Genomic DNA, 71,968 nt, shown 5'->3' with positions numbered 1-71,968 from the left:
TAAACATGGGTTTTTAGATCTACATGTCCTACATCAAACATATTTTCATCATTTAAAAAAATATATTTTACGTTCGATTGACAATACTGTCAAATTTTCTCTTTCTCACTTGCTCATTTCTACTTCTAGGAAGGCCCACTACCTTAACTGAGGCAATACACAGAGCAAATGTGGCTCATTAGATCCTACTGGGATTTTCCAATCTCAGTGACAATCCAGGAATGTGGATTCATGTTCAGAACTCTACATGCAATTTTTCCAGGAATTTTTTTAAAGATTACATTAAGATTCTTACATTATATTAAGATTTTTAGAGTCCTAAAGTAAAATTGACTTATTATTTTTTTCATTTAAACACTGCCTGTCCCACTAGTTCTAGTCTCTTATTGCCTAACTCTCACATCTTGATTTAATCCATTTCCATTAATGTGTATCGCCACTTGACTGTGGCTTACCGTCATGAGTCTACCCAGCGTCCACCTTGGGCAAGAGAATCATGGAGTCTGCCTGACTCTGCTCTTCTTCCCAGCATCCAGTTTTGCCCTATCAAAACATCAAGGCAGTCTCTTTATTCAACCAATGAAAGCAACACATCATACACCACTAAAGAGTTGGTGGTAATGATAATTTTCAAGGACTAGAAATCTGCATTACATTGTTAAATGAGCAGTATAGGTACAATACTTTGAACAAGATTAGAAATGTATGTACAGTATGTTTTAACAAAATTAATCTCAAATTTGTATCAATACACAAAATTTGGATACAATACACAAAAGTCTAATCGAATTTAAAACATTTAAATCTAGTAGTTACTTTGTAAAAGTAGGTTCAGTAAACTACCTTTTTATCTTATCATGTCTATATCCTCCTTTTATCTTTTCAGAGTAGATTCAATAATCCAACATTTTAGTCTATCATATCTATATGCCCCCTTTTAAAAGCAAGATTATATATATATATTGATATATATATATATAGTCCCTTTTTGTTCAGAGTAGATTTAATAATCTACCCTTTTAGCCTATCCTGACTATATCCCCTCTTTATTCTTTTCAAAAGAAGATCTTTGAATCTAACTTCCATTGTTTAGCATTTTTCCTGGCCATTATCCATAACAACTTGTAACCAACAAACTAAATAAAGACAAACATTCATTATCCATTTTTTGGGAGAATGTGAACATAGTTTTCTAGGCTACTTCCTGCTGATTGGGAACACTGATAATCTTATGGCCAATAATTGTCCATAGTTCCATGGCTTTGGGTAGGATAATGTACCTACCTTCCCACTGCATGCTCAGGTTTGGTCTGTTTTTGGTTGTTCACTTATTTGTCTTGTCTTTGATTCACATGAGTTCAAATCTATGGAATCATTGTCTTTTAATGATAAGTCAATTTTACTTTAGGACTCTAAGAATCTTAATGTAATCTTTAAAAAATGGCTGGAAAAATTGTATGTAGAGTTCTGAACATGAATCCACATTCTTGGATTGTCACTGAGATTGGAAAATTCTTTCCTGTCTGTATCTCATTCTCTCTTTTCCTCCCTGGGTGTTCTGTATGTGATGGAGTATATTTGAGCCAATTCCTGTGCGCAGATATATGTTTAAATATTCCAAGGTGCTGTGGGCCAATGGTCTTTTATCCTGTTACTTGTATTATTTTTGTGCTGTCCCAGTCCAGCTGGCCTTGGTGAGCTCCCATTAGATCAGTCACACCGTCTCAGTGGGTGAACGCATCCCTCAGGTTCCTGACTTCCTTGCTCATCTTCTCCCTTCTTTAATTCTTCATCTGGACCCTGGGAGGTCAGTCCAGCGCTCCAATTTGAGTCTCTGTTTCTATTTACATCTTAGAAGACAATGATTACATATATTGGAACTCATGTGAATCAAATACAAGAAGCCTTGTGGAGCAAAAACATGTTTTCCCACAGAGTACCACAAAGGACAGTTTAAACATTATCTGGATAACAATATGAAAAAGAAGTGGTTGTTCTGAAGTAAATCCACTTCTATTTACTATGTCTGGGAGAAGGACAAAAACACTTTCCAAGAAATAATAGGATATTAAGATAAACGTAAAGCAGTGTTCTATTCTTCCATAGTATTGTATAAATGAAATTTGAAAATCCATACAGTTTTGTAACTCTCTTTAAAACTGATTGTTAGTCAGGGGTACAGAAAGGATCAAAATCATATGATTGTTGATTGGGCCCTCCCCTGATTTACTGATTGAACAAGAAAAGGAAAGTAAGCTGTTAGTATTTTATGGTCCTTATGGTGGAAATAAATCCATTCTAAAGATTTATCCTTTGTGCTGCATTACCTCTAGGAGACAATTAAGTAGTGAAAATGAGTTTAAAGGTAGCAAAGGATCCACACAGTGAGGGCCCAGAGAAGTGGTTCCACTCCACCTTGAGCAAAGTCTGAGAATTCAAGCCTATTTCTGCTCCTCCAAGGATAATACAGAAGGTTTCACACAGGGAGTGGCTGCTTACGGGATATTTGATCTAAAGTGTAGTCACAACATGTCCTGCCTAAAACATAAGAATGCTTAACTCAGGAAATAGTGACTTGACATCTGAAGTATTGAAGCAAGTAATTGTTCTATTTGTTCTTTGTGTCACGTTATATCAGTCTTTTGCCTTCTTCCCCCTTTTCTGAATTAAGGTATATAAGCATATGGAAAATAAACACAGACATACTCAGTATTCACTGGATAACCCACGTGCTTCTTTTCTCCATCTCCGTATTTCTTTCATATCTCTGTTCCTCCTACCTAATTTTTCTAATCCACATGCTGCTCACTACCCTGGAACATGCAAGTTCCATCAAGGCTGAACCCCAAAAAACGGCACCCCAACAGATGTCAGCCCAACTTGCGGCTATGACAGCATAAAATATATACAAATGCATCTTTAAGTTTAAAATTTAATAGCTGTAATTCTTTCTTAAACTTAAGATAAAATTAACAACTATATAGTGTTGTCTCTCCTTTCAGAGTTTTAGATAGATTGGTTAGGTCATAATTAGTCATTTATAAAGTAGTATATTGAAAATTAACATACCCTAATAATTTGTGAAAGGCATTTAATGTTTTTAAATTGTCTAATGGACATTTGTGGTGGAGGTGGGATGTTGCTTAGCAGTTGTTCTAGTAACTAGTTGCCCCAGATATTACACAGTGTCTCATTGCTGTACTTTTTCTGGTGTACTAATAAGCCCATATTTATGTAGTACATCCTGAGACATCTCACAAGGATTTTATATATTTTTTGAATATCTTATTTAAAAGCTAATTCATACTTATGTACTTTTCCAAATGGGAATATAGGTCTCATAATCCCTTGTAACACTTTTCCTATTCCTTTTCCTTTTTGATAACCGAAACTTTCTATTACAATTTTGTTTCTGAAGAATGGGTATCATTAGATGTGGGAATATAGATATCTGCATGAGTTCGTTGTAGGAAGACACTCTATCAAAATTAATCAGAACATGAGTAACATAAGGCTGGAGGACTTCCATTATGACTTCTGGGCATATACATTGTAATTTTGTAGCATTCTATTTAATCTTTTAAAACTCATAGTTCTCAACCCCATTGGGATTGAATTTACCTCTCATAACAAGCCATTCAGGTGACCACTATTCCATGGTTGTCATAGAAACATCAGTCACATTATAACTAATTAATACAGTAAACATCTTTTCTTTATTTTTAAATCAAATAATGATTTATATTTTCCTTTTGTAGGGTGTTTAACTGTATTTAGTATTACTTGTACAGAGTCCTTGCTCACAAAGTATGTCTCTTTGTGAAGGGCTATATAGACAATACTAATAATTGCAGTTTTTCTTCTGTCTTAAATGACCAATTGTAGGCACTGTAATGTCCCCTGTTTAATCCCCACCAATAACAGCTGCATGATGACTCCATTCATGGATAAACTATTGCAACCCCATAAACCTCAACTGTTTGAGGCAGTATAAGTCCCCAATATTCTGTGTGTAACCTTAAAGGACATTGAAGAGAGGAAACAGCAATATATAAGGGCAAGGACTGTCAATAGCAGTACTCCTTGAATAAAATCTTGTAACAAAAGACGAGATTGATTACAATCTGAAGTCTGGCATCAATTTTGTTATTTCTGCATCCAAAGCCTTTTATTTTGGGGGGCCTTTGGGGGATCCCTCAACATGTTTTCCTATTGTAACTGGTATTTTTATATTTGCAGAGCAATACATTCCATTCTGATAATGTTTAATGCAACATTTCTTAACCCAGTGTTTTACTTTCTTTCATTTAGGGCATAAATGTGGAGCTCATTGATTCTAAACTTTCAATTGTAGGAGTGATTTACATTGCTTCTTCAAGAGGCCACTTTGCTAACATATGTTTTTGTATTACATAGATTTCTACACCAGATAACTTTACTCTAAGTTTGTAGATTCATACATTTCTAATGAACTTCAGAAAATTCATAACATTTTATATCTCTTTTTGAAATTTGAAATTGATTAATTCTTGGCAATCGTCATCACCATTATCAAAAGCTAACTGTGTTAATAATAACTCTTGAATTTGTTCTCCCTTTGCTTGATTTTCAATAGCGTCTTTGAGTCTCTCTATGAAACCAACATAAGTCTCAGAGGAACTTTATATATTTTTATCTACCTAGACCTTAAGTCAGATTCTGTATCACTTTCATTCAGGCAGCTATACAGAGAGCTGCCAAGCATATTATGCAGTTGATAATCTGTTGATACCCACCTACCACTCTCTGTCAGCATTTCATATGTAACATTTAGGATTAACCTTCAGTCCTAGCTCTGAAAATATTCATGGGCTTTACCTGCAAGCCATACTTGCCACTGAAGAAATTTGAAAGGGCTTAGAACCTTTTTAGCAATTATAGGAAAATCATACAGCAACCACTGTGCACTATTGTTCCAACCAAAAGGATTCGTAACTACATGGAGCATGAGATCCACAGGAAGCACAAGCCTTCTTAAAATATTTCATTTCATCCATGTCTAATCCCTGATAAACATTTTGATTTTTTTAAAATCTCACTGGAAACACCAAGCTGAGTTCATGAGGTCAGGGAGGAATTTGCAAATAAATTCCTTCTTTTTGCCATGTCCAAGCTTTTCTAGATTGGAAAGTTAGAATTTTTGATAGGATTCCCGAAATCCTCATCAAAAAGTAGAAAGAATGCAAGACTGGGTTGATTATCAGATTCCTTACCCAATGCTTCAGGATCATCTTTAAGCAATACAGGAAACATTTTTAAAGGAGACTCCAAAAAGTGAGCTGCAGGAGCCATCACCTGCATCGTTAACAGTGGTGTCATATTTACTTTTGATTCTACCTACACTGGGAATTTTTTTCTCTTTTTCTTCCTTTACTAATTTTAAGATGCTATCATCCAGTTTATATTCATGCAAGGAATTAGCTATCTCTTCCTCATGATTAATAACCTCCTTATCTTCCTTTAGTATTTTAACAGTCTAAATCAATCCCTAACTGACACCAAATTGAATGGGGATCTCTCTCCCTTATTTGTATGCCTTTCCAATATTTACTGAGACTCTGTCAGATACTTCTTCATCTAAAGCACATTTTCTTGGAAACTTGTGGTTATAATCACAAGCAATAGTATTTAGAGAATCAGGCAATGTATACTCTGAGGGTTAAGAAAGATTACATGAGTAAAGATCACATGAGTTGAAGTTGTATACAATCACTACAACAAGGCATGTGTGGCGAAAAAGAAATGTTTTTCCATGTAGTCTTACTTAGGTTTCTATTGCTGTGAAAAGTCATTATGATCAAGGCAGTTCTTATAAAAAAAGTACATTTAATTGTCATACTCACTTAACCATTATCATTATGAAGGATTGTGTGGTACCGTGTAGATAAACATGGTGCCAGAGCTGAGAATACTACATTTTGCAGGGAACAGGAAGCCCCAAGATTGAATTTAAGAAATATAAGCCTGAGGAAAGGCATTCCTCACAGGCTCTAAAACGTTTCCTGCATAGTAATGACACATATAGGGGATTTTGTCATGCCTTGAAGGTAATACAGTCCATTGATATCAGAGTTGAGGTTCTTTCTGATTGAATGAAGGAACAGAAAAGCTAAAATATACCTTGTTATCAATATGAATATTTATAGTATAAAAGCAATCTTTTAAATGCAAAACTCTAAAAGGCCAATCTTTAGATTTAGCTTTCTGTAGGTAAACACAGACAGGACAGTCTAACACTATCTGGAAAACAATAGCAAGCTTATCTGTTACACCTGGGTGGAAGGTGCAAAACACATACCGAGAACAATCTTTCGTTTTGAAGAAATTGAGGTCACAAAACTCTTTTCCTGTTTTCTTAAGAGTGTTGTCTCAAGCACTCAGAATTCTTTTCATGTGACTACATTCCTGAATCATGTTCCAAAAACTGCACTATACAAAATTGTTCCCTGGATAGGCATATTCCTATTGATCAACACGATGGCATTCTTGTAAAGAACCTTCGACCAGAGAGAACTGAGGATCAGGACTGTTTGTCCTAAATAAACAATCAAAGACAAAATACTATAAATGCAGTGAAAATGGCATAGAACATATGAATAAAAGTAAACCCCAAAGCATTTAAAATATAATGGTGTTAAACATAGACTATGAGAACTGTCAAAATATGTTTATATAATATGAATTATTAGTAATGTGCTATTCTTCTCTGCTATTGAATTATATCACCATGTGAGTGTATTAAATATTTTCATGAATCATTAGCTATGTCATTTGTCTAAACATCTCTGAGTAGAAAAATGATGATTATATTCAACCAGTCTGAACGTAATAATAAGCACAGACATTGCAAACACAATCTTCTCAGGCTCTCAGGAGTTATCATTATTTACCCTTTCTGATGTCTTCATTCCTCCTATGGGAGGTATTTACCTAAGTTATATATAAACTTAAAAAGATCTATTTTTATAATTCTCTTTTTGAAATTATAATATAATTGAATCATTTTAATCTTTGCTTGACTCACTCCAAACCCTCTCATATTCATGGTCCTTGCTTTCTTTCAAATTTATAGCAACATATACGAGTATCTAATCTTTAACAGGTTATTTGGAGATTTGATGGCAAAATACCAGACTCCTTAGGATCCAAAACCAGAATCTACAAATGGCTCCCACAGAATGACCTTCTAGGTGAGACTCTGGGAACAAACCTATCGTAGTTGACTTTAAAATCCTTTATATTACAATTAGTGAATGTATTATTTATTTGAGAAAACAGGTTCCGGTACTCTGTTGGTTTTTTTTAATACTCATTTTCTCTTATCTACCATGTACACCGTGTGTTCAACTGGGAATCTGTATTTCATAGTTCAAGTCTCAAGTCAAAACAAAACTGCAAAATATCTCTCTGTCAATTTAATTTCTTATTGCTCTGAGTCAGGAAAACATTTCACCAAAGTTATAAGTATAAGAATCTTGATGTAGGTTTTTTGGGGAAGAGGAGGGAGGGGAAACAGCACTATGGTGTAAACTAAACTAATAAATTTAATTAAGTAAAAAAGAATCTCCATGTAGAAAATCTCCTTTCAGTTCCTTATAGTTCAAGTCTAAGACTACTAATTAATATCAACCTGCATTCATCGTATTCTAGGTCATCCAAAAACCAAAGCCTTTGTAACTCATGGTAAAGCCAATGGAATCTATGAGGCAATCCATTTTGGAATCCCTTTGATTGGCATTCCTTTGTTTGCAGAGCAACATGATAACATTGTCTACATAGTAGCCAAAGGAGCAGCTATTTCACCAAATTTCAGAACAATGACAAGGGCAGATTGGTCAATGCACTGGAGGCCGTCATAGATAATCCTTCGTGAGTATAACGTTTTAAAAATGTGTATATGTTGTTGTTTATTTATCGTTTATTGTGCTTTTTTACTGATGGCCAAAGGAGCAAAAATTATCCTGAAGGCAAAAGTAATGGAACTTACAGAGACAAATTAGGGCATGATTCAGAGTCATAGGTTTTTCCCTCTTTTTATTATTACATTTTATTTCCATGTTTTGCTTTATATTTTTTTCCTATGTAAATCAAACTGGTTGTAAATGCGCAACCCTTCTACTTCATCCTTCAAACTGCTTGGCCAATAGGCATATGCTGCTAGCTCTGGCCAATTTTTATTTTTAATTCTTTTAGTAAAGTAATTGGTCATTAAATTTAAATTTAATAAAGTTTAAGATTTATTTTAAATTTAATAAATTTAAATTTAGTAAAGTTTAAGGATAGTATAAAATTTATATAGCCAATAAGTGAAGTGAAATGAAATGTTAGGGGTGGTGCCAGATGTATTACACCTAGAAGCCAAAGGAAAATATTGCAACAGAGAAGCTTGAATGTTAAAAAAGAGATAGGTAGATTTATGGAAGTTGTAACTTTCTACATAGAAATAACACAGGTATTAACATAAAAGTAAATGTATGGTTAGATATTTAAATATGCAACCTGTTTTATGTAAATCAAATAACAGAAACTTATTATTGTGATGCAAATTAACATGTTGATCATTATTTTTCTTTGACTTACAAAACAAATTTGGAAGATCTTTCCTGGAAAAAGGCTGTATCTCCTTAACTTTCCACATTATTTCATTGCCTGTAAAGGTGTTGGGTGGAGTTAGGACCCGAGTGAAATCTACCTCTCTTCCTGTTAGCATGGCTACTGGTGTCTTCCTTATTCAGATCTTTTGTAAGAAGTTGCTTGATTGTTCCCAATCACTCAGACTTAAAATAACCAATCAGAAACTATATTAATTACAACACTGCTTGGCCTATTAGCTTATGCATATTTCTTGCTAGCTCTTATATCTTAAATTAACCCATTTCTATTGATCTGTGTATAGTCATGTGGTTTTGGCCTACCAGTAAGGATCTGCCATCTATCTCTTCTGGGGGCTGCATGACTTCTCTGACTCCAACTTCTTTCTCCCAGAATTCAGTTTAGTTTTCCCTGCCTAACTCTGTTCAGCCCTGTTATAGGCCCAATATGCTTCTTTATTAACTAATCTTATTCACAGAATACTGTGGGTAATCCCACATCAAAACCTTGTTTAGAACCCATGTTGTTGAGAATGACTACTTACGCCATACTTATTCAGATTTTGTTAGAGACCTATTGTGTAGGATGTCCTTCTGTCTTTGTTTACTTTTATTGGTTAATAAAGAAACTGCTTTGGGCCCTTGATAGGACAGAACTTAGGTAGGTGGAGAAGAAAGAACTTAATCTGGAAGAAAGAAAGCAGAGGCAGGAAAGACACCATGGAGCCACCACAATCAGACATATCGAATCTTTGCTGGTAAGCCACTGTCACATGGTGATACATAGATTAACAGAAATGGGCTAACTCAAGGTCCACAAGTTAGGCAATAAGATGTTAGAGCAGTGATTTAATTAATACAATTTCTGTGTAGTTATTTCAGGGCTAAGCTGACTGGGCAGCTGGGACAAGCAAGCGGCTCCTTCTCACTACAACAGGCCTATGTTGATAAAAACGACTATTGTTGGTGTCACCATTATTCAGATCTTGTTTAGGTAATCATGTTGTTGAGACTTCATGAGTGTAGTTTATCAAAGAAGCAACTTCACAGCAGTTATCTTGTCCCTTTGGGTTTTGCACTATTTTTATTATTATTATATTATAAATAATACCAATCAAAATTTCCAATTCCTCCTCCTCCCATTTCCCTTTTGCTCCCCCACACACTGTCCCTCCACCCCCTCCAGTACTAAAAGAGATCAAGGCACCGTGCTCTGTGGGAAATCCAGGGCCCTTCCCACTCCATCCAGTCTTAGGAAGGTATGCATCCAAAGACATAGGATCCCAAAAAGCTAGTACATGCAGTAACGACAAAATTCCAGTGTCATTATCATTGGCCCCTCAGTCTGACCCAATTGTCAACCACATTCAGAGGGTCCAGTTTGATCTCATTCTCGTTCATTTCCAGTCCAGCTGGAGTTGGTAAGCTCCCATTAGATCAGTCCCACTGTCTCAGTTAGTGGACCAACCCCTCATGGTCCTGACTTCCTTGCTCATATTTTCCGTTCTTTTGCTCTTCAACTGGATCTTGGGAGTTTAGTCCAGTGCTCTGATGTGGGTCTCTGTCTCTGTCTCAATCTGTCGCTGGACAAAAGTTCTTGCTGATATTCAAGATAGTTGTCAGTCTAACTACGGGACCAGGCCAACTCAGGCACCCTCTCCTCCACTGCCCAGGGTCCTAGCTGGGGTCATTCCCGTTGACTCCTGGGGGTAGAAGAAGGAGAAGAACTCCAGCTCAAAGTCCCTTTGGTTTTTAAAATCTTTCATCCTCTCTACTGTTTTGAACCACAAAAGATACTTTTCAGGAACGGGATTTCAAGTCAGTGCCAGATCAGTGCTCTCTTGGCTCTGCTTGTGAATTAAATGCTCATTCAGCAATAGAAAATTAACTTCCACCTTTGGAGAATAAGCAGCATCAATAGGCTTTATGTTTAGGGAGTTTCTTTGACAGACCTGGCCAACCTCTTAACAATAAGATTTCTCATATCTGATGTTGGCGTTAAAGTTAGGTGTTCTTTGACTCTTGGATTGAGCACCATAAGTCCAGAAGACAAAAGATTATTAAAACTATATATGTATACATGAAATTGTATGTATTATGGGAAATTTGGATAAATTGTTAACAATAAAATTCTTCGGCTGGTCCGAAGGTAGTGAGTTATCTCAATTGATTGTTCACAGTCAGTTACAGATTGAACTCCTGTTCTACACTTTCCCCCCTTCTCACTACTGCACTTGACTAGTCTTTAAAAAAAAATAAAAAAGAAAAAAAAAGAAACAATAAAATTCTTCATGGCTTTTTATGACATTCTTGTTGGTAGTTAATTACTGTCTATCCTTTGTATCAACCTCCCTCTCCCTACCCTAAGAAGCCTCTCCTCTTCCCATTTACCCATCAGATAAGTTACAATCTAAATTTTAAATAAATATAACATGCATAATAAGAAATAATGATTATTTAATGAGAATAGATACACAGTTATCTCATTTTGCTTTTCAAATAAAAGGACAGTAAGTTATTATTATTACAATTATTTTTTGCTACATAAAACTGACATTAGAGTTGATGACTCATGTCTCTATATTACCCTTTGCGTTAATATGTTCATCAATAATTATCTCAGCATATAGAATCAAATGCAGCCACAATACTTCAGGGTGAGATTTTTATTTCTAAAAGTACAGTGATAACAAAAAAATGAGTATCAACAATAATTGCGAAAACGAGGTTTGAAAGATGGTTCTGTGGATAAGGGAAGGTCTAACCTAACAGAGGACCAGAGTTCTGTTTCCAATACTCACCTCAGATGGTTACAAAAATCTGTAACTCTAACCTCAACAGATCATATAAAACCCCCCACACATGCACGCACGCACACACACACACACACACACACACACACATTTAAAAATGATAGCAATATTTTACTGTGATTATACTTTATAATAAGAATAATAAAAGTAATAAGAAATTCCAGTACAGTAACAGAGAAGAAAATTATTCATCCTATTAATTTTTTCAAATATTTGGTAACCTTTATGAGAAATAAATAAAAGCAGTGATAAGTAGCAATTAGAATCTATTATTGGAACCAGGAAACATTTACAATTAAACCACTAATCATTTATAGATGTACCATAAAAATCTCATTTCAGTCTTTGTCAAATTTACACAGATATGCCCCACCTTGGACACTTAAGAGTGATTTGCTTTCTAATTTATATATCCTGACACTACTATGCAACTTGCACACAAAATTTACTAATAATTGCATATATATATATATATATATATATATATATATGCTTTATATACTGAAGCTTTGTATACTCAATAATATCTTATTTTTATTTGTTTTGATTTAAGACTTAGCTATCTCCAAACTCTATTTTAGGAATATTTGATTTTTTATTTTCTTTTTACATGCTTAATCTTGCATGCACAAGGAGCTCAGTCTTGCCTTTGAAGATCTTCCTAGTCATGTACATAAAGCATACACAAAAAATACACAAGTGCATTTTTTCATATTTTATGTAAGTTGATGCCCATTTACCTACTTTCAGCTATAAAGAGAATGCTATGTGGTTGTCAACCATTCACCATGAACAGCCCTTGAAACCCCTGGACAGAGTCATCTTCTGGATTGAGTTTGTCATGCGCCACAAAGGGGCCAAGCACCTGAGACCACTTGCTCACAACCTCACCTGGAACCAGTACCACTCTCTGGACGTGATTAGATTCCTACTGGCATGTGTGGCAGTCATGGCTTTTCTTTCCATAAAATCCTTCTTATTCATTTATCAAAAGTTTATAAAGATGGGAAAAAAAACCAGAGTCAATAGAGCTCATTGAGAAGGCACATGAACTACATTTCAGCATCGTTCTAGTTAATGAATGGCCTTCTGAACATTCACTGATTACTCTATCAAGGCATATCTTCATTAGAGAGGAAGGAAGAAATAATGCAATTATATTATAATCTCGCAAAATAAAACACATGATGAGAAGAAAAAAAGCTGAGAAAACTATAAGGAACAACCTAGTAAGCAGATTTCCTCTGTGGTTTCTTCTTCAATTCTGCCTCCTGAGTCCTGCCTCGAACCCCTGGTCTACCTTTCCTCAGCAATGGACAGGGAACTATGAGATAAAACAACCCTCTTTTCAAGAAATAGAGATGAAAAATTTAAACATTCAAACAAAGGAGAGGCCTGAGACAGTGACGGGTCAGACACCATTATGATGAGCAAATATGTGGTGTTGAGATGAGACAGAAAGGGAAGTCCGAGCAGTTTGTTCTCTGTGAAGCCAGCAAGGAACGGCCTTATGTGAGAGACCTGAACTGCCATCAGAGGCCATGGTGTTATCTGGACCTGTGCTGCTGCAGAGGACCATGGCTGAGTTCATGGCCCTTCTGTAGCAGGGGTCTGTGTCAATGTCCATGCAATGTGGACCTCCTTGATCTGGGCTCCCATTAGAGGCCATGATGTTGTCTGAGTGTGGTGCTGAGCTTCTCCAGCCCCTCACCAGCCACCGCACAGTAGCAGCACAAGTAGCGATACAAGTGCAGGTAACAATCAGGCCCAGATTCAAGGTTTTGATCTGACCCATCCAACATCTACCCCACCTGCTGCTGGAGTCAAAGGAGGGTCAGGTCCTGCAGAACCAAAGTTGCAGGATCACCATGAAACATGGCAACAACAGGATCGCCCAGAGGAGTCTCAGAGAGGATCCAGCCTAAATAGTGTAGCAGAATCCAGAGGCCTTGAACCAGTCCAGTGACTCATTGCAGTGAACATTCAAGTAAAGCTGTTTGTTTAAAGAGTACAGCATGTGACACCCATGAGACACTGCAGCTTCTACCATGAGACATTTTTATAATTTTTATTTTCTATTGTCTTTTGGGGAGGGAAGTTACAAGCTTGGAAGGCAGATATGGAAGAATTGGAAAATAATTGGGATTGGGGTGTATAATGTGAAATTTACAAACAATTAATTAAAAATGTGGAAAAAATTCAAACAAGGAATACCCTTATTCTTTTTAAAATATTAGTGTGAAAATATTTTACACAAGTAATGATATCATCCTGATATCCCTCCTTATATTCACACAAGTTGTGTTTGCAGCTTGGTGTTGTGTAATTACATGTGTATTAGTTAGTTCAATAATTAATGAAAAACAATAACCGAAAAATATTCATACATCTTATCATAATATGCTACTCATCATTGCCTCAGAGCAAGAAAGACAGAAAATGTAAGAGAAGTTTAAGAAAAGAATGAGATTGTGTTGTAAATGATGGTAAAAGTTGTAAATGCAGTCTTTTGTTTTTGTTTTGTTTTAGTTTTTAATTTTACTTTAATTTTTAATTTGTTTTTATTAAGTTTTTCATTTATTTTCCATACCAAAAACCAGTTTCTACTCCGTCCTGTTCTCCCATACCCTACATTCACCTCCCGACTACCCCACATCTGTGCCTCCTCCATTAAAAGGGGCAGGTCCCCCATGGGAGTCAGCATAGCATGGCCTATCAAATTGAGAGAGGACCAAGATCCTCCCCCTCCATCTAAACAGGACAAGGCATCCCAAAATATGGAATAGGATCCAAGGAGCCAGGTCCTTGTCTCACTACTAGGGACCCCACACACAGACCAAGCTACACCCACATGCAGAGGACCCATATTGGTCCAATACAGGCTTCCTAGCTGTTGGTATAGAGTCATTAGCTGCCACTAGCTCAGGTCTGCTGTCTCTGTGGGTTCCCCTGCCACGATTATGATCCCCATGTCTCTATGAAAATGATAAATGAGACAAAGAAAGTTCTATGTTTTATTAATTCAGAAATATACTATCTGGCAATAATCCTTCCCCAGTTAGCATTTTTTTCCAAAGATCAAAGTTTACGGTTAAGGTTGTATGTTGCTCTCAAAATTGCACTTTGCTATTCAGCTGTACCATTTTGATTTAGGCAAACAAGAGTGAGGATGTAGAGAGAATGGCCAGTGGGCTGCCAGGAATTCGGCAATTAGGATGTCCACACGAGATTTGTTTTTTGAATATGTTCGGTTTATCCACAACAAACATTTCTTGTAATTTCATGTTAATAAGAGTTTAACAGATATCTCACCAAGCAGGGAAGAGTTGCCACTCAGAAAATGCTGCTTCAGGGTTCCATTTGGGAATCTCCTCCCATGAGGATGTTTAGAAAACTATCTATGGGCTGGACCCATGCCATGGTGAAGTCCTGCAGCTGTGTCAGGCCAGCACAGCAGGGGTTCCTGAAAGTCCCTGAGAGCACAAGGGGAACGTGTGAGCTTAGCAACAGTGCTGGAAGTTCGATGGTGACTAAAGCTGGGGTCACACAGAATCTAGTTTCAAAGTCTTCAACATAAAGGATAGAGGAGCTACTTCTTAGGAGGATCACGTCATGTGATCTACAATCTGATCATATTTGTAATGCTTGCATATTAAAACAGTCAGGTCCATACACTTCTTAAAGAATTATACAGAGAGAAATGTGGACAGAACATACTCTGAGCCCAGGTTGCTATACAGCCAAGTGTGTGTTTGTTTGTTTGTTTTCAGCCAAGTGTCTTTAAAGCGCCAAAAATCAGCTGCATAGGAAAGGATACCTGTATCTTTGTCTGAAGTTGGAAGATGTAAGAGAAAGAGTAAAAGCAAAAAGTAAAATCAAAGCAAGTCATAAAGCCTATTACAGTAGCAAAGTACAGACAGTACTTTGGAAAAATATAATAATGTGTATCACAAAATCTCAAACTCTGACAGTTATAATGAAGTTTGTATATTATAAATGATAAAAAGTGTTTTGACTCAATATTGGGCATTGCATGTTAGCAGATTTGGAAAGTAAACATGTTTTGAGATAGTGTGTCTAGAGTTGACTGAAAAAATTTTGTTGAGTCATGTTAACAGATACTAACCTTTAGATTACTACCCTAGTGATGTAATACCTAAGATTTAATACCTGCATCACAACTCCACATTTATTGCTTTATGTTTCTGATTAGAGCTCACAGTTCTGAGAAGTCAAGTGGAACTCATGTATTACTATAGGAGTATGAGAAGTTGACCTGAGGATATTTTAAATCCATTGCTTCTATTTTATGTTCTTATGTATATACAGATTCCCTCTCTGGTAATTCACTCACCTGGGCTGAAAATTTAACATAGTTAGGATTATTTTCAGACATTTATTCTTCTTTGTCCCTTCCTCTTCTCTCTATCTTTCTCTTTATTTCTCTCTCTGATTCTTTCTCATTCTCTCTCTCTCTTTCTCTCTCTCTCTCCTTCTCTCTCTCCTTCTCTCTCTCTCTCTCTCTCTCTCTCTCTCTCTCTCTCTCTCTCTCTCTCTCTCTCTCGGCCAACATTCGCAAATCACAGACTAGAACATCAGTGTTTCAGTGGCTTCCTTTCTATTATGTTCAGTATTATGTTCAATGTTCAGCACTGACTAATCAATATTGATGAAGACAGACCCTCTGTCCAGTTAGTGACTTCCAACAAGATCTTGACAGTCTGTGTCATCCAAAAGTTTAGGTTTAAACTAACTGCATGCCAAGGGCTGATTGTGGTCTTGTTCTGGTATTATTAGATGTACCCACCTGCTTACTTGTCTGATGTTTTAGGATTTAGTTTCCAACTTCCTGATCTATGCCAGAACTTGTAGATGTACACTGCTCATTCTTTTCCTGGCCATGCATATCTGAAATAATCACACAGAAACTATATTAATTGCAATACTGAGACCAATAGCTTAAATGTATTTACATATTAAATTAACCCATTTCTATTATTTTATATCCCAAATGATGCTCATGGTTTACGATTAAGGTTCAGGTGTCTGTCTTCTTTTGATGTCTTCATGGTATCTCCCTGACTCTTCCTTATTTTCTCTTCTATGTCTGCTTGGAATTTGTGCCTTGCTCTATTCTGCCCTATCATAGGCCCAAGAAGCTTCTTTATTCATTAATCATTAAAAGCAACACATATAAGAAATGACTTCCCACACCAAGAACTGGATTCTTTTTATTAATGTAAGATTATGTACATGTAGTTTTGTGGATTCTGTGAGTTTTTATTGTGTCATTTCTATGACTACTCTAAACAAATGGTCAAGGGTGCTTTCCACATTTGAATTCAGAGTCAATCATATACATATCAGCTTCCATTTTTTCATTATCAAAATAAGAAATTTTATTTTAAGAGTTCCTCTTTTTTCTTGAGTATATATAATGTCCTCTTTATATGTCTTGCTATATATCTTTCATTATTTACAACAAATAAAATTGAAACTAAAATTTCCATTCTAGCCCTTTACTTCTATTGGGGCATCTTTTGAGTCTAGCATTTGATCCATTTTGACAGGTGTACCATAAAAATCATAGACATTGGGATATGATTTATTTTATGCAATTTACTTACAAAATCAGTTCACCAAAATTTGAGGAATGTTCACAGGAGTTCAATAGATTAGAAGTGACTCTAAAATAAAGAAAATGTCTAAAATGTAGGACTTCTCAGAGCCTTCAATATCGGATGGTCATATTCTCATTACTTGAAATTTGAATTATGAGTACAATAGTCGACCCCTATACTGATGGTTACGAAAAACTTGCTAATTGAATTTAAGAGCCACTTAATGAGAGAGAAATTATGCCAGATACTGGAAATCTAGCTAACTGGGGCTGATGACATCATAGATATCTGAGGAAAACTTACAATGAACTTTACTAAACCAGCAAACACAGATGAGAGCAATGTTCATCCATCATAAAAAACAAAAAGCTAAATCACTATTTGCAACAAATGGAACAAATGGAGACCATACAGAAAAATATAACCAATCAAAATACAGAGCACACATGATTGTTTGGTGCCCAGCTCTAACCAACATATCTACAATACAATACAGCACCCACTCTTAAGGCTCAGGGAACATCGTGGAAAAATTGTAGAAAAAATTGTATGAGTTAGAGAAACAGGAAGTTCTCTGTGAGATTCACTCTCCCAGATGTCAAGGAAGCTAAATGCATTAAGTCTCATCAACATGGCTGCCTAAACATGATCTGAACAACAGGTAGGACACTATATATATAACACTAAAGGGATAAATTGCATATGGCCCCAACCCTAGACAAAGAACTGGAGAAAACTAAGAGTAGGAGGAATAGTCTTCCCTAAGGAACAGTTCCCATTTTGGTTATCAAATCCCAAGTAGTGTGGCCTGAAACAATCTACATAAAGTAACATTATATGGAATTAGCAGGTTGTATTTATATATTTAGGTAAATATATAAAATCTCTCTTTTTCTTTGTGTGTATGGTGTTGTGTGTACATGCATGTGCTTGTGTGTGTGTGTGTGTGTGTGTGTGTGAGAGAGAGAGAGAGAGAGAGAGAGAGAGAGAGAAAGAGAGACAGAGACAGAGACAGAGAGAGGCCAAGGCAAGGGTACAGAGAAGAAGTTGAAGGAAAGAAAAGAGGGAAAGACATTTTAATTTAAAAGTTAAAATAAGAATGTAGCAGTGCTATTGCAGTACATTTATATGTCGCAGATGGCCAAATAGGAGGACAGAGATTACCCAATCTCTTTGAAGCCAATATGACTACATCACAAGCCAAATTGCAAGACACGGTACTATAGAAGTTGTACTATAGAAGTTTTCCTTGCTAAGAGAAAACTTTGCTTGGGACAGATCATTCCATGCTGTATCCTTTGAATTGGAAGTGTTTATCATGTGGCATTGTTTGGAGGGACTTTGTAACCTGGCTTTGATTTTATACAAGCTTACGGTAAAATATTCACTTGGAGTATCAGAAGATGTTTTAGACTTTGGTCTTTTAAACATTGCTGGGACGGTTAACTGTGGCAGATTTACAAAGTCTCAATGAATGCACTTCAGACACTATGGCATCAAAGAGTAAACTATTTTCTAGGCAATAACTTGGTAGAGTTCTGAGTTACTGGGAAAAAGATTAACATACAATAGAAAAAAATGACTGTTTATTTGACAGAATCTAAGACACCTTAGTAGTCAAGCTTTCAACCACTTTGTGGATTAAGAAGATAATTGAGGTAGGAAAACTGTTGCTTTGGCTTTGTTGTTTATTAAAAGATTATTTATTTGTTTGTTTATTTTGGTGTACACAGGATAAATCTTGCACAGGACTATAGCAGGCAGTTGTAGCTGCTGGGAGGTAATGACTAAACAGGTTGAGTTAAGGCCAGACGCAATTTATAGCTTTCCTTCTTATGTATAGGGTTACAATTGAATTTCCTCTTCTATAATGATACTTCAGACACAGATATGGTTATATAAATCCCCCGACTTGTGATGACCATTCAACTGCCAATCATTCTCAGCATATTGAGTAGACATGCTTCATTTATAGTTGTTCATTGTAAATAGGAGCTTCTCTGATTAAGGATGAGAGAGTAACATTTTCTCATATATTGAGGGCAGTAAGCAGTCATTGTTTGCTATAATGAGCAGAGTATAAAGAAGGGTATATATGTTTATTTTCTTTGAATCATGATATATGCTAAGTTAAAAATTTGGGTTTCATTCATTTGTGGTAAGGTTTTTGGAGGCTGCTAGCCTCAAATAATGACAGAGAGAAGTCTTATTAATTATGAAAGCTTGGACTTTAGCTTAGGCTTGTCTCAACTAGCTCCTAACTTAAATTAATCCTTTTATATTAATCTATGTTCTGCCACATGGTGTTACCTCTCTTTCAAGTTGGACCTTTTTTTTCTCTCTATCTCTCCTGATGTCTCCCCAGCACCTTATTTATCTCCTCCTACTTCCTTTCTCTACCTGGAAGTACCACCTATACCTCCTGCCTAGATATTGGCCATCTAGCACTTTATTAAATAAATCATAGCAGTATACCTTCACCCAATATATAAATACCCCTCTAAATTGCCTACGAGTATCAGCAATATGTGAATGATAGGAAGTACATCATATGTACACTAGTACTTTTCAACAAGCTTTTTATCAAGCTTTGGGGGAATTATAGCACCTTGTATGCTACAAGAAATTAGGGTATATATTTTATATATACACACCAAAAAATAATACTAATGTCAACTGCTTATTATCTGACTCAATTTCTGTATGGACTAATTAATCCTAGCTTCATTTTCTGATTTAAAGGATTGATACAAGCTGCCACACAGGCTAAATAGGTTCTCTTATACATAATTTTAAGAGGACTCAAAACATGTATTGAAGATTATTAGGGAGGGATAGAAAAACATGGGTTCAAGAGAAGGTCTGAAGTTGAATAATCCTTCAGCAAGAGCTTTAAAACTGGCAGACAGATGAGTATCAGAAAACAGTTGGGTCTCTTCAGTGAGATGATTTAGTCCCCTCAGGCACAAGGCTGTATCTACTCTTCAATGCTTATGAGAAGGAGTCTCTACACACTTGTTAATATGTGACCTGTGCAGTATGGAATAGACAGAGGAGAAAGCACACTTAACATATGCTACGGGACATGGCTTGGTCTTTGGGTAGGGCATTGGGAATGGTTATAGTGTGCCCTGTAAGGCATAAATATAATCAGGCTTGTGTGGGAACTCCTTCAGCCAATAGATTTGACTATTTTATTTTAATCTGAAATACAGGTTCTCTTTGGATATGAGCAATGAGGAGAACAGTGGGATTGCTGACAAATTTCGAGTCTTCTTGGTTTAGGTCTTGAAGCGCCTATGTACTCTTGGAATGTCCATTTAAGGATGACACTCTAATTCAGAATAAAGAAAAATGTAAACTTTATCTGACTGTAACTACGCCTCTCAACAATATTAAAAATTCCTTTACAGTGCAGAACTGTGGTGGTACACGCCTTTAATTCCAGCACCCAGAGGTAGAGGTATGTTAATCTCTGTGCATTCAATTCCAGCCTCATTCTAGAGAATGAGTTCCAGGCCAGGCTCCAAAGATAAACAGAAACAGTGTCTCAAAAACAAAACAGAACAAAAATTCCTTTTTAAGACATAGTTGCCCTTTTCACTTTTTGTATCAGGTATGGATTCTAATACACATGCATATTCCAAGTTATTTGCAACGTTGCCTTCACCATTTTGTAACTTTAAAAGCCAAAGATGAAGCTGAAAATAATTTCCTATTCAAATTAGCCTATCACATTCTTGGTATAAGCAGGAAGATCAGAATTTTAAAGTTGGGATGCCTACACAGCTAGAGGAACTGGAGAAGATGGGTTCAAGATAAGGTTCAACATTTTATCATCCTTCAGGCAAAAAAAAAAAAACTTTATTAACACTGGTTGACAGATGTCAGAGTACAGTAGGGTCTTAAGTAAGATGGTTCGGTTTCATTAAGTGAACAGAGATATCTTCCCCTAAAAGTCTACAAGGGTTATGAGGTTATCTTGGATGACTTACATGGGACATTGTCTCAAAAGAAGAAAGAGGTGGAGGAAAGGAGAAGAAGGAAGCAGAGTAAGAGGAGGCCCATTATAAGTTTGAATAGCGTTTGCTAGTCCAAACGTGAGAAAAATTTGCTTGAGGGACAGTTTAGTTTAAATATCTTACTTTCTCAGTTACTGTAGTTACTGTAGTTCCCTACAGTCTCTGATAAACTTAAGAACATGTCTCTGAATACTAATAAAATTTAAAATAATTCTTTGTTTTAAATATTTGTGTAGTTTATTTACCACTCTTAAATGAGAGGTACCTTCTAATATTTTTATATCTTTTATGTATTCTGTTCTCATCCTATAACTCTTTATTATCACAAGACTGATATCAGATATGATCCTTTAAACAGTAGATCCTTTGTGGCTGTTTCTATAGGCGAATATTAGGTATGTTAGTATATCCATACATTAATATGTATCTTTATGTAGGTACTTTAATGCTGTGGTCAACAAAATTTACTGTACTAAAACAAGTCTGTGGTTGTTCTGTTTCAATTAAAAGTTAGAGTCCATATTATCAGGCTTATGGAATCTTGAAAACTAGAGCTCACTGCCCAACTTGAAGGCAGCTTGACAGGTTGAAAAATGTCTCTACAAAGCAGCTCAGTTGTCCTAAAACACTTCCCGACAGCTTGGATCGCCTCTTCCACTTCCAGATTATTCATCTTGTAAGAGAGCATATCGTAGTAGTTCTTACTGCTTATATACATCATAGAGGGTCAAGTGAAACTAGTTGGTCTCAGGGTACTCCTCAAATTTTTTGAGTTGTTTACTTTCTATAAGCTGTATTACAGTATAGGTTGTTTCAGTATCACTCAGAGCAGTTTTCCTCTCTTAAGACATTTTGGATCTCAAGGAACTTCCCTAAAAGATGAAATATTTTATCTCAGAAAAAAAATGCCACACGAAAGCATCACAATTATCCCTCATTTAAACAGGATGGCAAGTGAAAGACGGCAAAAAGATCAGGAAGAAAAAGCAGGAAGATTAGCCTGACAGAGGCCCATACCTGGATATCTGTTTTCTTCTGATAAATAACACATGTCTATTTTCATAAATTCATTTTATTCTGAAAGAGCTTTCATAAGTTTGCATAACCTAAAGCAGGGAGCAGTGTGTCAAAAACAGACTTGCCAAAGCAAAAAATTTATAGCATTTCCTCTCACAAATTTCACAAATATAATTTGTGGCTTGAAAGTAAATGAGCATTCTAATGCAAATTGTACTCTGATATCTTGGTTTGTAAACATTCATTATCTGTCTGCATAACTGTTGTTTGGAGCTTTGTACTGAAAAAATTTGCTGCTTCTTGTAAACTGTCAGCTAGCAAGATAGGATGATGGTTTATTGCACAGGAGTGAAGTCACACCTTTGGGCCCAGAGTGCTTCTGGTCAGAATCCAAGGTCTGTAACATTTATTTGAAGGTGTATACATTCTTATCAATGAATAGTCCAACTGTTCTCTGGGGGATATGAATTCATGAAAGTACAAACATTTTGTTTCTCGTGTTATTAGGGAGTGTTTCTGTGAATGAACTGTTCAACCTGAGGTATTTTCATGACAGTGAGACTCATCTGCTTTTGGCAACAACAATCTACTTCAAAGAGAAAGATGGGTATTGAAGATGCTCCTTATGGAGTTGGCCTTGCCATTTGAGTAAGAAAGTGCTCTTGCCTGGACTGCTGGATATTATGCTGAACACACAGGACCCACAGAGAAATGACTGCTGAATTTGCCTAAATAAGGTAAGACAGTCCTTCCTGGTTCCTGCTTCATGAAAGAGTCTGCCAGACATTCTGCAGGAAATGGAAGAAAGTGACTAACAAGCTCCCAATATAGGTGGAACTGTCTTTGAAATTTCCTGCATTGTAGAAAAGTCTGCTGGATACTATGGGCCTATAAACTGAAGATGGATGTTCCAATGATACAGAAGAACTCTTGGTGACTATCAGGCAGCGAGATGTCTCTGTCAATTCTAGAGTTTTATAAGTTGCTTACAATGTACTTCCTGTTAACTTAGGTAATATGATATCCTTCTGAAGTGTTTGATAGTGTTGGAAAATACATAGTTATCATTTTAGTTTTCCTTAGTTATGATAAAAGATAAAGTAGATATAAATATTGAAACTGTAATTCTTGCTTGATACCTGTTATATATAATTTTACTATGTTAAAGTTAAAGCCTTCCTTTTTATTTAAACAGAAAAGGGGAAGTGGTCTTTCTGTATATGTGTTGCTTTTTATTGGTTAATGAATAATGACGTTGCTTTCGGACAATGGCTTAACAACATATAGCAGGGCTTGAAGAGATATATAGAGGAAAAAGGCAGAGACAGAGAGAAGCTATGTAACTTCTCCTGGGGACAGATCCATCAGGACCTTGCCAGTAAGCCACAGCCACATGGCAATACACAGATTAATAGAATTGTGTTAGCCAAAGATATAAGAGCTAGGTCGCAATACGCTTAAGTTTTTGGCCAAGCAGTGATTTAAATAATATAGTTTCTGGGTGATTATTTTGGGACTCTGGGTGGCCGGTTGTGAAACAAACAAGCAGCCTCCTACAACAAACCTCTTTTTGGGTCCAAATGAGTAAGGCTACGTTAGTGCTTCATAAGAGTGTAAGAGTTTCAACAGAGGCCAAATAAAACAGGCTAGCAGTTGTGACAGCTACCTAAAATAAGCAATGGGTGGATGGGATTACTTTTCTGCTTTTTAAGACCTCTCTGGGCAAATTCTCACTCCAGATTTCCTGACAGTTTTCTTGTGGTTGGTGCTATAATATTTCTTCATCAGTTATCAGATAAGTATGTAGAAACTTAAAACTGATACCTGGGTATCAGCGGGATGAAAATGCATACTGTTTTTTTTTTTTCCTGAAGGCTCTCTACAGTTAATTGGGATACAAAGAGTTACTATGGCAATCTGGAGGTGGCAGATCCCATTGGCTTGTAGTAAGACTGAATAAACAAAGTTACAAATGCAGTTATCCAACTACTTCACAGGAACTCTCCAAGGCAGAGTTCCAAGATGGTAATATAGAACAGGAACCAAGTGGGAATACACTGCTCAGTGCATTTTCCAAGGCAAATCTTCAATGTGATAACCTGATGATTTCTAAAAATGGGTATAGAACCAGTCTTTTCCTGTTGCAATTTCTATTGTTGTGAAGAGACACCATGGCCATGACAACTCTTAAAAAGAAAAATATTCATTTATTATTCAGTGGTTCAGTCCATCATCATCATGGTGGGACATGGTGGCAAGCAGGCAGACATGCTGAGAAGTAGCTGAAAGTCTACATCTTGCAGTCAGTAGGACCAATTTGCACATATACCCCAAGGATTATATTATATTTCTTTTCTTATACAAGTCAACTTAATAAAGGAAAGTAGCCATCATGTTATCCTATTTATAAAATCAATACAGTTAACATTCTCTGTGAACAAATCACAGCATGCTGATACAAAATTTCTGAAACATTGTGACAATATATAGTTCTAAATGAAAACAAACATTTAATAAACTAAAATGGCACATGTCTTTCTAAGTAAATAATAATATCGAAATAAATTGAATTCATCATATCAGCAAAGAAAGTCAACAAATGCAATATGGGATTAAACTATTATCATAACCCAACTGACCTAACCAATGCTGATAACAGATTTCATACCATAGTTGTAGGACATATATTATACCATCAGAACATGGCACATACTCCAGAATCTATCAGTCATAAATTATGCACACAAAACAATCCTCAGCAAGTTCTGAGAAAACTATAAATTCAGTCTCTCACTGTGTAAAATCTTTTGCAATTTCAACAGAATTTTCTTTCTTTTCTCTCAATTTCTCTCATTATCTTCTTTGTCAATACTTGGTGGTTTGACAGCCAGGAGAAAGATGATAGATGAATCCAGAACCTTGTGAGGTTGGAAGTGTTCTATGTGGCCTCCACAGATCCCATACAGGCTGAATAACGTATCAAGCAACACCAGAAGTTTGGAGTTCAGGTCTTCTGAATTCTATCCTCTGTTGCAGCTAGAATTTTCTGGCTTTCCAAAACATTGTCTTTCCTTTGGTAGCAACTCAAGTTATAAATATCTCTCCATATAAAATTCTTTGTCCAACCTCACTTACTTCCTCTAGTATTGTACAGTGTGTGTGTATGAGTTTGACATTAGTCTGCCATATAATCTTCAGAGGAGTACCTTATACAGGCCATCCTTTAATGATCACTATAACTAACTAAAACTGCACATTATAGAGATTTGGTTCCTTCCTTTCTCCTTTAATCGCAACTTCTATTTCCTCGTCTATATTTTCTTACAATGCTGCTCTACTGGTTGGAGAGATACACTGGTGAGCTGACCATAGCACCAACAATGGACAATTTTTGATTGTCTATGTCACATATGTCTTAAAACATCACTGTAGCTTTTAAATAAAATTCTATTTCTATTCTTCTTTTAGTGCCAAATTGTGAAGTGCACTGGACTTGAGTCTCTGACTACTGTAGACCCATTAGAATGAAGACTATTTTGATTGCCACAATTTGTAGCATCTGAGAAACACTTAACGCTAATTGTCAAGGTAACAAAAGTTCTCTAAAGAAAATGCATGAACAATAATCCCCACAAAATAAGTGTGGTAACAGTGTCTCTGTTCCTTGGAACTGCCACATTCTTTGTGTTAGCAAACATTGGTGCCATTTAAATGAATAAGTAGATTTCAGAGTTCAGATTCCATATTTGCATTTATATGTAGGTCAGATGTGAAGCATTCTCTAAATTTCTTCCAGCAAATGACATATTTCATTACTTTTTAATTTAGTTTTACTCAAGTTCTCAGAACATAGATAAAACAAAATTAGATTCTTCACAAGAATAGAACATAAAGGCCACTAACAGATCCTCATGAAATTCTTAAAATCTCCCAAAACTTCATGAAGCCAGCCTACACTTTACATACTTTGTTTTTTCAATTTCTGATCTTCTAGGCACCAATTCAAAAGGTCCACAAAATTTGCATACAGAATTCTAGAGTCTTGCATTCTCACATGCTCATATTTTTTCATGTTTCTTTGAAAAAATCATTTAAAAAACACTTATGTACCCTAAAGCTTGGTTATCACAGTAATGAGCCCAATATCATCATTAATTCCCTGTATTGGTTACTATTCTCAATATAGTAACGAAACAACCCACAAAAAAGTCAACTTAGAAGAGGAAGGGTTTACTTGTACAGGCATTTCCAAAGAATATTCACCTTATAGTTCCACAATATAAAAGGAATAGCTGTTAATGCTCTCACCAACATGAACTTTCTTATGGATTCAATGACATGAAGGACAACAATTGCTCAAAATATCAGCCAACAGAAACCATTCCTCCTATAACTTGCTTTTTTGTTAGGCACTAACCTAGTGATGACAAAGTAACTAATGAGTGGATCTTATTTTTAAATAATAAAGACTTCTCAATAATGCCTTTTCCTGTGTTTGGGTAACTGTATGACCATCATCCCAGGGTAGTGTTTTAGTATTGTCTGTGTAGCATCTTCAGCTGTAGTAAACAGTAATATTGGTGGATGTTTCTCTATCCTAGGTGGAATGGGTTGTGCACTTCTATCACAAGCTACTATTCAATTTTTCAAACTTTACTAGTCTTAGCATGGCATAAGCATTTCTGGATATGTGAGAATTATAATTTTCTACAGGTTATATAGCATGGGGTCACCATGTTGGGTACAGGAAGGTTCATTCATGAATGTAATGTAGTAGATGTCAAACAGGAAGCTTCAGGGGTTGCTGGTCCATATCAGGAGTGTAAAGTGAACATGTGTCAGTATCCAATGGCTGCATGACTACATTTGTAAAAGTTGACTCTCTTAGGAAAGGCAGATTTACTGCTTCCAGGAGTGAATGATATATAGATGCATTCATTTAAAATATCTTGGTGTCATTTTCTATTTTTTATTTATTAGATTTTTAAAAAATAGCAATCCATGTTCCCACTCCCTCCCCTCCTTCCATTCTCCTCACACACCCTCCCACCTCACTCCCATCCAATCCTCAGGGAGGGTAAGGCACATTGCTTTGTGAAAAGTCCAAGGCTCTCTCTACTATACCTTGGCTGAGCAAGGTAAACATCCAAAGAGAATATGATCCCAAAAAGCCAGTACACACAGTAGAATAAATCCTGGTACCACTGACAGTGGCACCTCAGTCTGCCCCAGCCATGCAACGCTCAACAACATTCAGAAGGACTAGTTTGGTACTATGCTTGTTCCTTCCCAAGCTGACTGGAGTTGGTGAGCTCCCATTACTTCAGGTAAAATGTTCCTGTGGGTGTCCCCATCATGGTCTAGAACTCTTTGCTCATATTTTCATTCTTCCCACTCTTCAACTGGACTTAGGAGATCAGTACAGTGTTCTCATGCAGGTCTCTGCCTCTGTTTTCATCAGTTGTTGGAAAAGGTCCTATGATGATATTTTGGATATCTATTTATCTGACTACAGGGAAAGTCAAGATCAGGTCTCCTCTCCTCTATTGCTTAGAGTCTTAGCTGAGGTCATTCTTGTGGATTTCTGGGAATTACTCTAGAGCCAGATTCTGCTAGATCTATAATGACTCTCTCAATCAAGATATCTCTTTCCTTGCTATCATCTTTGTCCTTCCTCCATCTTGACTACCCCATTCCCTCAACTTCTCCTCACTGCTCCACTTCTCCCGTCCTCTTTCCCTTTCACCCTCACAATTTGTCAAGAACTTTAAGTTTTTGAAGAAAAAAATTGAAGAAGATACCAAAAAATGGAAAGATCTCCTGTGTTTATGGATAGGTAGGCTCAACATAGTAAAAATGGGAATCCTACCAAAAACAATCTATAGATTCAATGCAATCCCCATCAAAATCCCATCACAATTTTTCACAGATCTTGAAAGAACAATAATCAACTTCACATGAAAAAACAAAAAGCTCAGGATAGCCAAATCAATCCTGAACAATAAAGAAATTTCTGGAGTCATCACTATCCCTGACATCAAGCTCTATTACAGAACTACAGTAATGAAAACAGCTTGGCATTGGCATAAAAAAGAGAGGTTGGCCAATGGAATTGAATCCGAGGCAAGGATATTAATCCACACACCTATGAACACCAGTTTTTGGACAATGAACTTTCTCAGTATATTTATGAGACACTGAGATTCTGAGAATAAACTAATAACTAAACATGTTAGCCATATAGAAAAATAAGGAAGTCAACCAATTGTTTTGTGAGAGTCTTGGTAGAGAAAATCACTTAGGGTATTCTATTTACTTGTTTTTGGTGGGATTGTGAGTGGGTACAATTGCTTGCCTATCTTATTCTAAGGGCTTTCTTTCAAACAATCCATTAAGCAAGAAGCCAAGCACTTTTGTAGAGGCAAACATCCAGAAACAGGCTCTAGTGGATACTATAAAGTAAAGGGAGAGTGAGCTTATTTAGAAGTCATTTTACAAGGGATACTACTGAGTAGAACACACAGAATAGATTTCCCATGTACCTCTCATGTTTAGGCTGTGTGCAGAGCAAGGCAATAGGATTTTAGAGTAGGGATATCTAAGATACAGGGACTATGGGCAAGTTGACCGGCTACCTTACAGGACATCTACAGATGATCTATGCAGGAGGATCTAGTGATAGAGGAAATATATAAACTGGGTTATTTTATTATTGTAAAAATGTAATCATGTACTAACTATGAAGTTCATCAAGTCAGATGCAGAGATTCTGAGAAGCAGGTTGTCTCCCATCCAGAGCAAGAGAAGAAGCTGCTAGGAGCATTCTGCTTACTTTTTTCATGCCAGGTTAAGTTCTCTGTGGTTCAGAGTTGTTTTCTGAGTCAAGACTGTAGATGTCTTATGCTCAGTTTTCTTTTATCAGACCATTATTTCATTTTTCAAGTGTATGAGACAAGTATGTAACATTTATTGATCAAACACCAGCTCTCCCTTCCCTTCCATTTTACCCACTACACTACCCTGCTTTTCGCTCCTAACTTCAGATGCTCATTTTTTAATACCACTTGAATTCACTTACTCACATTGCCTTTCTGAGGGCGATATAAATTTATCTGCTACAGCATGCCTTCTCCTCTCAAGTCTGGAACTATGACTCTTCCTCCCCAAAAGCCATCACCTATCAATACCTCCTCTGGTAGGCATGGGGCTTCAAGTGCCCCCAAATCCATTCTTGACAGGTCCTTTCATACTTAGTCCTTTCTGGAACATGCCAGAAGTGAAACATGACTGGTTTCACTTTCCCAGGATTTTTGGCTTTCCCAAAATAAGAAAAAAATAAGGTTACTACTTCTCATGAAACTTTTCCAAACTGGTGGTCAAAGTGTTTATGCCTTATTGCAAATACACTATAAAAATTTGGCACAGAATTTAAATTGGTGGATTTTATGCACATGATAACATCAACATTATTACAAAAAAACTTTGATTTCTACTATGGGAGAAATAATTATCAGCTATGTACAGTTATGTAAGTTCATATTCTTTCCATTCTGTTGAGATGAAAATTCAGAGAGCAGCCAGATGATTCCTCTCACTAAAATGTTTTGTGAAATATTTTAGACTGTTCCAAAATCTAGGTAGCATAGATGATGGAACACACAGTCATCACCTCCAGGCTTACTGAAAACATTTCATCATAAAAGAGGCTTTAAACATATTTATGTAGATAGAAAGCAATTAAATTAGCCTTCCCTCTTTTGTACTTCCACCTATTGATGGTGGTTCAATATCAGGTTTGAGCAATGCAAGTTATATTTTAACTTCTTGGCTGATTCCTTCTTAGTTAAAAGCACAAGTAGTTACAGAAAGGGGGACACTATGAACAGAAGGACTTTGATTTTGCAGAATAACTGTGAAGTGGATGTCTGTTCTGCTGCTCCTGCAGATGAGTTGCTACTTCAGATCTGGGAGCTGTGGGAAGGTGTTGGTATGGCCAATGGAATACAGTCACTGGATGAATCTGAAGATAATATTGAATGAATTTGTACAACGTGGCCATGAAGTGACCGTTCTGAGGCCTTCATCTTATGTCTTTCATGATCCCAAAAAAGCATCTGGTCTTAAATATGAGACATTTCCTACAACCACCAATAATGACAAAGTAGAACAGTTTTTTACTGAATGGGTCAATAGGTGGATATATGATGTTCCAAAAGATACATGTTGGAGATATTACCCATCATTTAACATACTATTTGGGCAATTTTCTGATTTTATGTTAAACCTTTGTAGAGAAGCAGTTTCAAACAAACAAGTTGTGGCAAAACTACAGGAATCCAAGTTTGATGTTCTTTTGTCAGATGCTATTTTTCCTGTGGTGAGCTGATAGCTGAGTTACTCCAAGTACCCTTTATATATAGTCTTCGCCATGCTGGTGGCTATGGATTAGAAAAGTTTAGTGGGGGACTTTTATTCACTCCCTCTTATGTGCCTATAATTATGTCAAAGTTAAGTGGCCAAATGTCGTTTATGGAGAGAATACAAAATATGATATGTCTGTTTTATTTTGACCTTTTGTTTGAGTCATTTCCTGCTAAGGATTGGGATCCATTTTTCAGTGAAATTTTAGGTAAGTTGTATTTTTCATTACAAGTGTGAGGGCCTAAATATCATTGTTCTGAAAAGTATTCTTAGCTACAAATATGTCTTTCATGCCAAAATTGTTAAATGATATATAATATTGTGTAACAATCTCACTACAGCATCATTTCCAAACCTTCATTTTAAAGACAACTGAATTTTGCACTCAAATATGTTTGTTCTGTATTGTTGGGAGTCATGGTCTCCTGGTTTAAACAAGTTAAGTCAAAATGAAGCAAAAGAAAATATTCCTATTCTCAAACTATCTGAGAACTACATTCCAGATAGTATTTGTAAATATTTCTACAAAGAAATACTTGTCAATACACTGCTAATCCAAGTGAAAAGTAGAGACAAATGCTAGAAATTCTTCCAGACAACCCTCATAATTCTCTTAGAAAACCAAAAGCCAAGGAATAGCCTGTTTGTTGTAGAAACTAATATGATTCCTGCAAAAGGTGTGTCCATAATTTTGCTGGAATATCTTGATTCTAGATATAGAGTGCTCTTTTATATTTGCATGTGCTTTTCTGAAGCTTCAAAGATGAACAAGGGTCAAAGCAGTACGTAGGAGCTTTATGGCTTCTATAATGAATAGCACTGCTAAATCATTGAGGTGGCAGTAGGATTTCATCTCAGTTCACCTTGAAAATACATATGTTTTGCAAACCAAAGAGAAATTACACTTTAATTGCGTTTATGCAAAATTTAATGTATTTGTTTCATGAATGTTTACTAAAAGAAGCATCTTTTAGTAAAATTATTCCAATATTTTCATAAAATATTATTTTATTCACATGACAACACTTTCATGATCATTTTGCTCTTCCACCCACAACTTTCATTTCTCCATTCAGGAAGACCTACTACTATGGTTGACACAATGAAGAAAGCAGAAATGTGGCTCATTCGCTCCTACTGGGATTTTGAGTTTCCTCGCCCAACCTTACCAAACATTGAGTTTGTTGGAGGTCTCCACTGCAAACCTGCCAAACCCTTGCCTGAGGTAAATAAATACTTTTGGTTTAGTTTTGTTTCTTTTCACTTCATTTCAGTTGAAAATGGTTCTACATCATTTTTTTTTAGTTTTATTCCAGTGAATAAAAAAGTGGGGGAAACGAACATCTTGCCAAAAGATGCTCAAGGTTAAAGCAGTCACAAACCTATGCATTTATTTAATTTATAGATTAACATGAGAACCTTGGGAAAACATCATAATTAAATGATATAATAAAGGATGCTTATTCACCCAAAATTTGTCAAGTGACTGACACACAGCTGAATAAGTTCTGATTTGTTTTGCTTTTAACTAAATAAATATTGCAGTGTGTGTACACACACACACACACACACACACACACACGAATATATATATACACATATTTATGTAGTAAAATTTGTAAGTATACCATTTGTAAGTACATGATGCAGCTTAAAATTTTTCAGAAGATAATACTTGGTATATTTGTTGCTCAAAGATATGAAAACATAGTGCAGATCCCCATGAGTACGGGGTAATTAAGACAGTAATGATTGTTTTATGTGTGCTTGATCAGTGGCACTTACCTTTCCTATAATGTTTCATTTTCCTGTTTTAGTAGCAATTTGAATAGCATTTCTGCTATTGATTTTCAACAATGAAATTATTTCTGTATCCACAGGAAATAGAAGAGTTTGCACAGAGCTCTGGGGAACATGGTGTTGTGGTGTTTTCTCTGGGATCAATGATCAAAAACACAACACAAGAAATGGCCAACACAATTGCATCAGCCCTTGCACAGATTCCACAAAAGGTAAAATGAGGGCCCCATGGAAGACAATTATTACTTAGTATACTGAAGTCTGGAAAGGGATGACACTGGAAGGTCCCTTTATGTAAAATCAAATATTATGATTGCCCTAAGTTGCCCCGCGCTACCGTCTCGCCTGCAAGAACCACGCGGGACACAGGATCCTTCTGCAGAAGAGCTTTATGTCTCTTGGGAGCTAGAGCATAAGCCACATGGCGGAGACCCAGATAAGATGGAACCCATCCCTTATATAGGAAACAGACCCTGCTTCGGAACGTGTCACTCTTGGATTGGTCAACTGCTCCCAGTCCCAGGTGATACCTTGGGAGTAGTGGAAAGTTACAACACATGTGAGCTTTCTAGCTCACCTGGCGGTGCAGCGCCATCTATGGTGGAGAGTGTGTTTGCAGCCTTCTACATCTCCCCCTAATTTACTTCTTTGCAGAAAGGCAACTCCCTCAAAAGGTAAAGATAGAGGTCACACTTCCCAAAATGAAAACATTAAAATGGGCTTACACGGAATCTGTCCCTAGGCTCATGACACCTGGAACTTATCCGGCCTGCCCTCTGCCATTTTTCTGGGAAAGGGAATATACAGCAGGAAACCCTTATGCAGGGCGACTTATCTCTCAGAGAGGGCCATTCTCTGTGCGATGCTCTTCAGCTCGACAACCTTTAGGGCTAGCTAAGCCAAGCACTCCACCCTGTGCAATGGACCACAGTCCTAGGGGTGCAGGAGCTGGTTGGCTTAAACCTTACTGCTTTAACATAACCACACATAAGCAGAGGCTCCCTATTCCAAGGCAGCCAGCGCTGTGCAAAAACCATTTTATCCCTATGGCTTTGGGATTAGAGTCAGCAGACCATCCAGAGGAGAACACTATTCCATAGCGTAGGACCGTTCCAAAACATTTCCACCCCCACCCATTCTTTGAAGTAGGGGATGAAGGACACAATCCAGGACTGGAATCCTTTGGCCAGGCTTATGTCCACTCATGTGGAGTTGATTGTCAAGATGGACCATCTCAAGGAGGACAGCAAATCATCAAAATTCTCCTGCAAGATACAAAGACAATTCTCGGGACAAGTTAGCCACTTTTATAAAGTTCTCATATGGTACACTGGTCACACATAAGGCTGGAGTTTTCCATTTACAGCCCAATCGGGCAAGCTGTCATAAGCTATCCACCTGTTCTTGTATTAGGTCAATTATTTGATTAAGAACCATTATTTTACCTCTAATAGATGTATCTATGGTAGTCTGCTGATCCAGGGCTGTAGCCACTGTGGTAGATAACTGATTGAGGGTCTTTGTTTTTTATGATATAGGCCGTGCTGCCCAGTGGCACCTAGGAAAAACTCAGGCCCTGTTTGTTGATATTAGATTTAAGATTTATTGGCTCCCGTATTCCTTGTCGGTACAGTGGCCTCGGGTTCCAGAGCCCACCCGCCATCCAAGGGCTGTGTGCGGCCCTGGGCCTGCACGCTGCACGGATCCCCGTGTCCCAGGCCAGGAAGTGGCGGCTCCTCCTCCAGGCGCCCCTGCCTTCCCCGCAGGGCTAGCCTAGTTCTCTGAGGCTGTGTTGGTGGCGGAGTGTGGCGGGAGCCTACACTCAGACCGAGGCGGCACAGGCCGGCAACATCTCAAGGTCCGCGCCAGAGCCACTGCGGCTCAAGGGGCCGATGGGAGAGGCGGCGAACAGGGCCGCTTCCCTACTAGCAAACTCTCAACACCTGTGCCACAGCAAAAGCAGCTGTAAACTCTCACAGATCCAGGCAACGACCAAATCACCCCAAAATCCAAGGGCCCTTCGCATCCATCTCCCTGCGGAACCCGAAACACCAGACAAGCCAAGTGTATATACAGCAATCTTTCAGGAGGACTTGAGTTCTTAAAATGCTAAGCAGTTCTTAAAAACTTAAGTTGTACTATATAGATGTAATACGGTACTGCCTGTTTACTGCGTCTAAACCTTAATTGCGCTTTTATTATGATAAATACGACCAGCCCTGCCTGAAGTCAGCATCGTTTAGCATAGCCAAATGTAACCAGAGTCATTTTAGCCTCAGAGACCCTCACAGTTTTAGGTACATTGCAAGGTACAATTAGGTACAATTCTGGCCTGGCAGCTTGTGGCACCACTCTCATTCTCGGTACATGACACCCTCCAGGCCAGGCACCAACTGAGCCACACCAATTGAGCCGGCGCAACGTGCTCCCCACCATAGCCACAGAGCAAAGCTCCGCTCCAGCCGCCCTCCAGCCCCAGCTGCACCCACTCCGCACCCAAACCGGTGCATGGAGCAAAGCGGAACTCAGAGAAGTAGGCTTGCAGATCTGTAATCACTGAAAGGACCTCATTTAATCTTTTAGGGAATTTGGGCATCGTTATTCTCTCTGGCTGCTTCCTGCTGTTATTGGGCCGCTGAATTTCAGGGGTATACACTACAACATTTCAGGAGGTCTCGGTGATTCAAACCACATAAATCCCAAGTACACCCTTAGGCTCTCCTTTTCTGTGGAGACGAAAACAGAACCTCTTTCCCAAAACATCATATCCTTAGCAGTTTCAAAATTTAAATATCTTTCTCCTATCCAGTACACAACAGACAACACACATAACATAACATAAAGCTTTTGACCTTGTAAATCAGCCTTCTCCCCCATTTTTACTTTTTTAAAATCACTGGGGGGTCCTTTTTAACTTATTTTCTTTTCTGTCTCCCCCATTCTTTACCGGAGGGTCATTTTTAACTTATCTGGGTGCGCGCACAACCTCCCACTGCTGCTCAGTTTCTGATATGCTCTCTGGACTTTAGAGCGTACCTCTCTAAGCATGCATGCCTGCAGTTCTGAATCCTCCTTGTGTCCAAGGGGTCTCCGGCGGTGCAAAGTTCTTCTTCTTCTTCCCGGGTTTCGGCACCAGATGCCCCGCGCTACTGTCTCGCCTGCAAGAACCACGCGGGACCCAGGATCCTTCTGCAGAAGAGCTTTATGTCTCTTGGGAGCTAGAGCATAAGCCACATGGCGGAGACCCAGATAAGATGGAACCCATCCCTTATATAGGAAACAGACCCTGCTTCGGAACGTGTCACTCTTGGATTGGTCAACTGCTCCCAGTCCCAGGTGATACCTTGGGAGTAGTGGAAAGTTACAACACGTGTGAGCTTTCTAGCTCACCTGGCGGTGCAGCGCCATCTATGGTGGAGAGTGTGGTTGCAGCCTTCTACACTTAGTCAGGTTAGAAACAAAGATAAAGATAGCAGATTCTACAGAATGTGTTTTTGATGACAATAACAGTGACATAAACATCATGATCACAGGGAAGCATGGTGAGTGAGTGCATCCTAAACTTTTCTAGTCTGATGATACTGGAAGTAAAACTACACAAGAATAACTAAATTCTCAGTGATCATTTACTCCTTTTTCGTGATCCTTGTTTGAATCTAAACATTCAGGTAAAAATGAAGTTTTATTTAAAAACTTTATTAGCAGATATTGAAAAATATTTGAACTATAGCATTAATAGATGGCTTTTGCCATCTAGACTTCCCAGGTTTCCCTTCTCTCTTTATTAGAATGCCAGACTAGGTTTCATTAGTTACCACTCAGGAGACTTTTCACATAAAGGGAGAAGACAGTTCACCATCTCAGTGCTTTTATACCATGTTCCTTGAGAAAAAAGAAAGAAAGAAAGAAAGAATCGGACATTCTAGAATCTGCCAAACCTAAAACAGGACGATGTAAACATGAAGGTGGAATGGTCCTTGTCCTTATGGTGAACCGGACACAATCAAACATGGTCTATGGCACTTTGTCTCTAACCCAGAAGAGTAAAGTGTGTTTCATTCAGGAAAAAGTGGGAACTAAGAGATAATGCAGTAGAAATAGGATTGACGACAGAAAAGGTCCAACTGACTCTCTTCACAGGGTATATGAAGATAATTTACCACATCTGAACTGTAATCTGGAGTATGTAGGAACTAGATTTTAGTTTCCTATCCCATGAAGTCTTCCTATAACAACCCATGCTGGTTTTCCCTAAGTTCCTGAAGAAAAGTTTAAATTTATTGTGGCAAACAGATATCGACCATGTAGGTGAAGCTCATATTTACAAGGGTGGTTTGGGATTTCTAAAATGAGCACCATTTGTGTGGTCTGACTGTGGAACTGGTTGGCATTTCACAAAATGCATTAACCCTGAAGTGTTTTGCCATCTATCATATGGGTCAGATGTAGCAACATTAGGATTTTGAATGCTTTCTACAGCTATTGGCTCTTAGAAGCAGTACAACAGGTTCCTTCCCACATGAAAGAAATATCCAGTCTCAGCAACAGTGATATGACTTGTGTGATGAAGTGCTCTGCACTTCCTGTGATTCCTAAGTAAAACTGGTGCCTCAACCAATGATGAGCAATATTAGACTTAATTTTCTATTCGTTCAAGAAATTATCTCAGTTGCTCCCTGTGTTGTTATTTACATGGTGGAAGCAGCACCTCCTCAACACGCAGAAGGGTGCAAGCAGGCATGGGGAGCTTTATGCGCTGTGGAAACTCTCTGCCTGCAACTAAGTCACCAGTAGTTAGTGAAAAACTTAAACACATACACTCTGAGATTATGGCCAAAATGGGATTGATTGATAACTCCATTCTCTCATTATCCATGGTGGTACCTTTTCCAAAGAACTAGGAAACAGAGAAAATTGTAAATATGGAATATTTGCTGAATATAAATAATGAATAGCAAAAATATAAGTGTCAAATTCTATTAAAATAACAGGACAAATGAATATAAGTAAGATCTGCAGTTGTTTTAAAGTGGCATAAAATTAAGAAAGGAAAATTAGAAGTATTATAGCAAATACACATGAGTTTAGTCTTTCTTCCTTGCAGTTGATTTTTGAACATATAAATTTTTCTTAAATATATTCATATTTCATTAATTCCCTCCTGTGTGCACATAACTGCACATGGAAAATCATGATGACATCCGACCTGATTAAATGTAAAGAGAAACATAAATGGTGTTCCATACTTTGTCTCATGTTTTGATAATTCTTATTGTCTAATGTCTCTTTACCTGGTTTCCACACCAGAGATAAGAATGGCATTTAGCTAAGTACTGTCTAATTTCTAAAATATTATATTTTAAGTTTTAAAATCTGATATAAATTATTGTCTAACCTCTAACAGGTGTTTTGGAGATATGAAGGTATGAAACCAGATACCTTAGGTCCCAATACCAGGATTTTTAAGTGGATTCCCCAGAATGACCTTCTAGGTGAGACTCTGGGAGGCAAGCACTGAAATATGAGTAACAAGCTGAAATGCGATAGGAAGCAAACTGATTCGTTTTAGAAAAGTTAAAAATAAAACCAATTTTTAAATATGATCTGCTTGAAAGAGATTGAAATGTGAGCTGGCGTTGTATTTTTGTATTCCAGGAACAAAGTGTGCGTTTTAAAAGAAGTGGCCTCTGACAGGGAGCATTCTGTACTTACTTTGGCTTTTACAGATTCAATTTTATACCTGTTACCTTCTCTAAAGTAGGAATTTTTCAAAAATAACTAAGAAACATTAATGATCAATGACAGTATTACCCATCGCAAAACATTAACACTGTTTATCATACAGCAATTTTTTTTTTATGGAGACCAGGTTTCTCTGTAGCTTTGGAGCATGTCGTGTACACCAGATGGCCCTGAACTCACAGGGATTCTCCTGCCTCTGCCCCCTGAGTGTGTAATTAAGCGTGTGTACTACCACTGCCTGGCTACAGTACAGCACTCTGATTGACATGGTATTCCTGAATGCCCTAAAAAGCCTTGTGTCAGACTTAGTACATGTGTTAGTTATCATTTTCCTTTGTGAAATACATCATTTCTGAGAAAATCATATGTAAGTACTATATTGCCATCATTTTCAGCCTTCCTTCTTTTTTTGCCCTCTACCATTTTATCATCCTTCTAAGTCCAATTTTTGTTGCTTGTTATATACACATGTTTAGGGCTGACAATGGAGTATTGGCTAATAGATCAGGGAGGTCATACTGGGGAAACCTGGCACTCCCACCTTGACAGTCATTGACTGTCCACAGTTTTCCCTATTGGAACAGGACTTTGTGAAATTTTCTCCATCTATGTTGGCAGGTCAAATGGAACAATCATTACACAGGTCTAATTTACACTGGTGAGATTTCATGGATGCAATATCCCTATAATATATATAAAGCAACATCTTCCATCAGCCACCCTGGTCCCCTGGCTCTTATGCTCTTCTGATGTCTTTTCCATAATGATTCCATAGCCTTTGATTTAGAAGTTGTGCTATTCTAAGTTTACTTATTGGCCTTGGCATCTTATGATCATTTATTCTCTTCCTTTTCCACAAGCTGTGGATCTTTGCAATCTTTTCCACTTGTTGTAATGGAAGAATTTTTGATGACTATGAGAGCTACAGTTACCTGTAGTTATAAGGATAAATGTTAATAATGTAGTTAGAAATTATACTTGTTTTGGATAGTTGACTCCCTTTACAGTACCACACATGAATTTCTTACCACTCAGTTGGCCTCAAATTCTATCAGAGTTAGATTTATCTGATTACACCTAAGATAAAAGTGTCACAAATTTGCTATTATGGATTTCTTTCCATGACAGTCATTGTTATAAGTCATAGGTCTGACAGCTAATAGGACTATTGATTACATTTCTCCCTAGAGATCTTATGTAGTCTCTTCCAATACTATGAAAGTCCTCAGAGAGGAAGTTTCCAGATCACTTGCTTCTCAATTGCTCCAGGTTTTAAGTCTTAAGTGTATAATGCCTTCAGACATCTTATCTTCAAGATCTGGGAAGCAATCAAGCACAAAGACTAGAGTGTGTTTTCCTTGGGAAGAGTCAAGGACACCCTGCCCCCACCAAACCAACAACTAAAAGTGAACTTTTCCATTTGTTGCACTAGATATTTTGTTAACAGTCTATGATTCATGAAGTTAACAACATCACTACATTTGGCAAAACTCTTCCAACTCCCTGGACACATGGATATTCATGTACTAAGAAGCAAGCCTGTATGACAGTGTTTCCATATTGTTTCCTTGAGTGCCTTTGGTAGCATTTATTACACTGGGGAAGAGGATAATGGGGAAAAAATAACCAAGAAAGGAATGGATGTCACTAACACATGAACTCTTTATGTTGGTTAGTTATAACAAACACATAATATTCTTAGACATTCATTTTCTTCCATCCAGTATATTTTCTATGTGTTCAACTGAAAACCCCTTCTCATTGTTCCAGCATCATCACATGCTACATCAATCAATCATCCATCACTCAAATAATTCTCCTGTAAACCTTAGTGTCAACGTTAAAAGAAAACAAAGGATGCAACTCTCTCAGTTATACTACTTGGGACATGGATGATTCTTGCTGTGAGACTTAAAACAATTTAAGTAATTCAACTGAATTTTTTTTTGTTAATAGAATTTTCTTTTTATTGAATTTTATTGAACTCTACATTTTTCTCTGCTCCCTTCCCTGCCGCTCCCCTACCCTCTTTAATCCTCCCCCAAGGTCCCCATGATCCCAATATACTCAGGAGATCTTGTCTTTTTCTACTTTCTATTTCCCATGTAAATTAGACCTATGTCAGTCTCTCTTAGTGTCCTCATTGTTGGCTAAGTTCTCTGGGATTGTGGTTTGTAGGCTGGCTTTCTTTGCTTTATGTTTAATAACCACCTATGAGTGAGTACATGTGATAATTGTCTTTCTGTGTTTGGGTTACCTCACTCAAAAGAATGTTTTCTAGCTCCATCCATTCCATTTTCATGAAAAATTCAGGATGTCATTATTTTTTTCTGCTGTGTAGTACTCCATTGTGCAAATGTATCACATTTTCTTTATCCATTCTTTGGTTGAGGGGCATTTAAGTGGTTTCCAGGTTCTGACGATGTAAAACAAAGCTGCTCAAAACATATTTAAGCACATAAACTTGTTGCACAATTGAGCATGCTTTGGATATATACCCAAAAGTGGTATTATTCAATGTTAATATACCCCGACCCATTGATCACTTGATTATAGATTTTTACTAATATCTATGAGTTCTAATTAGTATATTTTCTGTTGTTCTTCTGATCCTAGGTCATCCAAAAACTAAAGTTTTTGTGACTCATGGTGGAGCCAATGGCATTTATGAGTCAATTCATCATGGGATCCCCATGGTTGGCATCCCTCTGTTTGCAGAACAATATGATAACATTGCTCACATGGTGGCCAAAGGAGCAGCTGTTTCAGTAGATTTTCATACAATGACAAGTTCAGATTTGCTTAATGCCCTAAAGGAAGTCATTAACAAGCCTTTGTGAGTATAAACATATATTTATTTATTTATTTATTCATTTGTGTTGTATTGGAAACCAGACCTTTACACATGCATGCTGAACAATTATTCCATCAGTGAGCTTTGTCACTAACCTATTTATTATGAATAATTTCTCACTAGAATTTCCAGAGAGCAACAATTAACCTAGACAAAGGAATAATGGTAAGTACAAAGAGCTGCATTAGTCAGTGAGGAAATATCTACGTGTTTCCTCATTATTTTTGTTTTAGACAATGTCTGAGTTTAACTTGACATTCTTCTCTTTCATCATACAAAGCTGTAGAATAGAAAAAAATGTGTCAACACCCAAGACCAAAGTACTTTGGAGTTGTTTTAGTAAAACAAAAATTATCAGAAGTTTAATTTTAGAGTAAATACAGTTTTGTTCAAATAGCTACAGATATTTGAAATTGTAGTTTAGTGAAGAAAATGAGCATGGCCACCATTTTTTCTTTTACTTTAAAAAATTCACCTCAAAATGGCTTTCTGTAAATCAGAAAGATAAAAATAATCTCTACTTCCAATTATATTTCATCTTAAAAAATTGTGTTTGGCAATATTTGATCAGTAGATGATACATTTTGATGCTTATGGCACCCACAGAATTAGTCTTCAGTAAACTGTACAACATCCTTATTACAGGTCTCATCTCCTGCATAACAACTATATTACTACTTCTGCCTTTGTCTGAAAATCTCTAACTTCTCTCTGCATTTTTGGCTGCTATTCTTCAGTATATTATAAATAATAAGAAAAGAAGTTGCCTCCATCATTGTTGGTATGTGGTTATGATTCAGCATTCTAAACTACACTTGATGATCAATGTTCATAGCTAGATTGCTTTACCAAATATTCTCGTCTGTAATTATTTCATCACTAGAATCAAATATATGTTTCCATGTAAAAATTGAATAGTATCAACATAAAAAAACACATAAAAGAAAAACATGAACAGCAATTGCAAGAATTTACTCTAATTCTTGTTTACAGTAAGAATAATTCGCAGAATTCCAAGAGTGAAGAGAATCCTACATAAATCTAATCTACATGAGAAGTAGAAAAATACAAGATCTCCTTAGTAAAATGGGAGCATGGGGACCTTCAGGGAGGGTGGAAGGGAAGGGAAGAAGCAGGCAGTAGAGCACAAAAAATGTAGAGCTCAATAAAAATCAATTAAAAAAACATTTTTACCTGAATAGAGGAAATTTTCATTTTATTTTTTTCATTTAACAGTTAAAAACTAGAAGGAGAAATTTATGAAAAGACCAAGAATCCACTAAATGAATAATCACTGCAATCTACATTTATAATCCATAAGCACTAATAAGTGGTTAATACAAATTCCTCATTAAACCTTACTTCTTAACTGCTTTGCCCAGATATGGACCATAGTGAGAATGACAGGCATCATTGTGCATTTCCAAATTGTTCTACTGCTCTGTATGGCTACACTAGTAATTGCTTTCTCAATTTTCATGTTTCAAGACCTCAAACAGTATATACAAATTTATATATACAAACAGTATATAAATTCACACAGACACACATATACAGAAATAAAAATATAAATTCTAAAATATTTTCTCTATATCGGCTAAAGGATTCCTTTACTCTTGAAAGAAACTGTATTAGTTCACAGGCTTAAAAGTAGAACAGGGGTTTCAATCAACACTGTATTTTTTATTGTGTACTTGCCTAATATTCATTGTTTAAACACTGCAGAAGCATGGATACTCACATACCCGGTCTGTATTTTTGAAGTCCTGCTTTTTTCCTCTTAAAAAATATTTCATAAGTAACACTGGCAAAAATTTCTATTCTTATAATTTCTGAAAATATTGTGATTTTTTATAAGAAAATATTGTTAAATTTCTTAATAAGAAATAAAAGTAGACACACTAACCAGAAATTCAGCAATTCATAAACTATACAGCTCCTTCAGCAAAACAAGGAAGAAGGAATGGCTACAAACTACAAGGACACTGGGGAAATCTGGCCATGGACTTTTGGACCTGGAATATGTGTTTATATTTGTACTGTTTCTTTTAAAGATGTAGAGAGGAGTAAAATGTGTGCTCGTTAAATAGTGGCTTAGAGAGTTATTTCAATATCTATTTATTATTTCAAGTTAGTGTGGAAACATTAGTTAATTCTTACAGTTTGCTTTAAAAATAAACCCAAACTGACATTTATGTATATTGTGTGGGCAACAAATCAATTACACTGCATATTATGTTGCATATCAATAAACACTGTTTTTAAATTCACATGCTATATATATTAAGCATATATTCCTCCATCATTTAAGGAAATATATTTTATATTCAAATGACAATCATTCAACTTTTCTCCTTCTCACTTGCTCATATCCTCCTTCTAGGAAGGCCCACTACCTTAACTGAGACAATAGGCAAAGCAGAAACATGGCTCATTAGATTCTACTGGGATTTGGAGTTTCCTCGCCCAACCTTACCAAATGTTGACTATGTTGGAGGACTCCACTGCAAACCTGCTAAACCCTTGCCGAAGGTAAATACATTCTTTAGATCTCTTTTTTTTTTATTTGATTTCCTTTCTGGTGAAAATGATTCTACAGCTTTCATTAGATTTTCCTCCCAGGGATAGAGATATATAGGAATTAGACTTAAGCATCCTCCTAAGTAGGAGGTGAATAAATTTGCGGGGGGCCATCCTGACCAGCAGGAATGAACGCCATCAAAAACGAGAATTCCTTCTCTGGTCACATCTTTATTTGGAGCATTCCCTTGAGGAAGATTGGGGGAAGGGAAGATAGAGCAGGGAAGAGAGAAAGTTTAGAGAGAGAGCGTTGGGCCCCAAGGCAGCTGCTTTTAAACGGTGGAGAGGTTTGAACGCTGTCCTGATTGGTTAATGCCATTCTGCTGTTTTGAGCATGTGCAGGCTAGGGTGCAGGCAAGGGTGCTCAGCCCCACGTGGCTACCTCCAAACTGCAGGACCACCTGTGCCTCCAGGTGGCTCCCAACAGCTCCCCCTAATTATTGTCTTTAAGAGCAATAAGGCAAAACTATTTTTTAATCTGGTCCCCACCTCATGATGTGTGGACCGATTAAAGAAAAGAAAAACAAGACACACCCTTCCCGTGCAATGGGATACTACCCTGGGAGTGTTAGGGCTGTGTCTGTACACCCTCCGCCTATGCATACCTTCCTCAATGTCGTGGGATTATCTGGTCCCTATAGGGTATGTATGGCTAATTGTCTATGAGCTCTTTAGAAGCTGAGAGCCAAACTTGGGGTGAGGATACACATACCAAGGCTGCCAAGGCCTGTGTCACAAAGACCTTGTCCCACCTCACTTGGGCTAGCAGGTAGCACACCAATCAAAGACATACAGCATTTCCACCTAGACACAGCATGTCAAGAATATCTCTGCTCCCACCCATTTCTAAGGAAGGAAAAGGCAAAGTAGAGTCAGTCAGAAAATTGTTAAGAGATAAGAGGTTGCACAGGGTGTTGCTCAAGTCGATGGTGTGAAACAGCTGCTCTTGACATTGCCCAGAGGGTCATCTCTGCTGTCTCCGCATGAATCTTCCACAGCAGGACACTCAGCATCCACTGGGTCATCTTCTTTATCTCTCTTGTCAGTCTCGCTGGCATCCAGATGTATGTCAGCATTCCTAGAAAAACATAAACAAAACTCTCCTCCCAAATAAACATTTAAGAGTATTAAAAACTCTCAGTGTAAAAATTCAGCACAATCAGTACTGGAAGTAGGCTGGTTTTGAACTTAGAGATCTGTAGGTCTCTGCTTCAAAAAGCAAATCTTGTTTGCCTGTACCAGCAAAATTTTGAATTAAAAATTAAGTGTAAAGAATGCAAGAGAAATCCTTTCTCTGGGGGAAGCTGTCACTGGTAGTGTAGTCCCCCTCTTATGTCTAAAAACCAAAGCAGTTGTCACTGGGAATTGAACTCAGGACCTTTGGAAGAACAGTCAGTGCTCTAACCTCTGAGCCATCTCTCCAGCTCCCCTATTCAGATGGAAAAACCTCTAGGTAGCATTGTTTTATTCCATCCCTTGCCAGAGGCAATAGGTAATGATAACCAGGTTGATGCGCCTTTATTATGATAATTAGGACCAGTTCTTTGAGGGAGAATGGGCGTAGACCATCGATCATCTGACTACTTCCTGCTGACAAAGGGACGTTGTGAATTTTTTGGGGATAAATGTTTTTATCTGACTGAATTTTTGGCGACAAATGTTTTTATCTGACTAAATTTTTGGCGGCTGTGGCTGAGCGGCAGCAGCAGACAGCGGCGGTTGCCCCGCCTCTGAGGCCCATTGTGGCGCGCTCCGCATGGCCCAAAGGCATGGCTCCGCCCCGGGCCGTGCGCGGGCTCTCCGGTTATCCCGTAACTGCGAACTGTAACTCAGCCTCACCTCAGGCATTGAATTCGCACCGCCAAGCTCCGGCGAGGGGGGCATCCGCCCACCCGTGGGGGGGCTTTTTTTGCCCGGTCTGCCCGCGCGCGGAGCCCCGTTCTCTGGGAACTCATCTCCGCCCGCCCATGTTGCTATGGAAACACAGTTCAGAGTTTGGCCCCTCTCCGTCTTTAGGTCTTTAGCGGCGCTGCCACGCAGCTTCCGCCTCTGCCTCCCGAGTGCTGGGATTAAAGGCGTGTGCCACCATCGCCGACTACTTCCTCAAACAAAGTTCAAGTTTTCTGTACCTGAGAGCCAGAGACTGAGCTCTCTTAACAAAATTAGGCGAAAATCACCTCCAAAAGCTCTGTGGCTCTTTAAGAACAGGGAAGGCAGTCTTAGAACATGATCAACTCGCCTCCCTACGAGACTGTTGCCTCCAGTCTCTAACAGCGAGTACGCAGGTGGACGGAAAGGGAGCGGAAGCCGCGGTCTCCCGTACCCCATCGTCCTCATAGTCCCGCCTTAGTTACCTCGCCTTTTTTGCTGCTGTTCATATTCCTCCTGTACTGAACTTAAGGGATTTTTCTTCCCCGTTGTTTTCTGTACCTTCTTTCAGATACCTTAACTTTGATTTTTTTTGTATTTTCTTTTCTTTTTAGGCCTATACTTTGAAATTCTTTTTCCTCCCCTTTCTGGAGGAATTCAACCGACGTCACTCACCGCTCCACGTTCTCAGAGTTCTGAAATTCACGGCTCTCTGTGTCCTGGTGTCTGATTTCGGCTTTTTCTCCCAGGCTTTCAGCACGTTGCTGGGCACTCCCTTCTCAGGGTCCCCCGGCGTAGTTGTCAGGGTCCCTCAGCGTCCCGGGTTTCGGCACCAGTTGCGGGGGGCCATCCTGACCAGCAGGAATGAATGCCACCAAAAACGAGAATTCCTTCTCTGGTCACATCTTTATTTGGAGCATTCCCTTGAGGAAAATTGGGGGAAGGGAAGATAGAGCAGGGAAGAGAGAAAGCTTAGAGAGAGAGCGTTGGGCCCCAAGGCAGCTGCTTTTAAACGGTGGAGAGGTTTGAATGCTGTCCTGATTGGTTAATGCCATTCTGCTGTTTTGAGCATGTGCAGGCTAGGGTGCAGGCAAGGGTGCTCAACCCCACGTGGCTACCTCCAAACTGCAGGACCACCTGTGCCTCCAGGTGGCTCCCAACATAAATTCAGGAAAGACTGTGATAGACCTGGTAAATATTCCTATCAGTGAATTAAATTAGGTCAGTTAGGGTACTTAGGTGGTTAGCAATTGGGTAAAGTCCTTAGCAAGTAATATGAGGGTGTAAGTTTGAATCACAACACCCAGGAAAAAGTTTGGTGACCCAGCACAGTACAATGACATTAACACTGAGGTGGCAGAAACAAGTTGATACTGGGAGCTTGCTGGCCACTAGTCTGTTAAAAAATGTTAAGATTTGTGTTCAATGTGAGACAATCTCAAAGCCTATGTTGAAGATTGATAGAGTAAGACATTAGATTTTAAGTTTTGGCATCTATGTGCTAAACAAAGGCAAGGCACCTCCCCAGAAACCCTAATACACACACGTACATACCCACACATATAAGCACACACATGGGCACAGACACATAAGCACACATACACATGAGCACAGACACAGACACATAAGCACACATAGATGTACATACATGTATACACAAACACATGTGCACACAATCACACACACATGTAAACACATGTCAAAAGACAGAAATTAAGTCAGTTAAACTCATAAGTCATAAACTGCTCATCACCAAAAGTTATGATAATCATATATCTGAAGTAATTGTTTGATATCTGAACAAGCAGCAAAGAAATAGTTTTTCTCCAACCAGTAAATTTTGGATATCAGTTCTGAAAATATTCTTTTCATACACAATATCAGAAAATTATTATATACTCTATGTTTATCTTGCAGTTATGATCGTTTCACAAAGAATCAAAACATTCTATTAATCATAGTAGGATGCTTGTGAAAACCAACACATATATACATACTATTACATAAATGTTATTTCATCAAATACTAGTTAATAATATTAAATCAGCCATTATAGAAGAAAAATAAAATAGCAAAAAAAATACTTTCCTTGTGGGAAGTTTGTAAATGAAGTGACAATTTTTGAATGCTTTATAAAATATGCTTGCACTCCTGAATTTTAATTTTGCCAGAGGAAAATAGGTGTTGGACAATGTATGAGTACATTTTGCATGGATGCCTGCGAAGTTCAAAATCTTTGATTGCCATGCTTGTCCTCTGTATGTTTTAAAGCCACTATACTACATATTCTTATAAACACTTCAATTTTTATTCTCCTAGTTTGTTTCATAAAGTTTTCTTAAGTGGTTATTCTACAACTGTATTTTCTTATGAAATAAACTTTCTTCACAGGAAATGGAAGACTTTGTCCAGATCTCTGAAGAGTACGGTGTCGTGGTGTTTTCTCTGGGGTCAATGGTCAGCAACATGTCAGAAGACAAAGTCAATACAATCGCATGGGCCCTTGCCCAGATTCCATAAAAGGTGAGGGAAAGCATTCCATGGGAGGTGGCTCTATATTAAGCCTGCGAATGTCCTTGAAAAGTCTGATTATAGAAATGGTTGTGTGAAAGGTAGAGTTTTAAGGAATCTCTAATTTCCCTTAGTCAAATTTAAAAAATTATATTCACAACAGATGTTTCAATACTGCAGAAGGTGTTCTTTACTGAGAGTGACTTGGATATAAACACGATGATCAAAGTGAGAACATTCTGAAATGCTGGCATGATGATGACATTACTATCAAGAGTATGTAGACATAGCCAAATTCTTCAGAGTCAGTTTTTCTATTTGTTGATTACTTAAAGTCACTGCAAACATTGGATTTTCAGGGGTGAGTTAATTTGTATCTAGCATTTCTACCAGAATAACAGTAAGCAGGGGTTGAAAAAGTTTGAAATACATCATGACTCTGCATCCTAATTTTGGAATAGACCTGTTCAGTGTGCAGTTGAGAGGACCAATTAAAGGAATGTTGTCTGAGGCTCACCAACCGTCAATCAAAGTACATTTTTTGGCTAATTGAGAGAAAATGCAATAAAAGAAAAAAATCTATTTTTTGGTTGACCTGCCAGTTTTTGTAGGAGAAATATCCAAGGAAAATGTAGAGGCAGGTGCTTCCCTCACAGTGATGTCTGCATCATAAAAGATGAAACTCACCACTCTGCTCTTAACCAGTCAGAGTGAAAGTCCTACCAATCAAGGAAGATATAGGAAAGTAAAAAAGGAACCAAAGGAACATAAGGTAAAAAAAAATAAAGTTTCAGATCACTCACTTCATAAAGCATACTGAAAAGTAATTTTCTATGGACTAAATTTGAATGTTTATGAATATTTTTAAGTTTGGTAGTGGAACAGCCCCTGTTTAATCATCTGCATTAATTTTTTGATGTCATCCCACAGTTTGTGTTATCAGTCACATAGCAAATTCATGTTAGCCATGTGGCTAATGCTCGATTTTATGAGATCTGTCTGAGAATTTCAACATTAGTACCTATCGTAGGCTTCAGCTTGAGACTGGTTTTTCTGTTACAGAACACCCATGAATATTTGGAGTACACATCTGGTTTTGAAAGAACACTTTTAGGGGCACCGATTAGAAAGGATAGAGAAGGCTGATTTAGGGAAGATTGATGTGAAAGACCCCCGATTTGGGGAGACTCTCACTCGAGCCTTGGGAAGACGCGAACCACCCCCCCAGTAACTAACAAGAGACCGTCCTTGCTGCAATCACACGAGGTTTAATGACAAGACAACAAGAAAGGGACCAGTGCACCGGGGCCAGGACTCATAACCCATGCAGGGGAAGAGTTCGACCTTGAGTGACCGGGAGAAGCAGTTTTTATAGGAAGAAACCACACAGCCCAGTAACCCGAAAGGGGGGCAGGGAGGGTGTCACAGAAAATTCCGAAAATTTCAATGATGATTACAAAGGGGCAACTCCCTGCCTCTCAAGATCATTAATCAGCTAATTCCTATTCCAGTGATAATTACTAGGGGGTGATAATTACTAGGGGGAATCTCCCTGTCCCTCAAGATTACTATCTACCTTTATCTTCAGCTAGTTCCTGAAACCCTGAAACTGGCTAACCCTAGATTTCTGATTCTTCTCTTCCTGCTAGATTTTTGGCTCTATTTTCCTGTTAGGGGGATCTGGATTTATCCAGGTCTTTCATCTGTAGGTGGATGAATATGACAAAAGGTTATTATCTGACCTCCCAAAGAAGTGAAGAAAAAGGAAATATCAGTTTCACTTTCTTTGATCACCTTCATCATTTAGATGGCAGATGGAGACCCAATGTGCAGACATGTTCTGAGCATATTAGTCTGCATAAATTGTTAGGGCCTGTAGGTCCCAACATAGACAAATATTTTCCCTAACTGGACTGGAACGAAGGCACAAGGAATAATCAGACACAACTTATATGGTCATCATGGAAGGACATCTCAGGCTTCTTCCCATCCTGAAGATTTACCTGAGTAAATTATATCAAAATTCTCTTAATTCCCCCCTCAATTAAGTTGGGATATCTCATTAATATTCTCTTTCTGGAATGAGCAGCTAGGGACAGCACATGTCACTAAGTCATCAGCTTTAGCAAACACCTCTCCCCAGGTGATCTACATTTATAACAAAGAGAAGGATTAGCACATCCTGGCTATTGTTGAGGGGACTGACAGGTTTTCTGCAGGTCTATGTGACCTTCTCAGATGGGCCTGTGGCTTCAGAGCTTGGCTGCCACACAAATATAGAAATATGTGCCTACAATCCATTCTCTCTTGTTAAATTTAATAACCCCTGTGTTTTTGCAACAGGACAGATGGGTCGCGCCTGGCTTGGGCAAAGTTTTCTTCCTATTACCCAAATATTTCCATCTTTGGAAAGCGGTTTTTGTGAGATTTCCTATCCTAGGCATCTGGGGAGGAGAAGCCTTAAACTTGTCATTGACTGCCGACCTCTGTAAAGAGAAGAGATTAGTGGAGAGAAATATACTTTTCAGGCCTTGGGTATCATAGCCAATATCTTTTGTTTAGATATATCATAATATTTTATGAATAATTATGCTCCCAAAGGCTATAGTCTCCTATTTTAGAGGAGAGTAGAATCACCTGAGTTGAAAATGTTTCTTCCACTGGTTCAGAGCATCACTTTGATCTAGCATTCTCAGCATACGCATCAACTCTCAACATTTACTGCCACAGCCTCTCTTTCAGCAACTGCCAATAGCACCAAGTGACAATCTTGATTTTTCCACATTATCGATCAATACCGTATTTTCAATTTTTTGTATCATAATTTTATATTTAGCCGGTCAGTACCAGCTCTCCAATTATCATAATTTCATATTTAGTTGGTCAGTACCAACTCTCCAATTAGCCATAATTTTATATTCTTTTCAATAATTTTATATTCTTTTTGGTCATTACCGGTGTATTTAGCACCACTGGTCAGTACCAGTTCTTTTCTATCACCTTATATGTAGTTGTAGATAACAGGTCATTACCATTAAGAGTATAATACCATTTTCTGTTATTAAATCCCATTTTCAGTCTCTATGCAGTTGTAAAACCCTTAGTCTACCCCCTTGTTATGTGAAGAGTGGTTTTAGTCATTCTTTATTTTGAGTCTTTCTTTAGGTTTAATATTTTATTTAAAATGAGCTCTGTGTCCCATAAGCCGAGAATACTCAAATGTACAGTTTGTAACTTAGTTTTAAAGCAACAGCCTGCTGCAGACACCACAGTCAGTTCATTTCAGCAGGATCTCTTTGTCTGAAGACTTTCTGCAGCAATGGGAGTTGGAACTGCAGGTCTGTACCATACCCTCTGTGGGCTGGATTACCGGTTCCTCCTGGAGCTCTTCTTATTTTCTTTCTCCTGCTGGGCGGTTGTCAACTGAGCTGTCCTCAGGTCGGTTATCCTTCTGCTGAATGCACTGAATCAGTTGCTCTGGAAGCCATCTGGCTTGATTTTAATCCTGTGAGATAACACAGACATGCCCTTGTTCCCATATTAGGATGGGATTGGGTCCTTTCCATATTCCAGTGTAAGGATCCTTCTACCTTGCTTTAGAAAATGTGGTTTTGTAGCATTATGCCACAATCTGTCCACAACTGATTGCTCATGGACATCTGTATTTAGAAAGTTTAGCATAAACAATGCATGATTTAAGGCATTGTGTGGTGTCTGAGGACACAATTCCATTGTCTTTATTTTTTGGAGTTGTATTTTTAAGAAGCTATGTGTACACTCCACAATTCCTTGTCTTTGAGGATTATAAGGAATATCAGTCTTATGAACAATATTCCATTGAGGACAAAATTTTTGAAAAGCTTTTTTAATATAACTGGACCCATTGTCCGTCTTTATTACCTTTGAGGTTCCCATGCATGAAAAGCATTTTAAGCAATGAGTTATTACATGTTTGGTGGCATTGCCAGTTTGTGCTCTGGCCATCATGAATCCTGTGAAGCTGCAGGGCGATTGGTAATGATAAAGTCCCCAGACTATCTTGATACAAAATATATAGCTTTAATAAACAGAAGTAAGACTTACAACAGCTTACACCAGAATGCAAACAATCTGTCCGGATGCAGGAGTCAGGCAAAAAGAGAGCTAGCAGAGCACACTTGCTAGGTTTATAGGCAGGCTTTTGCCTGAGGGCAGCATGCCCCCAAAACAGAGTATGATTGGCTGAACTCCCTTATCAATCCTGAATAAGTATCAATTGTCACATGCACATATCTCAATTTTCCAAACTCAGTAATGTGAGTTACATCCATTTGCCATATATGGTTAGGAAACAGTCCTTGGGGATTTACCCCCAAATGAGGCACAGGTAGATATTGTGGGCATCTTTCACATTGTTTAACATTTTGACGAGCAGCTTCTCTGGTCAGCTTAAATTGCATTTTTAAACTTAAGCTGTTTTGATGGTGCAAAGCATGTGACTGCTGTGTAAGTTCAACCTGTGATATAGCAATTATTTTTGTAAGTTCGTAAGCTAGAGCAGTATCTTCAGAGAAAAGGACCAGGAAGTCTTGAATATACTCTGATATGTCCCACAAAACATGGTAACTTTTTACATTGTATGGCTTTCTGAATCTGCTGAAACAATATCTTAACTTGCTCATTGTTAGTTCCTTTATATGGCACTGTTTCCAAGATTTGCAATGCATCATAAATATACTGACTATCAGTATATGGATTAAAAGCCTTATTACCAAAATTCTTTAAATATTCTCTAAATATTAGAGCTACAGTCCACAGCTCCACTGTTTGAGCTGAAGCTGGTTCTGTCTGTACCATGTGTCCTTCACCATTGACTAAATAAGCACCTTTTCCATTAGAAGAGCCATCAGTGAAAATCAACAAAGCATCCTTTAAGGGATTCTTTGCTACTATTTTAGGAGAAATGAATGAATGCTGTTGAGTAAACTGCAGTAACTGGTCAGCTGGGAAAAGATTATTAATCTGATCTTGAAATTGAACAAATGCAATTACCCATGAATCACGATTTTGAAATAACCATTCAATTTGCTGCTTAGCATAAGGAACATTGATTACAGCTGGTTCTTCATCAAAATATTTCCTAGATTTTATTTTTCTCTTCTGTGCTAAACATACAACTGCTTCAAAATAAGGATTTAATACTTTCACTTGTGATACAGGCAGATACAGCCACAGAAGTGGTCCATTCTGCCATAAGACTACTGTAGGAGCCAGTCTTGTAGGCAAAATACATGCCTGCCATGTTTTGCTGTAATCAATGTAGTGCACCTGTTGTTCCTGTATAGCCCCCTCTATCTGTGAGAGAGTCTATCTGGCAGCTTCTGAAAGCTGCCTGCTAGAATTTGAATCACTGTCTCTTTTAAGGATTTCATTTAGAGGCTCGAAGTCTCCTGTAGGAAACCTTAAATAAGGCATTAGCCATTGTATATTTCCTAACAACCTTTGACAGTCATTAAGAGTTTTTAAGTCATCCTTCCTAATTTATATCTTCTGAGAATTAATTTCTTTGGGATATAACAACAGATATTGAAAAGGTGGGTGCTTCTGTAATTTCTCTGGAGCAATAATTAACCCTGCATGGCTTAGGCTCTGTTGTAACAATTCATATGTCTCTAGTAAAGTAACCTCATCTCTATGAGCCAGCAGAATATCATCCATGTAATGAATAACATAGACCTGTGGAAATTGATTTCTAACTTTTTTTGAATAGCTTGAGCTAGAAATTCCTGGCATAAAGTAGCACTATGTAACATGCACTGGGAAAAAACATTCCTCATTGGCTTGAAAGACCTGAATAAATCCAGATCCCCCTAGCAGGAAAACATAGAGCCAAAAATCTTAAGTAGGGAGGGAAGAATCAGAAATCTAGGATTAGCCGGTTCAGTGCTTCGATAAGGTTAGATTGTACTCTTGAAAATAATCTTGAGAAACAGGGAGTTTCCCCCTAGTAATTATTATTGGTATTTTTGGAATACCAAGTTTCAGGAACCAGCTGATTATGACCTTGAGAGTGATCTTGAGAGGCAGGGAGTTACCCCTTGTCACTGGTATTTTCTGAATTTTCTGTGACACCCTCCCTGCCCCTTTCGGATTACTGGGCTATGGTTTCTTCCTATAAAAACCCCTTCTCCTGGTCACTCAGGGTCGAACTCTTCCCACGCACGCACGCGTGGATTATGAGTCTCAGCCCTAGTGCACTCGTTCCCATCTTGTCATTAAACCTCGTGTGATTGCAGCAGGTACAGTCTCTCGTGAGTTACTGCAGGGGTCACATCATCCCTAGGCTTGAGTGAGAGTCTCCCCACACCAGGGATCTTTCAGGCTCTCTGAAATTAACTGAAGGAATACTAAAAGCAAATCCTTGACAATCTTGCAACACTAAAGGAATTGTATAAAAACAATCTTTCAAGTCTAAGATAATTTTATGTGTGCCCTTTGGTATGGCTACTGGAGACAGCAGCCCTGGTTGTAATGCTCCCACTGGCTGCATGGTTGCATTAAACTCTCTTGAATCCTAAATTAATCTCCACTTTCCTGATTTCTTTTTAATAACAAGAATTGGCGAGTTCCATGGAGAATTAGGTGGTGAAATATGTCCACTGTCCAGCTGTTCCTACACTAACTTGTGTTAGAGACCCTTGACTCACTCATACAGGCTCATCACTTTTCCATATTATTGGTTCTGCATGGAGTGCAGGTCTTTCAGTGACTTCTCTAAAAAATACCCTAATCCTGCTCTAGGGGGTCTACTGTCTGGTATGAAAGAATTATCCTTTCCCGTATTATCCTTGCCTAGACCTTGATTAGGTAATAATCCTTGCTGAAACATCTGATTAGTAACAGCCATGCTGGAAGAATATAAATATACTCCCATTCTAGACATAATATCTCTGCCCCATATGTTCACAGGTAAATAAGGAATAATATATGGCTTAAAAGTTTCTTCATGGCCTTCCTCATCTTTCCAATGCAATTTATTACTACTCTGTTCAGGATTTCTAGTCTGACCAATTCCTTATAACTGTGTAATAGTCTTCATTTTTGACCACTTAGAAGGCCACTGACTGGCAGTTATAACTGAAATATCCATGCCAGTATCCAGGAGGTCAGAAAACCTCTTTCCATTTATAAACAAAGTGAGTTCTGGTCTCTGAGGACCTATGGTCTGTACCCAATAGCATCAGATAAACCAAATCCATCTTCTCCTCTCCTTTCTTTTTAAGACCTCAACATAAAACCAACAATACTTAACCTCATAGAAGAAAAATTTAGAATTAACATTTGAATATATTGGTACAACTCTAACATAGCCTCAGTGGCATACATATTGAGAGTAACAATTAATAAATGAGATCTCTTGAACTGAGAAGCTTCTTTATAGCAAAGGATATAGTCAACAAGACATAATTTCAAGCTACAGAATTGGAAAATATCTTTATTAATTACTAACTCATTTTAAAAACATACAAAGAACTTAGGAAATCAGTCATCAAAAGAACAAATAATCCAGTAAAAATATATGCAACAGACTTAAACTGAATACTTTTAATAGATGAACTTAAAATGACTGAAAGGCATTTAAAAAATGTTTAAATATAACATCGTTAACCATTGGAAAAATGTAAGTCAGAACAACTCTGAGACTCCATTTTATCCCTGAAGAAATGACCAAGATCAAAAACATTGCTCATAACTTATGCTAAGAGAAACTCCTCAATTGCTGGTGAAAGTGCAAACTTTCACAGCAGCTTTGGATCCTAGTATGTCAATTCTCAGAAAATTAGGTAACAAACTATTTTAAAGCTCAGTTATACCTCTTTTGGGCCTATATACAAAAGATATTCAACCATACCAAAAGGACATGTGCTCAACTATGTTCATAGCAGTATCATTTTTATCATACACAGAATCTGAAAACAACCCAATGTATCGCTTCTACATATCTGTTAAATGAGATAGTCATAAGTACCATAAAATATTTTTGAGTAATTCTAATTATATAAATTGAAAAACTGGTATAATAAGAACTTTAAATCTTTGAGGAAAGAAATTTAAGCCATCAGAAAATTGAAAGATCTCCTATTCTCTTGTAAAGATAGCATCAACATAGTAAAATTGACAATCTTATTGAAATCAATCTATAGATTTAATGTAAATGTCCATTAAACTTATAATAAAATTCTTCACAGACTTCGAAAAAACAATCCTCAACTTTATGAGAAAAGACAAAAATGCAGGATAGCCTAAACAATCTTAAAATCTTGTACAATCAAGGAACTTTTGAATGCCTCACAATCTCTGACTTTAAACTTTACTACAGAACCATAGTACTGATATCAATCAGCCTTGGATACGAATTTATCTCCCACAAACAGCAGCTTTTGACAAAGAAACAAAGTTGTTAATGATAGGGGAGTTCAGCCAATCACATTCTGTTCGTGCTGTCACCCTTTGTCAAAAGTTTACCTATAAACCTGGCGAGTGCGCTTCTCCTATCCCTCTCTCTCTTGCCTGGCTCCTGCGTATGGAGGGATCGTTGGGATTCTGGTGTAAGTCTTCCTTCTGTTTATTAAAGCTGTGTATTTTGTATTAAGCTTATCTGGCAGATCTTTTATTACCGATCACACCGTGCCCCATCATGTTAAATGGAAAAGAAGCATTTTAATCTGCTTATCTAGGAGGCTACCTTAATTTAAACCTGTCTTTTTTCTTTTTGTTGAAGCTGTGCTGCACAGCAGGGGGTAGGACACAGGTTCACTTTGTCTGTTAGACTGCCTTCGGGAGCTCTGGTGGGCAGATTTTTAACTATCTTTTTTATTTTTACTTGTAAATCATAAAATTAGGAGAATTTCTGAATCCTCTCCTCTATTCTAAAGACTATGTGAGGTTAAATTTGGTCTGTAAACTTACTCTTGCTCCTGCTTGCCTTTTACCCACAGGTGGGTTAGATTAGCTGGCTACTGTGCCCACGTGGCACCTCAATCTCAGTGATAACTTGGTGATTCTTGGGCCAAAGGTCATTTTTCCTTCACCTTTCCTGCTCATTTAGCAAGCTATAAAAGTTGCAGTTCTGCATCTATCTTGCTTATAGATTCTCAATAACTCTGCCATTGTTCCTGCTCCATTCTCATTCCCTTTAGTTACCAACATATATAACTGAATACTTTTTTCTTATTCCATATTTTTTATATTTACAAGTTTTACTCCCGATATTATTGTTCCATTTTGTTATCTAAGCACATATTATTCATATATCCATTGATTTTTTTTTTCGTGACTTTCTCATGTCTGGTCATTTTTTCCTTGCTTTTTGGGGTGTGCGGATCAGCCTCGCATTCTTCTCTGTCCTCTGTCCTGTTTATGTTGAGCTTCAACGGTCAGCATTTACAGTCTCTCTTGTCTTGTCCTTTTTTTTGGTTTCTCACGGAGTTCAGTGGTCAGTACCATATTGTCTTCCGTCTCAGGGTTCAGTGGTCAGCACCACATTGCCTTTTGTCTTGGGGTTTAGTGATCAACCCCACATTGAGCACCATTATGTTAGGGCCCGTGGGTCCCAACATAGAAAACTATTTTCCCTAACTGAACTGGAACAGAGGTGCAAGGAATAATCAGACACAATTTACATGGTCATAACTGAAGGGCATCTCAGGCTTCTCCCCATCTTGAAGATCTACATAAACTCTCTCAATCCCTGCCTCAACTGAGGTGGGATACCTCATTAAAATTCTCTTCCCAGAATGAGCTGCTAGGGACAGCACCTGCAGTTAAGTCATCACCTTCATCAAACACCTGGTTTTCTACATTTATAACCCCAGGTGATCTACATTTATAACAAAAGAGAAGGATTAGCACATCCTGGCTATTGTTGAGGATACTGACAGGCTGTCTGCAGGTCTATGTGACCACCTGAGGGGGGCCTATGGTTTCAGAGCTTGGCTGCCACACCATTATACAAATATGGACCTACAATAAATAACATTAAAAAGAACAAAAGTCTTTGAGGGAGAAGGTAACGCAGCAAGTTGAATGCTTTATTTTAAAACCTAAACTGTCCCTGCTCCAGGAGTAGTGAGATCTGGGGCAATGGGACTGAAAATGAGGCAGGATAAAGTATTAGGCTGTAGTCAACTTTATTCAGAGAATCAGACAATGTATACGCTGAAGGTTAAAAAAGGTCTTATGAGCAAAACACACATGAGTTAAAGCTGTATACAATCATAATGAGAAGTCCTGTGTGGAAAAAAAACCATATTTTTCCACTGAGGCACACAAAGAGCAGTCTATACATTATCTGGATAACAGCAGCAAGCAGTGAAAGACCCCCAATATTGGAAGCCTCTCACTCAAGCCTGGGGATAACACCACGCCCCCCCCCCCCCCAGTAACTCCCGAGAGACCATCCTTGCTGCAATCACACAAGGTTTAATGACAAGTCCACAAGCCGGAAACCAGTGCACTGGGGCCGAGACTCATAAGCCATGCAGGGGAAGAGTTCGACACAGAGTGACTGGGAAAAGTAGTTTTCATAGGAAGAAACCACACAGCCCAGTAATCCGAAAGGGGGGCAGGGAGGGTATCACAGAAAATTCCGAAAATTCCAGTGATGATTACAAGGGGGCAACTCCCTGTCTCTCAAGATCATTCTCAAGGTCATAATCAGCTAGTTCCTTTTCTAAAAATACCAATGATAATTACTAGGGGGTGATAATGACTAGGGGGAATCTCCCTGTTTCTCAAGATTACTCTCAAGATTACAATCTACCTTTATCTTCAGCTAGTTCCTGAAACCCTGAAACTGGCTAATCCTTGATTTCTGATTCTTCTCTTCCTGCTAGATTTTTGGCTCTATTTTCCTGCTAGGGGGATCTGGATTTATCCAGGCCTTTCATCTGTAGTGGTTACCCTGAAGTAAACCCACTCCTTTCTACTACATCTGGGAGAAGGGCAAAAACACATTCCAAGAAAAAATAGGATAAGAAGATAAATGTAAAACAGTTTTCTATCCTTCTATAGTAATGTATAAATAAAATTTGAAAACCCATACAGTTCTGTAACTCTCCTCAAAACTGATTATTAGTCAGACATAATATAGTACAAGGATCAAAGCCATATGATTGTTGTCATTGAGTCCTCCCCTGATATACTGATTGAACAAGAAAAGGAAGGTAAGAAATTAGTATTATATGGACCTCATGGTGTAAATAAATCCATTTCAATGGTTTATTATTTTGTGCTACACTACCTCTAGAAAGACAATTGTGTGGTGAAAATAAGTTTAAAGGCAGCAAAGGATCCACATTGTGGGGGCCCACAGAAGTGGTTCCACTCCACACTGAGCAAAGGTCAAGAGAACTCAAACCTATTTCTGTTTCTTTAAGGATAAGATGGGTTTGACCCAGGGATTGACCACCTACAGGATACTTGGTCTAAAGGGTAGTCACTGTATGTCTTGCCTAAGACATTAAAATGCTTGTCTTAGGAAATAGAGTTGACATGTGAAGTACTAAAGCAAGCAAATGTTCTATTTGGTCTTTATGTCATGTTAAATTACTCTTTTGCTTTCTTCCCTCTTTTTTGGATTGGGGTATATAAGCTTATGAAAAACAAACAAGGGGAAAATTCAGTATTCAATATCCCTGCTGCTATCCTAATGTCTCTGTATTTCTTTCATATTTCTGTTGCTCCTACCTAAGTTTTCTAATCCATGTGCTGCTACCCTGGAATTTGCAAAACCTGTCAGGGCTGAACCCCGACAATTGTCACCCCAAAAGGTGTCACTCCAACTTGTTGCTATGATGCTACACAATATACAAATGCCTCTTTTAATTTAAAAATCAAATAATTATAATTCTTTCATTACCACTCAAGATAAAACTAAGAACTACACAATGCTTTCTCTCCTTTCAGAGTTTTAGACAGATTGGTTAGGTCATAATTAGGCATTCATAAAGTGGTATATAGAAAATTAACATGCTCTAATAGTTTGTGAAAAGCATTGAATGGTTTTAAATTTTCTAATGGACATTTGTGGGGAAGGTGGGGTGTTGCTTAGCAGTGTTTCTAGTAACTAGTTATCCCAGGAATTATACAACATCTCATTGCTGAACTTTTTCAGGTGTAATAATAAGCCCATATTTATGTAGTACATCGTGAGTCATATCCTACATGGATTGTAGCTTCTCTTTGAAGAAGACTAACAGGACACCATCCACATAATTAATAATATTTAATGAAAAAGAAATAAAAAGATAAGAAGAAGATATAACTGTTCTTAGGTATGCTGGAAAAGAAAATTTATTATAGATATATGAGAGAGCATAGCCTGAGGTAGGGACAGTGACATCTCGAAGAGTCCAGAGAGGTCATGACCAGACTGAGCTGGGCCAGATGTGAAGAGGGGAGAAGGGAAGGGAGAGGGGAGAGAGCGGAATCATGTGAAGCAGCCTGGAGACCAAAAGCATGAAAAAGAATAGGTAATCATAATGGTTGGATTATCCAGGGAAGAACAGCCCAGCATCTTGGGCTGGAGAATTCAAGATAGGGGGCAGGGTATGTTAGCCAGGAGGGTCCCACAGGTGGGGACTGAAGGGTACAGGGAAAACTAGGCAGAAAGATCAACTTTGCAATATGAAATAAGCGCCTTAGCAATTTGTCCAAGGTTTGAACCTAACAAATCTAAGCCCACCTAAGGGAAGGCCTCCCTCACAGGCTCTAAATTATTGGTACATAGTATTGACACATAATAGGGGATTTTGTCATGTCTTGGGTTAATACAGTCTATTAATGTCACAACTGAGATCCTTTATGGTTGAATGAAAGAACAGAAAAACCAAAATGTAGATCATTATGAGGATGAATATGTATAGTAAAAAAACCACTTTTTACAAATGCAAAACTATTAAAGGCCACCAATAGCAGTCTTAAGGTAAAGCAGGATGTAAAGTTCCCATTGGCCACATGGTGGCATTAACATTTCACAACTCAATCATCCATCTACCTTTAGCAGAATAGTTTTTAATTAAAAATCCAGGAGAATTCCAGGGAGAAATAGGGAACTCTATGTGCCTGGTTTTTTACTGTTCTCTGACAAATTTGTGAAGAGTCCATATCTTTTCCTTAGAAATAGGCCACCGAGATGTCCAGACAGAGTCACTAGGTTTTTATATAGTTTTTTAATCCTATGAAATACTAAGTCGTACTTATGCCCTCATCTACTTGGGAATATAAACCACATAATCTCTTGCATCTGTTTTCCTAGTGTTTTTCATTTTTGACAACTCAAGCTTTCATTAGAATTTCAATTGTGGAGAATGGGTATCATTAGATGTAGAAATTTAGATTTCTGCATGAGTCTCTTGTAGAAAGCCTCTTTATCAAAATTAATCAGAATATGAATAACACGAGGCTGGAGGATTTCCATTATGTCTTGTAATTTTGTAGCATTCTGTTTCATCTTTTAGAACTCATAGCTCAGAATCTTACTAGAGTTGAATATATCCCCTGTAACAAGCCACCCAGGTACCCATTTTTCCATGCTTATAATAGAAACATCAGTCCCTTAGAACTAATTAATACTGTAATGATTTTTCCCTTTACTTTTAAGTACAATAATGGTTTATCATTGTTCTTTAGTAAGGGCTTAAATCTACATAGTCTTACTTGTACTGAGTCCTTGGTCACAGAGCATGTTTCTTTGTGAAGGGCTATATAGACAATAGTAATAACTACAATTTTTCTTCTGCCTTAAATGACCAATTAGAAGGCACGGTATTCAAGACTGTAGTTTCCCCTGTTAAAACTTCATCATTGATTCCTGTATGAACTATGATTAAATTCAAGGATAAGCTACTGAAACCCAATAAAATTCCAACTCTTTGAGGCAGTATAAGACCCCAATATTCTGTGTGTAACCTGAAAGGACATTTAAGAGAGGAAACAGCAATATTTAAGGGCGAGGACTACAATACCAGAACTTCCTTGAATGACATCTTGAAATAGAAGACTAGTTTGATTATAATCTGAAGTCTGGTATCAATGTTGTTATTGTTGCCTTAAAAGCCTCTAATTTTGTGGGGCCTTTAGGGGACCTCTAAACATGTTTTCGTACTGTTAGCTGGTATTATTTTTGTTTACAGGCAATGTATTCTCATCCTTACCAAATTTGTTTTAACATTTCTTAACCCAATGTTTTCCTTCCTTGCATATAGGGTAAAGCCTGGAACTCATTAATTCTGAACTTACAATTTAAGGGCAGTTTGACATTGCTTCCTCAAGTGGCCACTTTCCTAACATCTATTTTTGTAATGCAAAGATTTTTATACCAGCTAATTTTGCTCTTTGTTTGTAGATCCCTACATTCTAAAGTAAATTAACTTCGGATAATCCAGAACATTTTCTATCTCTGTTTGAGGCATAATTAATCCTTGGTAGTCTTTATAAACATAATCAAAAGCTAAGTATTTTAATAATAACACTTGAATTTGTTCCCCCTTTGCTTGATTTTCAATAGTATCTTTGAGTTTCTCTATGAAATCAACCATAAGGCTCAGAGGGACTTTGTATATCTACTACATTCTTAGACCTGAAGTGAGATTCCAAATCAGCTAAATCCAGGAAGCCATAGCTACATCCCTAATGTGGGAGAGAGCTGTTGGAAGCATATTATGCAGCTGATAATCTGTTGATTCCAATCTACCATTCCCCATCAGCATTTCATATGTGACATTTAGGATTACCCCAATCCTAGTTCTACAACTTTTTATGGGCTTTACCCGCAAACCACACTTGCCACTGAAGAAGTTTGAAAGGGCTAAGAACAGTTTTAGCAATTATATAAAAATCATACAGCAACCATTGTGTATTATTTTTCCAACCAAAACAATTCATAACTACATGGAGCAGTAGATTCACAGAAAGATCAAGCCTTCTTAAAATCTTTCATTTTATCTATGTCTAACCCATGATAAACACTTTGATTTTGTAGAAATTTTACTGGAAACACAAAGCTCAGCTCATGAGGCCAGGAGACCAGGGAGGAATTGGTAAATTAATTCCTTTTTCCTGCCATGCCCTACCATGTCTAGGTTGTAAGCTTAGCTTTTTTATAGGCTCTCCAAAATCCTCGTCAAAATTAGAAAGAATGCAAGATTAGGTTGATTATCTGATTACTTACCCACACTTCAGAAGTGCCTTTAGGCAATACAGCAAACATTTTTAAAGGAGATCCAAAAATTGAGCTGAGGAAGCCATCACCTGAATAGTTGACGCTGGAGATGTATTTACTTGATTTTACCTACACTGGGAAATTACCTTTCTTTACTAATTGTAAGATGTTATTATCCATCTAGTTCAAATCAATGCCTAAATCACAACAAATTGAATGGGAATCTCTTCCCCTTATTTATATGCCTCTCCAATATTCTGTCAGATATTTCTTCATCTAAAGCACCTTCTCTTGGAAACTTGGGGTTATGATCATAAGGAATAGTGAACTCTATTCAGAGAATCAGACAATGTATATATATTCTGAGGGTTTAGAAAGGTCATATGAGTAAAGATCACATGAGTTGAAGTTGTATACGATCAGTCGAATAAGCCATGTGTCACCAAAAAGTTTTGCCATAGAGTCTTACTTAGATATTCATTGCTCTGAAGAGACATGTAATGAAAAAATACACTTACATGTTCTACCTCATTTAACCATTATCATCATTAAGGGAAGAATGGGACCATCAGGCAAACATGGTGTTCAGGCTGAGCTTGCTACATCTTTCAAGAAACCGGAAGTGCCAGGTTTGAATTTAACAAACATAAGCCTGAGGAAAAGTCTCCCTCACAGGCTCTAAAACCTTTCCTGCATAGAATAGACACATAATAGGGAACTATGTCATGTCTTGAAAGTAATAAAGTACAGGTATCAGAGCTGAGCTCCTTCATGATTGAAAGAAGAGAAAAGCCAAACTGTACCTTATTATCAGGATGACTATGTAAGTATAAAAGCAATCTTTTAAATGCAAAACAAAGGCCAGTCTTTAATAATAACTGTCTCTGGGTAAACCAGATGTAAAGCTACCATTGGCCACATGGTGGCATTAACATTTCATAAGTCATTCAATCATCTTCATTTGCCAGATTGATTTTAAATTATAAAACCAGGAGAGTTACAGGGAGAAAAAGAGGTCTCTATGTGCCTATTCTCCACACTTCTTTGACAACTTTGTGAAGAGCCCATATATTTTCTTTAGAAACAGACCAGACAGGGTCACTAGATTTTATATAATTTTGACTCTTATGAAAAACACAAGTCATGTTTATAATCTTGTCCTCATGGGAATATAGGTTCCGTAATCCCTTGTAACTCTTCCTAGTTCTTTCATTTTCAATAATTCAATATTCTCATTAGTATTTCTGATTCTGAGGTCGACTGAAAGTCACACTGAGATAAGCTTGATTCAAAGTGACCCCAAAGCACATCCCACAGTGACATACTTCCTCCAGAAAGGCCACACCTCCTGATATTGCCACTCCCTCAGGGGGCCATTTTCTATCAAACCACAACAGAAATACACAAAGGACAGTTTAAATTTTATCTGGATAATAAAAGCAAGCAGTAGCGGTAAACCTGAAATAGATCCACTCATGTCTGCTATACCTGGAAGGAGGGAGAAATACACTTACCAAAAACAATCTAACATTTTGAAGAAATTGAGGTCACAAGATTCTTTCTTATTTTCTTAGAGTGCTCTCTCAAGCATTCAGGATTCTGCTCATGTGACTCCATTCCTGGATCATGTTCTGAAACTACACTATGCAAAATTAATCCCTGGATGGACCAGATGACTCCATATTCTAATTGGTCAACACAATGGCATTTTTTAAAGAACTTCAGACCAGAGAGAATTATGGATCAGAAGTATTTGTCATGAATAAATAATAAAAGATAGAAACTTGAAATTCAATGAAAATAACAATAGGTAAATAAAGTAACCACCCCAAAGCATTTAAAATATAACAGTGTTTAAAGTAGACTATTAGAACTGTCAAAATATGTTCATATAAAATATTAGTTATTAATAATGTGTGACTCTTCTCTGTGAATGAATTTTATCACTGTGGGAGTGTATTAAATATTTTCATGCGTCATTCGCTATCTCATTTGTCTAAATATCTCTGCTTAGAAAAATGATTATTATGTTCAACCTGACTGAATGTAAAAATAAGCACAGACTCTACTGGCACAATCTTCTTCTCAGTCTCTCTAGAGTTTGTAATATTTACCCTTTCTGATATCTTAATTCCTCCTATGGGAGGTATTTACCTATGTTATAATTAAACATAAATATATCTATTTTTACTATTTCTGTTTTTGAAATTATAATACAACAGCATTATATCTCCCTTTTCATTATTCCTCCAAACTTTCTCATATCCATTCTCTTTACTCTCCTTCAAATTCTTAACATCATTTTTATCAATGCTATTACACACATATAAGCATATGTATATATATATATTTATATTCCTAAATATAACTTATTCAGTCTGTATTTTGTATAATGCTAAATTTTGCTACAGAAACAAAAATTATTTATTCTTTAACAGGTTCTATGGAGATTTGAGGGCAAAACACCAGACACCTTAGGACCCAATACTAGAGTTTACAAATGTCTCCCCCAGAATGACCTTCTAGGTAAGACTCTTGGAACAAAATTATCATAGTTGATTTCAAAATCCTTTATATCATACTTAATGAATGGATTATTTATTAAAATAACAAGTTCTGGTATGCAGTTGGTCTTTTTTAATATCCATTTTTTTTCTTAGCTTCCATGCACCCCATGTGTTCAATTGGAAATCAGAATTTTATAGTTCAACTCTCAAGTTAAAAGCAATTCTGCAAAATATTTCTCTGTAAAATTTAGTTTCGTCTTGCACTGAGACAAGAAAAACTTCACCGAGGTTATGAGTTTAAGAATCTTCACATGAGTTTTTTTTTTGGGGGGGGGGAATGAGGAGGGAGGGGAAACAGAAGTTGTGACGTAAACTAAACTAATACATTTAATTAATAAAAAAGAATCTTCATGTAGAAAATCTCCTTTCAGTTCTTGATAGTGCACATTCCTCATTTCATGTCTATGACTGCTAATTAATGTCAACCTGAATTCATTTTATTCTAGGTCATCCAAAAACCAAAGCCTTTGTAACTCATGGTGGAGTCAATGGGATCTATGAGGCAATCCATTTTGGAATCTCTATGATTGGCATTCATTTGTTCACAGAGCAGTATGATAACATTGCATACATGGTAGCCAAAGGAACAGCTGTTTCTTTAGATTTTAGAACAATGACAAGAACAGATTTGCTCAGTGCACTGAAGACCATCAAAGATAATCCTTTGTGAGTATAACCTTAATATATATATATATATATATATATGTTTATAATTAATCATTATTCTTACTGAAGGCCAAAGGTGCAAGAATTGTCCTAAGGCAAAAATATGAAGGGACAGAGACAAATTAGGGAAAAATTCAGTGTCATAGGTTTTTCCCTCATTTTGTTATTACTTTTTATTTTCATGTTGTGCCATATATATCTTTCCTGTGTAAATCATACTGATCCTAAATGTGCAATCCTTTTACTTCATCCTCTACACTGCTTGTCCAGCAGGCATATGGCACCAGCTCTGGACAATTATTATTTTCAATTCCTTTAGTAAAGTAATTGGTCAGAGTTTAAAGGAAAGTATAAAACTTAAATAGCCAGTAAGTTAAGTGAAATGAAATGTTGGAGGGGAGAGCCAGTTGTTTGTTTTTTTGCTGCCCAGACCTGAAATAATCACAGAAACACTATATTAATTAAATCACTGTTTGGTCCATTATCTTTAGCTTCTTATTGTCTAACTCTTACATCTTAATTTAACTCATTTCTATTAATCTGTATATCACCATATGACAGTGACTTACAGGGAGAGTTTCAACACATCTGTCACCAGCATAAGCTCCATGGCATCTGTCTGACTCTGACTTCCTCCTCCCATGCTATAGGCCAAGCCAGTTCTTTATTTTTTAACCAATAAAAGCAACACACAGACAGAAGGACTCTCACACCATTTTCCCTTTTCTGTTTAAACAACAAGGAAGGCTTTAACATAGTAAATTACATTTAATAAAACAGTTATCAAGCAGGAATTATAGTTACAATATTTTTATCTTTTATAAAACTATAAGTATATAGTTTTTATAAAACTATAAGTATAAATTCTTCAACTCCATCAAAGACTCCAGAAGGATATGACATTGTCTAAGTAAACAGGAGATATAATGTAAGCAATTTCTAAAACTGTAGAATTGAAGGGACATCTCACTGCATGGATACAAGGTTCTTCTGTATTGTTGGGGCATCTTCAGCCTACAGGCCCATTGTACCCAGCAGACTTTTTCATGAAGCAGGAAATTTTAAAGGTACTTCTGCCTATATTGTCAATTTGCCAGTAACATTCTTCTGTGTCCTGCAGAATGTCTAGCAGACTCTTTCACGTAGCAGGAACCCCAAAGAACTATTTCACCTTTAGGCAAGTTCAGCAATCATTTCTCTGCAGGTCCTGCATGTCCATTTATCTGGCTACACAAGAGCAGTTTCTTGTCCAAATGACTAACAAACTTCATAAGGAGCCTCTTTGATGCCCATCTTCTTCTAGAAGTAGCTTATCCTGCCAGGTGGAGATGTGTCTCATTGTCATGAAAAGTCCTATTTTCTTAAAATATTTAAATGCCATATTTTGCAGGTCTCTGAAAGATTTGAAGAATACCTAAATGAAATATGTCTCTATAGATCTAGAAAAACTAACACGACTACAAGCTTGACTATTATAGATGGCTATCTATTAACCTATATTTCTTAATTATACATTATATTTTTAAATGAACTACACAATCATGATACCTTAATCAAGAGCAGAAAAATACATCTAAGATTGACCTTAGATTTGTATCAATAAACCTAGGTCCATACAAATGCAAATCTCTATAATGTATCCCCCTTTAAATTTAAAGAGACATTTATGAATAATATTTAACAATATGGGTGTAGTTTTTCTCCAAACTGCTTCCTGCTGTTTATTGGAAAAAAGTAATCTTTTGATGGGTGTTCAAGGTAACCTTCCAGGGGAATTGGTTCATCAACCAGTCTGGAAGCAATCCACAGGTTCTCAACCTCTGTGGAAACAAGAGAAGAACCTTTTTTCCAAAGTAACATATCCTTAGACTCAAATTTGGAAGTCATGACACCTTTATAATATACATGCTGGTTTAGCTTAGCAGTCCATACAATGAAATGTCTCCTTGTACTTAACTCCTCCACAGTCAAAAAATTCAAAGAAAACAAATAGTATATATAACCCAGACTCTGCGAATTTTCCATTATCTTTATGTGGCTTATTTTTCTTTGGTATTCTGTGACTGTCTGTACTCTATCTATTTAAAAACTTTGTTTTTTATATGATTTACTTATTTTACAACTCTCTATACTGTTTTTTCTCTCTCTCCCCCAAGGTTATGTACACTTATCCAACTCTGTCTCACTTAGAGGTCTTTTATTTCTGAATCTGTCCTCTTATGTATCTGTAATTCTTTATTGTCCAGGAGTGTTTCTTAAAACTTAATCTGTGCCATTACTATGGTATACATGGTACTATCTGCTTTCTTGGCACAGTCCAGCATGGCAGAGCTGTTTGCTGCCTCTGAGAGCCATGCCCGAAAACCCCATTCTCAGGTACAGAGTCAGTCCATGCCACCATTAAGTAAACTGCAGCCATCTGTTTACAGACCCCCATCCAAATACTTCATCTTCTGAAAGAGTCAGAGGTGATACTGGCAGCAAGGCCTGAAGGCTGAATTTTCAAAGTGGTTACAACTGAATCAGAAAAACTTCTCTTAAGGGAGCTGTAGCACACTGCCAGCAAACAGCATGAAGCTGTGTTAAGCTCTGCATGTTTTGTGTCTAGAATTCCTTTTCAAGTTTTCTCAGCTTTTACTTGGATACTAGTCTAAAACTTTGACAATAATTTGTTGGATGGTAGAGCCACTTGATGGTTCCTGGCTGTCCGTACCCAAAACACTCAAACCAAAACTGTATTAATTAAATCACTGCTTGGCCCATTTGCTCTAAGTTCTTATTGGTTAATTCTTACATATTAATTAAACCCATATCTATTAATCTTTATATCACCATACGGCAGTGGATTACAGGCAAAGTTTCAGCATATCTGCCTTCAGTGGCAGCTCCATGGCATCACTCTGACTCTCCCTTCCTTCTCCCATCATACAACCTAGCTTTCCCCACTTAATTATGTTCTTTCATGCCATAGGCTCAATAGATTTATTTATTAACCAATAAAAACAACACATAGACAGAAGGACTTCCCAAACCATTTTCACATTTCCCTAGCTAGACATGACAGGAACTTTGCAGGTAAGCCACTGCCATGGGTGATATACAGATTATTAGAAATAGGTTAAATTAATAGGTAAGTGTTATCCAATAAGAAGCTAGAGCTAATGGGACAAGTAGTGATTTAATTAATACAGTTTTTGTGTGATTATTTCAGGTCTAAACTTGCTGGGTGGTCAGGCCCTCCTTGCTGGGTAGTCAAGGCCCTCCTTGCAACAATGAAATGTTAGAGGTGATACCAGATATTGTATACCTAAAAACCATAAGAAAATATTACACCAGAGAAATTGAATGTTATAAAAGAGATAGGTAACAATTATGAATGTTGTAACTTTCTACATCAAAATAGCATAGATATTAACATAAAAGTAAGTGTATGGTTAGATATTTAAGTATGCAAGCTGTTTTAGGATAAATTTAAATAAAGAAAATCTACTACTGTGAAGCAAATTAACATGTTGATAATTATTTTTCTTTGATTAAAAAACTCCATTTACACAAAAAGATCTTGTTTAGGGACCTATGTTGTTGACAATGACTATAGATGTCATACTTATTCAGATTTTGTTAAGGAACTATGTTGTTAAAAACAACTATTGGTGTCATCATTATTCAGATCTTGTTTAAGTACCCATGTTGTTGAGATTTCATGAATGTAGTTTATCAAAGAAACAACTTTAGAGCAGTTCCCTTTGGCTTTTAAAATCTTTCAATCCTCTCTACTGTTTTATACCACAAAAGCTAGTTTTCAGATAAAGGGATGTCTAGCTGAGGGGTCTCTGAGCTCTGCTTCTGAATTGAATGTTCATTCAGCAATAGAAACTTACTTTCCACCTTTGGAGAATAAGCAACATCAAAGGTTCAATGTTTAGGGAGTTTCTTTGACAGACCTGGCCAACCTCTTAAAAAATTAGGCTTGAAAGATGGCTCTGTGGATAAGCAAAAGTCTACTCTAGCAGAGGACCAGAGTTCTGTTCTCAGTACTTACATCAGTTGGTTACACACATCTGTAACTCTAACTCCAGCAGATCTCATAACATACTTACACAAACATATATACACACAGTTTACACACTTTACACAATACTCTCTCACACACATATTTAAAAGTATTCATAGCTAGATTGCTTTACCAAATATTCTCGTCTGTAATTATTTCATCACTAGAATCAAATATATGTTTCCATGTAAAAATTGAATAGTATCAACATTAAAAAACACATAAAAGAAAAACATGAACAGCAATTGCAAGAATTTACTCTAATTCTTGTTTACAGTAAGAATAATTCACAGAATTCCAAGAGTGAAGAGAATCCTACATAAATCTAATCTACATGAGAAGTAGAAAAAGACAATATCTCCTTAGTAAAATGGGAGCATGGGGACCTTCAGGGAGAGTTGAAGGGGAGGGAAGAAGCAGGCAGCAGAGCAGAGAAAAATGTAGAGCTCAATAAAAATCAATTAAAAAAATGTTTTACCTGAATAGAGGAAAACTTCATTTTATTTTTTCCATTTAACAGTTAAAAACTAGAAGAAGAAATTTATGAAAAGACCAAGAATCCACTAAATGAATAATCACTGCAATCTACATTTATAATCCATAAGCACTAATAAGTGGTTAATACAAATTCCTCATTAAACCCAACTTCTTAACTGCTTTGCCCAGATATGGACCACAGTGAAAATGACAGGCATCATTGTACATTTCCAAATTGTTCTACTGCTCTGTATGGCTACACTAGTAATTGCTTTCTCAATTTTTAGGTTTCAAGACCTCAAAAGCTAGCTCCTTTATTTTGCTTTGGGGTGCTAATTGAGTCTGATCTCTTACTTATGAATATTTGTCTTTTCCTAGCATTTCTTTTATATTTAAATCCTATGTGTTGAAGAATTTCTAGATGATGCAGTATTTAAGAAGATCTTTACTGTAATAAACACAATTTTCTTTATATTTTCATATAATCATCGTTATGATACACATAAATTTATACACATATGTTTTCTTCTATCTGTAAATTAATACCCATCGTATTTTCTTTTAGCTATAAAAAGAATGTGATGCTGTTATCAACCATTCACCATGACCAGCCCATGAAGCCCCTGGACAGGGCAGTTTTCTGGGTTGAGTATGTCATTTGCCAGAAAGGAGCCAAGCACCTGAAGCCTCTTGCCTTTAACCTCACCTGGTATCAGTACTACTCTCTGGATGTGATTGGATTCCTACTGGCCTGTGAGGCAGCTACAATTTTCCTCACTATAAACTATTTTCTTGTTTGTTTACTGATTCTTTGTAAAGAAGGAAAAGAATAAAAAAAATAAGACTTCTTCACAACTCCTCATTTTGGATGCTTTTCAACAGCATAAATATTTCCAACCAGTACCTGCTAACATTTTAGTCTATATCTCTACTGTTAGAAGAAAAAGCAATCTTGCAAGCTACAAAAAAACTTTTCTAACTCGGTACACTTAGAGGTAAAACAGTGTACCCAGTGATTAGCATATGTGATTACTGCCTCATGCAGAGTAAGAGACATTTTTGTCTCTTGTGATTAATGTTTACATCTGATAGAATCTGGGTTCTCATGATCAAATCACCTGT

The 71,968-nt window shown here is 37.2% G+C and overlaps 1 protein-coding gene across 1 annotated transcript; it reads left to right on the top strand.

Annotated features, from left to right (window-relative positions):
- The first annotated feature begins 29,960 nt into the window (after nt 1-29,960).
- Nucleotides 29,961-71,694, top strand: LOC148121126 (UDP-glucuronosyltransferase 2B7-like). Its single transcript, XM_087908919.1, is given in 7 exon segments — nt 29,961-30,472; nt 30,475-30,732; nt 31,601-31,749; nt 32,405-32,536; nt 37,729-37,816; nt 40,683-40,902; nt 71,412-71,694. Coding segments are annotated over 7 exon segments (1,563 nt in total). The 5' UTR covers nt 29,961-30,024; the 3' UTR covers nt 71,680-71,694.
- The last annotated feature ends 274 nt before the right edge of the window (nt 71,695-71,968 follow it).

Source organism: Myodes glareolus, chromosome 8 (genome assembly GCF_982192425.1).
Source record: "Myodes glareolus chromosome 8, mMyoGla1.1, whole genome shotgun sequence".
Taxonomy (NCBI): Eukaryota; Metazoa; Chordata; class Mammalia; order Rodentia; family Cricetidae; genus Myodes; species Myodes glareolus.
The sequence above is the reverse complement of the archived record's forward strand: the minus strand, read 5'-3'. Positions and strand labels throughout refer to the sequence as shown.